A 68,505-nucleotide genomic window follows, 5' to 3' on the forward strand; every position below is an offset into this window, starting at 1 on the left:
TTATAAAAGCTGTTTTTTCCTGGTCCGATGGATGCATAAAGATCTGGTTATAACCAGAGTACGCATCCATGAAACTCAGCGTACCATATCCACATGAGTTATCAACTAAAGTATCTATGCAGGGTAGGGGATAAGCATCTTTGGGGCATGCTTTATTTAAATCAGTAAAATCGACGCACATGCGCCATTTACCATTATTCTTTTTTACCATAACGATGTTGGCCAACCATGTTGTGAATCTCAGTTCTCGGATGAATTGGGCGTCTATGAGTTTGTTGACTTCAGACATTGAGGCTGCTCGCTTTTCAGTTCCGAGGTTCCGCTTTTTCTGGGAAACTGGTCGGGCTGTTGGGTTGACTGCTAACCTGTGTGTTATTACTGATGGACTAATTCCTGGCATATCCCCTGAGGTCCAAGCAAATAAGTCGGTATTCCGGCGTAAGAATGCAATCAGCTTCTCCTTTGCGCCTTTTTCCAGTGATGCTCCGATAAAGGTGAACTTCGTATGATCGTCAGTCAGGGTGACCTTTATTAGATCCTCATTTGGTACAGGGCGCTCTTGAAAGTCGGCTCTCGGGTCTAGCTCGGCTAGGGTTGGCTGCTCTGATGTTATGGAATTGACACGAACTTCGGTATTGGCTTTCACTGGCTTAAGGCTTATATTGTAGCATTGCCGAGCTTCGTGTAGATCACTGTGGATGGTGGCGACGATGTTGTCCTGCACAGGAAACTTAACACAAAGGTGAAATGTTGAAACTATTGCAGTAAATTTATTCAAGAAGGGTCTCCCTAATATAACGTTATAAGGACTAAAACAGTCAACCACCAGATACTGGACGTCTTGTGTTTTAGACAAGGGCTGCTCTCCGAGAGTGGTTTGTAACCACACAGATCCCATCACGGGAACTCGTTCTCCTGAGAAGCCGACCAATTCTCCCGAATATGGCTGTAAAATGTTAGTGCTCAGTTTCATTTTCTGAAATGTGGTAAAGAAAAGGATATCAGCACTGCTTCCTGGATCAAGTAGGACTTTTCTGACTATGAGATCACCCAGTTGGATAGAAATAACCACGGGATCATCATAGTTGGTGTAAGTGGAATTGAGGTCGGCGTGTCCGAAGGTCAGCTCCGGGACTTCTTGCATCGGTGGAGGATTATGAGGATTATTCTCAACTGCTAACATGGCTCTGTAGGTCCTTTTTCTAGCCGAGCTTGTGTGGCCACCACCAGCATAGCCACCTGAAATGCAATTGATCACCCCTCTAGGGTGAGCAGGAGTTTTATCCTTTTCCTTTGAAGATGGGCCTGTTGTATGTTGTTCAGGGTCCGACATTGCTCTCTTTTGCATATGTCCTGTAATGAATTTGTCAAGGTGGCCTTGCCGTGCCAAACGCTCTAGCAAATCTTTAGCAATGACACATTCGTCGGTTGTGTGGCCATGCTTTTGATGAAAAGTGCAGTATCTAGTTTTGTCGACGTTTTTTGCTTCTGGATAAGCGCCTGCCTTTCGAGGGGGTTTGATTAGCTTAGAATTTAGTATTTCCTTGATTATATCATCCCGTTTGGTGTTAAACTGGGTATAAGATTCATATCGCGGGACCGGTTTGAAGCTCTTCTTGTTATCGCGTGGTTTTTCATCATCCTTGACTGCTGATTTTTCTGCCTTTCTTGCTTGGCGAAGTTCTTCGATATCGATCTGTCCTTTGGCCTTCTCGCGGAATTCGGCCAAGGTTTTTGGTTTTGCAACGGCAATGGTCTCTTGAAATTTACCTGGTCGCAGGCCACTCTTAATTGCATGAAGATGGACCTCGGGGTGGAGATTAGGGATTTTCATAGCCACCTTCGTGAAACGAGTTATATAATCCTTCAGGCTCTCTTGTGGTCCCTGCTTAATAGTTGTCAAATAGTCAGAATCATGGAGGTATATTGCAGATGCTGCAAAATGGTCTTCAAATTGACGAGCTAACTCCTGAAAGCGGGATATTGAATCTGCAGGCAAAGAGCAAAACCAGTCAAGTGCAGGACCGTCTAGAAAAGATGGAAAACATCGACAAAGAATTGGATCAGATGCACCGTTAACAATCATAATAGATCGGAACTTTTTAACATGCTGCTTTGGATCACCCAGTCCGTCATATGGGGTTAAAGTTGTTGGGAGGGTGAATTGTCTGGGGAGTTGAAAGTTCATTATATCCGCCGTGAATGGTCCTGCGGAGTTGTCAGGTTGTTCTTCCTCATTTTCAGGCTGAGCTTCTTCATTCCGTTGATCTTCTTCATTATTGCTTTGTGGTGTCTCAGAAACATGAGTTCGTTCGTTGTTTTCATCATCATTAGTATGGTGCCCTAAACGAGCTTGTTCTAACTGCGCGATTTGATTTTGCATTCTCTGGTTATCTTCCGCCATTCGCTGATTTGCCTGTTGAAGCTCGGTCACCATCCTCAGAAGCTCGGATGAAGTGGGCGGGGGGACGTCCGCCATGAGGGTGTGTGGAAAATCTGGGGCCTAGCACAAGTGATGTTTCAAATTGTTCGGTCCCACGGTGGGCGCCAATGTTCTTACCAGCTTAGGCCGAGGTATAGGTCGCACTCCAGATAGGTCGTCCTCCTGATAAGGTCGGTGGATTCCTAAGACGCGATCCAAAACCTCGGTATAAAGAAAGAGTGGAAGAATCGGGCACCTGCAAAAGGCACTCCGACGCTCAAGTCAGTAAGAGAATATGTATGGAGTCTTTTTCTTAGAAAGATTGCTTACCTTCTTTTGTTCCTGCTTTTCCTTTTATACTCGTTTGTTGTTGAGCGTTTAGATTTAAGTCGTAACGTCTGGAGAGGGAATTTATTGCCTATCCGACGTTATTGTGTGAGAATGAATGCCGATTATAGCAAATATTCGGTTATAATGGTGAACACGTTACCGAGCTTATAACTCGTAACCGACTTTACTGGTCATATCAGTTAAACAAGAAATCACTTCCTTAAGTATTGAAAATTTGGGTAAGACTTAATATATCAAGATTAAATTATATATATTAGTGTATAATGTACGCACATCGACCTAGTCCTATCCATTAATATGATTAAATTAAGCTATATTAACTGAATTTTAATATCTTTACAAAATAATACTATGTTTCTAATTTTTCAATTGCTTTGGCAGAATTCATCAACAGTTAGATTAGATGTAATATTATGTTTAATTAACATGAACAATTAACCGTGGTTCATTCTACATATACTAAAACTATTAAAATAAACTATTGCCCTTGGCTTGACCATCGGCAATAATTCTTGCAAATATACCTTTGCAAGCATGTGATGAAAGTCATACAAAATTGTCCATGACAGCTTTTTATTGTAAAGATCGTAAACATTGAAGAAGACGTTGGTAATTCGTATGATTGAGTTGAAGGGTAATCAATCAATACTCAATAGAATGCTACTCAACAGTTAAGGTCATTATTCTCGATAGTCTAAATTTTAGATTTTATTTTAGAGAATAAAGTATAATTTTTTACTATTTATTTTATAAATAGAACTAAGGAAAAATATGAGAGAGAAAATATTTAAAAATAAAAGATCATATTTTATTTTCTCAAATAAAAATTTAAAATTTAGAGAATTCAAATTTAATACGATTTTTATTTAACAAAAAATCTCAACTTAAATCTAATCAATGTGTGATAATTGATAAATAATTTGCTAGACATTTGAATAGAATACAAACATATACATACGTGATATATAAATTATTTTTATATATCGTTCGTGTTCTAATCGAGTTTACAATTTGACAATTTGTAGAGGTGGAGACTGAAGATTCTAATTTCGTCAAGTGCAGAACTAAGTCGGGAGGACAACCTGTAAGGCATTTCGATATTAAAGTCAGTAAAGTATTAGATGATGAAAGCCTTTTTTTCGTGTGTTTTATCTGTTAGTTGCTTTTCCCTTTTAGCTTTTCTGTTAGAGAATAAATTAGAATCAATATTAGATCAATTAATATCATTTATATTTATATAACATATCTGTATGTTAATTATAGGATTGTATACTTTTATTACTTTGATTCTTCTAGCACACATATATATATATATATATATATATCCCTTTTACATTGTACTTTTTCACAACCTGAATAATATACTCTTTCAGATTACTCTCTTATTTCTAACATGGTATCAAGAGCATAGGTTTTTTTTCCATGTAAATTCGTTTATAGCCCCTTTGTTTCTTCTCCTCCAACTGCGTTCTTTAGCCTCGTTTTTCGATCCTCTCTTGACGCTTTGGTTCGTCACAGCCGTTCCCACCGTATTCGTCTCATCGTCGTGATTCCAACGCATCCAGATTCGCCGTCACCCGCCGCCGCACGCACTGCCGCAAGACGCTGCCGCAACCAGTATTCTTCTCCTTCCAGATTCATCATGCGCCATCAGATTGGGCTCCGTGATCAACAGCCCAACGCACTCCACGTGTCACTCCCTTTGCTCCGCGCTGACCCGGCAACCCGCGCCTCGACCTAGCCCGATCCGACAGTTGACCCGCGTTCCAGCTCACTCGCCAGCGTGTCCTTCCCCTCCACTCAGACATCGCCATGTGGCATCCATCTGCTGACGTGGATGTTGACATGGTGCTGACGTGGCAGACAGTGGGACCCTCCCTAAGATTTTTTTGGTGAGCTCTTTCTGATTCTGCACTCCGATTTCTCATTTTCTGCTCCGAAATTGCAAATTTCTCTCCTCTCTTTGATCTCTGTGTCTACTATTATGGAAAAGTCAAATGTTTTTGCTGCCACAGATAAAAAGGGTAAATCCTGTCAAAACTGTAACCATTCCGGGCACTTCTTCTCCAACTGTCCTTCTGTTGAATGTCGCACATGCCACCAAAAAGATTACATTAGCTATCATTGTTTACAGCTGTTCTGCCATTATTGCAAGCTCTCGGAACATTTGATTACTACTTGTCCTACTCGCCCACTACATCCTAATCAACTCAAGTATCATTCTCGTCCCAACTTTTCCAAGATTGTGCATGCTTTTGCTGTTGCTGCTACTAATGAATCTACCACCTCTCTCCTCTCAACTCGTCTCCTGTCTCTCTATCTAATATTGCATCTCTTCTTTAGCATATTATCTTCCTTTCTGGTAATACCTTTGCTGCTTTTTCGATTCCTCCAGGTAATTCTAAATGGTATTTTGACTCAGGTTGCTTTAATCACATGTCTCCATTGCTTAATCTTTTCTCGTCTCTGTCTACCACTACAAATGCACCTTTTGTCAATACTGCTAATGGTTCTCTCTTGCACGCAACACATAAGGGTTCTATCTCCCAGTCAATTTTAATCTTCTTGATACTTATTATATTCCGAAATTGAATTTTAATCTTATTTCTGTTGGTCAACTTGTTGATCTGGGTTTTGATGTCATTTTTTTCCATTTCTGGTTGTCGTGTACAGAATCGTCGGATGGGACAAATCATCGGGACTGGACGTAAGGTTGGAAGATTGTTTAAACTCGAGAATCTTCATATTCCTCTTGTGCCAAATCTCTGTGCTGCTTCTTTTCTATCTACCCTTCACTTATGGTATCAACGTCTTGCCCACAGCTCCTTAGAAAAATTACGTCCTCGTATGTCTCAGGGTGTTTTGGGTTAGGTTCCTAATGAATCTTTTGATTGCATTTCTTGTCAAACTACCAAACAACATACTTTATCTTTTCACAATAATTTCTCTCTTGCTTGCTCTCCTTTTAATCTCATTCACTCTGATGTTTGGGTCTCCGCTTTCACCGCTTCTATGAGAGGAGCTCGATACTTTGTCATTTTCATTGATGATTATTCACGTTTTACTTGAGTTTATTTGATGACTAATCACCATGAATTACCTCATATTTATATTAACTTTGCTACTATGATTAGAACTCAGTTTTCCAAGGTCATTAAGGTTTTTCGACGTGATAATTCTATGGAATACCGTGATTCTAAACTTTTAATCTTTCTTGCAGAATAGGGTACTTTGTCTGAGTTTTCTCGTCGTGGTTCGTCTCAACAAAATGGATGAGGTGAATGCAAACACCGTCACATTCTTGACTTTGTTCGTGCAATGCTTCTTCCTTCTTCGTGTCTTGAGTGTACTTGGGGTGAAGCTATTCTTACTACTGTTTATGTTATCAATAGACTTCCTTCTTATGTTCTAAGTAACGTTACTCCCTTTGAGTGTATTTATCATACCTCTCCAGATTACAGTTCTCTTCGAGTTTTTGGTTGTGTCTATTTTGCTCTTCTTCAGCCTCATGAACATAGTAAACTTGAACCTCAGGCTCGTATGTGTTGTTTCCTTATTTATGGCACTGAACACAAGGGTTATCGTTGTTGGGATCCTCTCTCTAAATGTATTTGTATATCTCGTCATGTTGTCTTCTAAGAGAATCACATGTTTTTTCGGTTCTCCTCCTTTGAGTCCATTCCTCCTACTCAGTCACCTTTTTTCACTAACCCCAATATTGATCTTTTTCCTAGTGATGATTCTACTGGTTCTATCTCGAGTCACCCTCTACAGCCTCCTGTTCTTCTGCCTTTTCCATCTCTTAATGATTTTAGACCGGACGACGACCTTGCTCCTACCGTCATGCCTCCTCCTTCCACTTGTTCTTCTACGGTAAGAAATTCACCTCCTCATCTTTTTTATTATCATTGTTTTTCTACTATTCTTCATCAACATAAACCTAAGTCATTCAGAGAAGCCTCCACAAATTCAAATTGGCAACAAGTAATGCAAGAAGAAATACAGGCACTTGAAAAAGCATATACTTGGGATTTGGTTGATCCTCCTTTTAATCAGGAAGTTGTGGGAAGTAGATAGGTATACAAGATCAAGACTCGCTCTGATGGTTCTATTGACTGTTATAAGGCACAATTGGATGCTCAAGGTTGTATGCAAGAGTATGGTATTGACTATGAAGAGACTTTTGCTCCTGTTGCTCGTCTCACATCTGTTTGAGCTCTTCTTGCCATTGCTACAGTAAAAAAATGGTTTCTTAGTCAGATGAACGTTAAGAATGCATTTCTTAATGGAGATTTGAAAAAAAAAAGGTCTATATGAAACCCCTTCTGGGTTATCCTTGTCCTTCTAGTAAAGTTTGTCTCCTTCGCAAGACACTTTATGGTCTTAAGCAAGCTCCTCGCGAATGGTTTGACAAGTTTAGTACCACTATATGCAATCTCGGTTTTACTTGCAGCCCTTATGAGAATGCTCTCTTTATTCGTAAAGTGAACATGGAGTTGTTCTTCTGCTTTTGTATGTTGATGACATTATCATTACTGGAGATGATGTTGATGGTATCTCTGATCTCAAAGCCTCCCTTCAACATATTTTTGAAATGAAAGATCTTGGTTCTCTCAGTTATTTTCTTGGTCTCGATGTCATATCCACAGATAATGGTATCTATCTCTCTCAAACTAAGTATGCTTCGGATTTTCTTGCTCGAGCTGGTATAACAGATAGTTGCACTGAGTCTACTCCTCTTGAGCCTAATGTTCATTTTACTCCTATGGATGACACTGTTTTGGATAATCATACTCTTTATCGACAGTTAGTTGGAGTACTAGTCTACTTAACTGTCACCCGACCATACATTGCCTATCCGGTTCATGTTCTTAGCCAGTTCTTGTGATCCTAGTACTACTCACTATGCGGCAGTTCTTTGCATTATTCGCTACATCAAAGGCACCCTATTTCATGGCCTTTATTTTTCTGCGCATTCATCTTTATCCCTTTAGACATACTCAGATGCTGATTGGGCTGGTGATCCCACTGATCATCGTTCTACTACTTGTTATTGTTTATTTCTTGGCGACTCTCACATTTCCTGGTGAGCTAAGAAGCAAACTTCACTGCTCGATTAAACATGGAAGCTGAATATCGTGCTCTCGCTGACACCACTGCTGAGGTTGTCTCGATTCATTGGCTTCTCGAAGACTTGGGTGCACCGTAGTCGTCCCCAATTGATGTTTTTTGTGACAACCGCAGTGCTATTCAGATTGCCCATAATGATGTGTTTCATGAGAGCACCAAACATATTGAGATTGATGATCACTTTGTTCGACAACACATCCTTATTGATGTTGTTCGTCTAATCGCTGTTGGAACACTGGATCAGACTGCTGATATATTCATGAAAGCTCATCATCTAACTCATTTCGGACTCTAGTATCCAAATTCAAGATGGTATTCTTAACTTCCACTTGAGTTTGAGGGAGAATGTTAGAGAATAAATTATAATCAATATTAGATCAATTAGTATCATTTATATTTATATAGCATATCTGTATATTAATTATAGGATTGTATACTTTTATTACTCTGATTCTTCTAGTACCTATATATATCTTCTGTACATTGTACTTTTCCACAACCTGAATAATACACTCTTTCAGATTACCCTTTTGTTTCTAATATTTTTCTTCTGGAGCTGTCGTTTTTTCGACATTTAGTGCTTATTGCAACATATTATTGCTGAGATTCAGGCGGTTACAAGCTTTAATGGCATAGCGATTGTGGTATCTTGCCGTTATCCCGTGAAGTCGGCCATGACTTTAATCGCTTCATCGGTTATGTTATTTTTTGTCCGGAACATGTATATATAATTTTTTTTGAGAATATATTACTAAAAGTATAAGATATTAATAAAATTAATTGATTATATATATATATATATATATATATATATATATATATATATATAATATTTTCAATTTTGTATGGATAATTTATATTTATATATTATTAGTGTAAAAAAAATTACACTAAGTGGTAAACATAACATATTAACAATTATAATTGTTACCCATTAAAACAAAATTCATTTGTTATTTTGACCGGCGAGTAGTCAACTACTAATAATTCACAGAATCTATATATATTAGCAGAAAAGAGAAAAAAAAAAAAAGAAGATTCTTATTAATTTAAAAATATTTTTGAAAAAGTTCGTTACCTCGGTTGTAGGATTGGATAAAGGGGTAAACCGCTCCGCCCCCGCCAAATTAATTCATTTCAAAGTGAAAGGTTCGTTTCACTTCTAATTTCTAATCTCACCCACCAACGTTTCATTCTTCCGTCACCAGATTTTCTCGGAAAAAAAAAAGGGTTTTATTTCAAATTTTCCGGGACAAAACTAAAAAACAAAAAAGGAAAAAGACTTGAGTTGAGTATATTTAAATTCTCTCACTATAACAGTACTCTACGATTACGATTACTTTTGTTTCCCTTCCTTTCCGTTCCTTCCAGTTTGGGATAAAACTTCTCACTCAGTCTTAACTGTTACCTTTTTGTTTCTATTTGTGTGCTTCATGTTAATAACCAGAATCTCGTGAGTGCTCTCGTTCGTTTATACTTTTATATACACATGGCGTGGCGGGGCTTCATATCTTTTGGAAGAATATGGCCACCGTTTCAGGTAGTTATTCATTTTCTTCTTTTCTATACTTACCACAATAATTTAAACTCAGAATTTGGATTTGGATATTCATTTGATTCTTACCGCCGTACCAGTGGGATTTAATGTTGATTTGGTTTAGGATGTTAAAACTTCGAAGCAGGTAAAATTATCTTCTGGTAACTTCATTTACGTTTTAGCAGGGTTAATTGATGATGGAGACCTGATTATGCTTGAATTTTAATTGAAGCATGGAATAACCTAACTTTCAGTGGTTGTTTCAAATAGGTAGCAGCAAATTTATAGGGATAGAGACGTGTGGTCCATTTCTAATTAGGATGCGTGTGGTGTGGGTTGAAACTTGAGAGACTCCTCTTGATCCGTAAGAAACTGAGATCCAAAAATAAAAATTATCGACCATTTTCGTATGAGATTAAAATGAAGAACTAAGTATTAATCAACATAATTTACCCAGTTTATTACTGTTTCTTCAACTGAAGAATTTTACGCTGATTGATTGATGCATGCAATAATCATGTGGTGCGGGAGGAAAATTTTCCGACTAGTTTTATGTGACCATTTTGTACTCAAATGTTGCCTCTGTTAAATTAGATGTTTCTCTCTTGGTTGTTTCTTCCGGCAGGGACGGATGCCCCGGGTTGATCCTTCTGCTCACACAATCAAATCACATGGGGCTACACTTGCAAGAAATCACCTTCATGATTGGCTCATATTGCTGTTGCTCATAGTCATAGAGGTTATTCTTTTCGTCATTCACCCGTTTTACCGCTTTGTGGGAAGAGACATGTTGGAAGACCTTAAATATCCCATGAAAGAGAACACTGTTCCCGTGTGGGCTGTTCCTGTAAGTTCCCTTCCTTAGACAGAATTAAAAGCTCATTGAATTGCTTCCATGTTAGGGGATCCCTTGCTTTGTTGATTTCTGTTTTCATTTCATTACGCCTGCATGAACTTGAATTATGTTTTAATAATAATGGCCTGAGCTAATTGCATATTTTTATTTAATGCAAGTAATTATGTGGTTGATATGTTTTTCCCTTCTTTGATGTGTCCAGCTATATGCGGTTCTGTTGCCAATGGCTGTTTTTCTTCTCTTCTATATGCGGAGGAGAGATGTTTATGATTTGCATCACAGTGTCCTAGGTAAACTTCGTATTTTGCATACTTTCACATACACAAATTAAAGCTGTTGATGAATTGGTAATAATGTTGTATTTCATTGCTAGCAGGGCTCCTGTTTGCCGTTCTGATTACCGCTGTCTTGACCGATGCAATAAAAGATGCAGTTGGTCGACCCCGGCCAGACTTCTATTGGCGTTGCTTCCCTGATGGAGTAGAGGTTAGCAACTATCATTTAATGGACAATGTCTTTACATATATATACTAATATAGCCACTTGATCATAGTTTCTCATACTCAGTGTTTTAGTCTCTCCCAAGTGAATTTTGGCCCCATTTTGTTGTGGTAATGGTGGCATAGAAGGTATAAAGATAATAGGATGGGTCCATCTCTTGTATAGAGTTTCTGGATTATTCCTTGTCTATCTTTTTTATATACTTGTATGGTTTCATTTTATTAAGAGTTTTCAGATGGTTTTACAAGAACTGTAACTGCTGAAATTTCGTACAGAGGGAATGGTCTTTACTTATTTGTTATTTTCTATTCCATTAACCTTGTAGGTTTATGACAAATGGGGAGGTGTAGTGTGCCATGGTAAGGAAAGTGATATAAAAGAAGGACACAAGAGTTTCCCAAGCGGTCATACATCATGTGAGCAACAAAAAGTTTACTGTTCTCTTCTACTACAAGCTTTTGGTCCGAGCAGATTGGAATTAACAATGCATTTTTAGTAGTGAAGTCGAATCATAACATTAAATCAGTTGCTCTCACATATAACTGGGTTGATAATCTTTAAGAAACACGAAATTGGTGAAATGCAGTAATGTTTGTATTCTTATAAGATAGCATATTGTAAATCTAACGAAATTGGTAATCATCATTCACTTAAAATTTTCAGACAGTAGCAACAAATTCTTTCCAAAATCAGTGCTGAAGTTTATTATAGCCAATATGTCTCGTGTGCTGTTAAGTACATAAAATAATATCTTAATTTACTCATCAAATCAGTAGCTAATTCCTTCAGAAAAAGGTCTGTGTGTGGAACCTGATACTTATATTCACTTCTGCAGGGTCCTTTGCAGGATTGGGTTTTCTATCGCTGTACCTATCTGGGAAGATCAAAGCTTTTGATCGCCAAGGGCATGTAGCAAAGCTATGCATCGTGTTTCTTCCAATACTTGCTGCTTGTCTAGTTGGAGTCTCTCGCGTAGATGACTACTGGCATCATTGGCAAGATGTCTTTGCTGGAGGTCTTCTAGGTTGTTCTTAATGACTTAAATAGCTAGAAAAGTTTAAAAATGGCTTAGTCCCAGCGCTGAAAGATCAAATTAAAGGGAAACTCATTTGATTGTGTTTCTTGCAGGGCTGGTTGTAGCAACCTTTTGCTATATGCAGTTCTTCCCTCCCCCTTATAGTGATGATGGTAACACCTCATCTCTCTGTTTGACTTCTTCAGTATTTCAAACCTTGTTTACGTTGATTTCTCCGAAGTTTTTGATTCACAAATATATTTCCAAAATTAAGTCTTTTGTAGTTTTCTTATTGCCATGGCTCTACCAAGATATGGCTTTTTATAGTTTTTTTACTATACCCTCTCACTCCCTATACCTATTAGATTCTTCTTGAGAAGTTAACTTATTTTAGATAGCAAACAAGATCAAACATTGAGCCTTGCTTAATTAGTCACCTGCAATTTCTCCCTTCAAAGTCACTATTCTTCAAGGCCTTTTCCTTTGTCCCTCGTTTAGAAGAAAATTTTAATCTCCTCATTCAAGTTACCTAGAGATATCAGATATAGCACTTGCAGGTGATTTGACCACTGTAGCAATAATCTAGTTTGTAACGAAGTCGCATTTGTGCTTAATGTGCCACTTTTGTCGTCCAATCATTATTTCAATTTTCAACTGAGAATAAGAACGGATGCCTCTGGCCTATAAGTGTAGTTAGGTGGAAGTTGGTTGTACTAGTATTAAATTCTGCATGATTTTGGATTTGATATCATTTTCAATGACAAATAAAAAATATTAAGGTGGATTTGGCCACTAACTTCAGGTTGGCCATGTGGTTGTGTTTGACCACCTTTACCAATAAGCTAAAATTTTGGCCATTCATGATGTCTGGATCAATGTATCATATACTCCTAGTTTGAAGCAGATTCCTCGAGCTGACTTTAAATTTGTTTCTCTTCAGGATGGGGTCCCTATGCATATTTCAAGGCAATGGAGGAAGCACGACCCAATTCAAACACGAACCGGGATTCACCTCTTGTGCAGGCCATGGAGGTTCCAGGGGGTGTGAATCAAGCACCAAGGAGAAATGGTGATACATTGCCCCCTTTCACTTATCATAGCCCAAGCTTGGAAGCAATGGAGCTTGGACAGAAGTGATCCGATGAATTCTTCTGCGTTAATCTTCTCCTTTGATCCTTGTGACTTTGCTTTTGTGTAAATTGAAATGAGGTTCTCGGTCTACACGGCAAACACTTGATTTTAGCAAAGTAGCAAATATTGTGCAGTTTCTGTTCATGCATTACTAGCACTGTTGCTGGGTAAACAGAAAATGGTGCATGCTTTTCCACTTATTAAGTAGATAGAACGTAGCTTAGTGGAAGAATTTCTTTAGATTAGTGTTAACATATGAATAATACTTGATGGCATTTGAATAATAATCGTGGTTCTAAATGTTCTATCTTCCTGTTCGCCATTACTCACAAGTCATAATTTGACGCCTCAAACCAAAAATACATCAGTATTATTCTGTTAAAATTTATTTACCTACTACGGTTCTTGTAACAACTTAAATTTGGATGTGCTATATGATTTGAGTTTTATATGTGAGCATTGAACAATTCAAAAGGAGGAGGAATGGTATAGTGCTTATAAGGTTTTCCATGAAAGTAATGGATGATAAATAAAAGCATTAATAAACTTGTAAGATGCACATGCACTTTTCCAAGTTATCACGAATATCCAGCCAGCTGCATTGTCTGCTTGCTCGCATAACAATAAAGCCCATAAAAGAACATGTTTCTTGTAGCCCTAAAGGGCGAGCAAGAGAATTATTTTTTTTTTCAATTATGTGATAAAGTGTGATCTTTTATCTTAAATTCTTAAAGTAAGACAAAAAAAAAATACGTAAAAAAAGATATTAAATGATAAAAAATTACATGTTATCAAACAATTTAAGAAAAAAATTGAAAAAGTTTACTCCCATAATCTTTTACTGATTTTAGAATAAATAAACTTATTATTTGGCCCTCTAAGTTATGTACTATATTATATTATTATATAATCTTAATACAGCAAGTACGATTCACTATGATATTCAGCTAAACATTAAATAAATCATGAATCATAGGGAAAAGAAAGGAGACTTTTCCTTGACAGTATGTATTTTATTTTATATATTATTTGAGGTGTATGCCTCAGGAAATAATCATATGCAAATCAGTTGTCACCTCTTCTTAGCAATCAAAGGGTTGCTGGAGTAGTAAGCAATAACCACCCCGACCCATTTAATAAAAAATTCAATAAGAAATGTCTATAGTCTAAAATAAAGTCCGTTAGGTTCTGAAAAATTAAACAGTATATTTCACATATAAACTGAAATTAGTCAAAATTTGATTAATGAAAAAGGAGATTTGAATTAAACCCCTTGCAATTGCAAACGAGTTGATAGAGTTTGAATGGATGACTGACTAAATCCAAATAAGAAAAAGCAAAAGCCAAAAGGAAAAGAGGCAAAGCGGGGTTGAGATACGATTACGAAGTTAAAGTGCATATAGAAATTAGAAAACATATCCACTCTTCCGTTGAGTAGTTATGATTTGTGAACGCAATAATAATAATTTTAGTAAGTAATTGTATTGTATTTTACCTTTCCAAACGAAAGGGAAAAAAAAAATCAAATTATTCAAATTTATTTATTATTAGTTTATTACACCATTGGCTTCTTTCTATGCCAAGGCTCTCTCGCCACTCTGTCTGTGTGACCGTGTCGGTTGCTGTTCCTTTTTTTTTCTTCCCCCTTCTTTCATTTTTTTTTTCGGTGTTCTATAGGGAGTTTGAGTAGAGAGCAAATAATTAGTTGTAAATAACGAAAAACAAATAAAAGGTGACATAGGAAGAACCGAAGAAGATTACTCGTAACAATTCTAATAAGCAATTATGAAGTTCAAATTCCCTATTTCCCTTTCATAAGTAGAAAATAGAATAACTGACCCGAAATCATGAAGGAAGCAAATTCCTAATAATTGAGAAGAAAACAAGAGATAGCGAAACCGCTTTGCGTTGTTCAACAACTCCACGCGCCTTCACCATTGTTTCTGCTGCTTCCGCCTTTTTTGAATTTCCTTTCTCCTACATCACCACAAACGCGCATTCTCTCCCACACATTTTCATATCATTCTTTCCTTCTGCTTAGCCTTGAATCTCGAACACGTGCATCTGAATCTGCAGGTCAGTTACTTTCTCTCAATCTCTTCGCATTGTGATTCCTCTTTGTTCGTTGCACGTTTCACTTTTGTGTCTCGGTTTTTTACGCTTTTGCTTCTTAATTTTCTGTTAAGCGCGACTTGTGTAATATTTGATAGCTTAAGTTGACTCCTCCTCGAAAATGCTCTTGTTTCCCGTGAAAACCGCTTCCACAGAATATTAACGGTTGGATTTGTGTGCTGATTGCTGAAACACTCTTCTCAATCGATGATTTTACTTATCAGAGATTCAGAGTTGGATGTGATCTTTTTTTTTTTCTTTTTCCGGCTGTGGAACTCCTTGAGACAATTCTCGTTTTTCTTTATCTGTGTTCGACCGACGAATGAGTTTGAACTAGCAAAAGGATGAAAACTCTCCTTTTTTTCTTTATGATTACTTTTTGAAGAGAATACGCACTGTATATAGTTATTAACTTGATGATACCGGTGCCTGCTCAATAGCTAGGGCACAGAAAACTTACACCGTGATCATTATGAATTCTGTGGCTGGAATTAACCGTGCGATCTAGATAATTTTGGATTTTATATAGGTGTATATGTAATTATATATTTCTGGTGCTAAGAAATCGTGTGTTGACTCATTCTTGGTTAATCAATTAGATGTCTAAAGGTTTTGCATTCCCCTGAGGAGGTTTAAGAGAACTCAGAGCTTGCGACTGTCACATCGTTTTGGGATAGGTCAATAATGAATTGTCTTGATTTTATCAAAGTCAATATCTTACCCGTGAATATGATTAATTTGAATGCTGCTTTCGTTGATTGCAATTCAACCCCAAATTGAACCGTGAACCTACATTCCTACCTACCTGTTAAAGTGTTTTATATAACACATTCCTACCTACCCTCATTCCATCTTCTTTTTGCTCCTCCTTTTTTGGAACCTGTAGTCTAAAAGTCCTTACATTCTTTTCCATTTCTCTTACCAATCTAAGCATGAAAAGTATATCAACGAAATCATATGCATAACAATATACTGTGGTTCAATGGTAATGACAAATTGACAATGGTAGTGATTACATGTTTGCTCGAGATCAATATGAGGCACAACATTAAATAAATAAAAACTGAAAAAATGGAACTATACATTCAGGTTTATTACCCTAAAAAACTTGTCACTCTAAGAATTTGAGGTGTCTTTGTGTACAAAATTGGGCTTGGGAAAAAGTGGAGAAAAATCCTTCAGACGCCAAACTACATAGTTCTGGATTGTAAATTTTCTTTCTTCTTGGGTGAAGACTCTTCCCCAATCCTATCTACTGAATTAATAGGATCTATCCCGCTAGTGTTCTGTTTTGTCAGTTTCACATGATTTGTGACTCTCTGTTTGTTTTGTTCTCCTTTCTGATTTTGCTTTTGCTAAATTTCCTTAAATTTTATGGTACCTTAATTCCTTCTTCCTATTTTCTCATTTGAAGCAGAGAAATGCCAGAAATTCAATTGGGTACACACACTATCAGATCACATGGAACTAGAGTGGCAAGAATACATATGCATGACTGGTTTATTCTTTTGCTTCTTGTGATCATTGATGCTGTCTTGAATATAATAGAGCCATTCCACCGTTTTGTTGGACGGGATATGATGACAGACCTTAGCTACCCATTGAAAGATAATACTATTCCCTTTTGGGCAGTTCCGGTATGTTGTATTTCCAAGAATTGTCTTAAAAGAAATTTACACCTATACAGATATTAAAGCTATATTATCCATTGGTTTGATCAACATTCAAGATATAATCTCTTGACTGTGTACTTTCTGAGCAGATCATTGCAATATTGTTGCCGCTGGTCATCTTTCTTATTTACTATTTCATTAGAAAGGATGTTTATGACTTTCACCATGCTATATTGGGTACGTCTCTGAACCTTTTAAAAGTTTTTTGTTATTTGTTATCCTTCCTGTTTGCAGATCACTGATACACGAACATATTGTGAAATTCACACCAGGCCTTCTGTATTCAGTCCTCATTACTGCTGTGATAACTGATGCTATCAAAGATGGTGTTGGACGACCACGGCCAGATTTCTTCTGGCGTTGTTTTCCTAATGGGAAAGGGGTGGGTTTTCAACATCAACTACTGAGCCTGTTTTATTCCCTTTAATGTTGCACTTTGTATTTCATTGCTGAATAAAAATGACATTGGTGCATGACATATCAGGTGTTTGATCAAGTAACAACTGATGTTAGGTGTACTGGAGATAAAAGTGTTATCAAGGAAGGGCACAAAAGTTTCCCAAGTGGACATACCTCCTGTATGTAGCCTTTGACGATCTTAAATTAGAATTACATTCTCTTCTAATATATTCTTTTTTCTATTTAAAAAATCTTTATAGAGTATAACTACAAAGTCAGAAATTGTTCATGGATGAGTTTGGTTAAAAAGAATAAGGATACAAGAATCTTTGAACCCTATTTAAGAATAATATACTTACGTAAAAGGTTGAGGTTTTGGTGGTATTAGAATAGTTAGTTTATCAACCTTGTGAATTTTGAAAAAGGGCTTCCCGTAGATTTGGCATTTTTGTGTGGTGGTCCATCTCAAGAATGTGTTATTCTGTTCTTGTTTTGTAATTTACTACTTCCTACATGAATGACAACAATATAATCAAATAAAGTCTCCTTTTTTGCTTTTATTTTTTTTAATTATTTTATTTTTTATCCAGGGTCCTTTGCTGGTCTTGTTTATCTGTCTTGGTATCTATCTGGAAAAGTTAGGGCATTTGATCGTAGTGGCCACATTGCAAAGCTCTGTCTTGTTTTCTTTCCAATCCTCATGGCATCTATGGTTGCTGTCTCTCGTGTTGATGATTATTGGCATCATTGGCAAGATGTGTTTGCTGGAGGCCTAATAGGTTTGTTATTTAAAGTTAAATTTATTATTAACATTTAAGTAAATCTTTTGGTAAAGTTTCTTATGCAGACTTTTGCTATGCAGGGAGTGTAATTGCTTCCTTTTGTTACTTGCAATTCTTCCCACCACCATATGACACTGACGGTATGACCATGAATTGTTATCTTTTCTAGTATGTGTTGCAAAATCTGTCATATCTAACATCTTATACTGCAAGTTTAGTATGTGTTGCAAAAAAAAGAATGTTTAACATGTTCTGTGTCCTATATATTCTGTGATCATATGATTTGATGCTGTTCCTAATATGATTTAAGCTTCTATAAATATTAACAAAACTATTATTAGATTAGTAAACAATATATTTTGCAGCTTTTGAAATAACTTTCATATCAACGAATTATTGATATTATTATTATTATTATTATTATTATTATTATTATTATTTGGTGGGGGGTGTGGAGGCGGGGGGGTGTCATACAAACCCACCCACACAACCATAACCAAGCTATTGCTAGGGATCGAGCATGATGTGCCTATATAGGAGGCAATTGCTTTTGCAGTTTTGCATAGTTGCACAAGTCTCATTCATTTGATATTATTTTGTTGGGTTGATTATTTTTTAAAAAAAGCTACATTTAAATTTATGTTTATTTAGGTTTAGTTCCAAGGTTGGGCCGTTGGGAACCTGGCCCAAATCTAAAATAATTTATAGTTGGGCTAGGTCCAATCTTTACATAAAATGAAGGGGAAAAGAAGATCTTGTATGACAAAAACAGATCTTGTAACTGAAGAACTGTCGCCACGTAAATTTGTTGGAGCTGAGTGAAAATTTGTCATTTGATGTTTTCTTTCGATTGAGATTAAGCAATGGATTAGCGTCTTTGTTTATGCGGCCAATCTTTTGTCTAATTGTCTAAGGACTAAGATCCTCGGCCCTGTTATTCAGGTGTCTTGAAGCATAGATGGCTTTTCGGTTGGCTTGTTTACACAAGTGTTGTTCATCAATGATTACTTGATTTCATGTTTCAAGAATAATATGATACTGTCACATATGCAGGGTGGGGGCCTCATGCATATTTCCGGATGTTGGCTGAATCTCATAATGCCGCTCGAACCTCTTCCGCCAATAATGACAGCCAGCGAGTGCAGTCCTCTGAGCTTCAGGCAGTGACTTTGTATATCCCACCTCACCAGGAGGGAGATACACGAAGCAATAGCTGGGATTCAAGCCCCATGTTAGGCGCACCACAAAATGTCAGGACACACTGACTGCTGTAAAGAGATTGGAAAGATCACCGGATGTAAAAATTTTACGGGTTTGAGTTTTAGTTGCAGATAATAGACATTAGCATCACCCTGTTAGATATATATGCGGATGTCGATCTCTTTGGTTTTAACTTTTGAGCTTCTTATTGGATTAGAAATATCTTGTAAGTTCGTTATCCTTTTTTTTATAATGGCTTAGTTTTTACTTTTTACAGTCACTTGTTTCCAGTACATATACTAACATTACTCTATACATCATATATCGTTGGATGAATGATTATTAGTGAAACGTAATTGTTAAGTTAGGTTTAAAATGTGTGTCCAAAACTAATTTGTCATGTTTAATTTTTCCCTTAAAATAGCATAATGTGAGAGAGAAAAATAATAATTCTCAGCTATATGGAACATTTGGTTACGACGAAATGAGGCCATATTTTAGAACAAGACTACAAAAGTCGTTGATTGTGTGGCTCAATCCTTCTTATGTGCTGCAGAGTAGTGTCGTAAATAATCTTTGTTATTGATGGCTATGTCGGAGATGATTTTGGATTTGTTTTTCTTTTTCTTGTTTGGATTCTTTGCTCCACTGTAGTGTTGAGCTTTTTTGTTCAAAATAAATAAATAAATAAACAAGGAGCAAAGCACCGATAAATCTATAAATACATATTAGTCGTTGTTCATATTTACGAAGTCTCCAAGAGTTTTATAAAGAGCCATCTTAAATGTTTTGAGTCATCATAACTATAAAAATCAATCGTCATGTATTTATGTATAAATATGTGTGTTGCTTAACTTTTATAGATAATTAATTTAATAATTAATTTTTTTATATACGCATAATATGATTGTCATATTAAGTATAAATGGATTTTCAAGTTAAAAAATATCATTATAGTAGTCATGATTTTTTAATTTAAATTGAGTTTGACTATTGACAATTTTACGTACCTAACTTCCCAATGACTCGAAAGAAAATGTTTGTTAAGGGCCGGACAATATTTTAAAGAAAGATATGACAAAAAATGGAGGGAAAGTCAGCAACAAACGACAACCTAGCACGTTATTTATTCTGGCAAAGATCAAACGGCGAGTGCTTAAAGACCATGCTTCTCTGTTTGTCTGCTTAGTGTAACTGCTGCAAGCAAAGCTACAGAGCAGCAATACTGAAAAGATGACAATCCCATCTGATAGTGAAGCTGCTTCTCTTGATTCTGGGCATGTCCGCCTTCACGAACTCGGCTACAAGCAAGAGCTCAAGCGTGATCTCTCGTTAAGTTCTCTCCTTTTTCACCTTTCATTTTCATTTGCTAACTAGTTTGCTATTTAGATCCCAAGAATAGGATATTTTGAAATACTACTATTAGAAACTCACTTCACTTGTAAATAAACTACTTGTTTGAGAAGTTTTAGTTTAAATTTTGTTTAATTGATATTGAGAAAAGTTGTTTAAATTTACTTAGTGCTGAATGAATTTGATTTTACTTTATTTCCACAAAACAATTTTATTATTTTTTTACTTTTGAGTGGTAAGTTCTTTTTCTTTTAACCAATATTTTTAAGTTTGATTTTTTGTATATGGATTAACATCTCTATAGAATCTCAATACCTGAACATGATTGATTGTCTTGACTAACAAAATATGGTAAGTTTTTGTTTTAGTACTTGGATTCACGGTTTTTTATTTTGATTCCTAAATTTGTCCAATATGCAGGGTCATCTCAAATTTTGCACTTACATTTTCTATTATATCCGTGCTGACTGGTATAAGTACTCTTTACAATACTGGTTTAAACTATGGTGGTCCAGTTTCAATGGTGTATGGCTGGTTGGTAGTTTGTATCTTCACCATGCTTGTTGCTCTATCAATGGCTGAGATTTGTTCAGCATATCCAACTTCTGGTGGTCTCTACTTTTGGAGTGCCAAGCTTGCTGGTCCTCAATGGGCACCCTTTGCCTCTTGGATCACTGGCTGGTATTGTAGCCAACTCATCTTTTTTTGATTCGGAAATTTCTTTTCATACTCATTCTTCGTCGCGCATTGAGCCAATTCATAATTCATTCCTCTCCACTAGTAGAAACGATGAGTTGCTGAGTATATATAACACAATGTTGGTTTCCCATGCAGGTTCAATATCATTGGCCAGGTATTTTTGAAAAATCACATAATCTAGTATTTTTGATAACCCATTTGACTAAGTTTTGAAATTTTTTTCATTTGCAGTGGGCAGGGACAACAAGTATAGACTTCTCACTAGCACAACTGATTCAGGTTATCATTCTCCTTAGTACTGGTGGGAAAAATGGTGGTGGATATGTGGCATCTAAATATGTAGTTATTGCTATCCATGGTGGGATTTTGCTCCTACATGGTATAATAAACAGCCTCCCTATCTCAATGTTATCACTCTTGGCAAACTTTGGTACTGTTTGGAATGTTGTAGGTAGGAAGAATTTTTCTATTTGAATTCTCTTTTTCAGTTTAGGGGAAATGATTTTGAATATCTAATTGGAACTTGAAAAAACTTTCAGGTGTTGTTGTGCTTATTATTCTGATCCCATCTGTTGCAACGAAAAAAGCGAGTGCCAAGTTTGTTTTCACCGAGTTCAATACAGATAATGGGGTTGGAATCAATAGCAGACCTTACATATTTGTTTTGGGACTTCTTATGAGTCAGTATACCTTAGCTGGGTATGATGCATCAGCTCATATGGTGAATATTTTTCGCTCTTTTTCGCCCCCTCTCACAGAATGCATTTCCTGTCATATAAATTTTGCATTTCTATTGCATGATCCCTTGAAAGTGCTTTTTTCGTCAAGAATTTAAGTATTAGTTTATAAGTATTGGTGCTATTCATTTACTGTTATAATCCATGCTGACAGATAAACAAGGGGAAAATTGAGAAAGTTAGAATTGGATTTTGTTAATGGTGAGATTTAGATTTACATTAGAGATACACACTACATATAGGATGGTAACTATCAAGAAACTAACACATTGTAGTAGCCAACATCCAGAAGTGATTAACCTCTAAGTCACTAATGTCTCTAAAATTTAACTTGACTGGTTGAGTGATTAAAGGATTGGACTAAGATTTTTCTTTTATTGAAAACTTCAATTTTCAGACGGAGGAAACCAAGAGATCTGATATAAATGGACCAAAAGGAATTATCAGCTCAGTTGGAATATCTATTGTTTTTGGATTTGGTTACATATTAGGCATTACCTTTGCAGTTACTGATATCCCTTACCTATTGAGTCAAGACAATGATGCTGGTGGATATGCAATTGCTCAAATATTTTATATGACATTCAAGAAAAGATATGGCCATGGATTTGGGGGTATTATGTGCTTGGTGATTATTGCTATTGCCATATTTTTCTGTGGTATGGGTTCAGTTACCAGCAACTCAAGGTAAATGTACCTGAAATTTGGTGCTATGCATTTGGCATTTGCATATTAGAGGCTTTATAATCTCTCTAGTTGCTTATATTTACAGGATGGCTTATGCTTTCTCAAGAGATGGGGCCATGCCCTTGTCATCATTGTGGCATCAAGTTAATAAGGAGGAGGTTCCTATAAATGCTGTTTGGCTTTCTGTTTTGATTTCATTTTGCATGGCTCTAACGGTATGTGCTTTTTTATTTTGTTAAGAAATATTAAATATTTTAAATTTCAAAATGCTCTTCAAACCACATCTTCTCTTATTTGTCCTTGGCAACAATGTAGAGGAACTAGTATTTATCTAACGGGTAATGTTAGGTAGACAAAAAAAACAGACAGAACTTGTCTTATTTAGCATTAATTAATTGTCGCAACAATTAATAAATGCTAAATAAGACAAGTTATAGTTGTTTTTGGCTGATTTTATTTGGTTACCAAACATTTCCATTATCTAACTCTGCTAGAGATTCATAATCAGTATCTAACTCAACTCTAATTCTATTGCAGTCTCTTGGAAGCATGGTAGCATTTCAGGCCACAGTGTCAATAGCAGTGATTACTAGCTATATAGCATATGCACTTCCAATATTCTTTAGAGTGACATTGGCAGCAAAGCATTTTGTGCCTGGGCCTTTCAACTTGGGCCGTTATGGGCTCATTGTGGGCTGGGTTGCAGTTATCTGGGTTGTGATAATCTCAGTACTCTTCTCACTCCCTGTTTCCTACCCAATAACCATTGAGACACTTAACTATACCCCTATTGCTCTTGGATGTTTGGTAATTCTTATAGTTTCTTATTGGATCATCAGTGCTCGCCATTGGTTTAAAGGCCCTTTAACCAATATAGATAAATGAAGTTGTGTTCATTATATTTAGTGACTTATATATAATAATAATAATAATGTCTCTTGGCATATCAGAATTTGATATCAGCATCTAATATTAATATAAAAAACACTCAAGACCATACTAAGAAAATCTGCTTTGGTTTAAGTGTTGATATTTGTTTATGGTCAGCATTTTGGGTTGACAATTTGACCTTGTAATTAAGAATTGTGATTTTTCTTTTGAATACCTAAATACCAAGACTTTAGATCAAAATACAAAAGGAAAAGGGGATGTAAATAAGAAAAGTGAGATGTGATCCACCGACGCTTTTTCTTCGGGCATGCACGTCTTCACTCTTCATGAACTCGGTTACAAGAAAGAGCTTGATCTTTCATTGCCCTGCTTCTCCCTGAAATTCAAACAAATAAAAAAGATTTACAAAAATAATTCGCTAAATTAACTATTTTTATAAAATATATATTAAAATATTTATATATAAATATAAAATAAATTTACTATTCCCAATAAAATAAGATTACAAATTTATACTCTGCACAACTTGACGTAGCTACCTTCCTAATGACTTGGAAGAAAATATTTGGATAAACCATCAAATGCGTTCAACTTTAATGCAAGTGTAAAATTTAAACAGTTGTGCAATTATATCTATTTTTGGATGACCATCTAAGCAATTAATATAATGTGGTATTATATAATTAGATGTATATATAAAATTATTTTATACTGATTAATTTTGATACAATGATAATTATACGTACATCTAATTACGTAACGTTATCAAAATTAAACCCAAAAAGTAGTAGGATTGATGTAAGTGCAGTTAGAAAAATATGAAAGCTGAGTTAGCAAAGCATCCAAAAGTAAAAAGGCAGTTAGAGATTAGAAAAGTGTAGAAATTTATTGTTAGCAATTTATTGCAACTAACTCTCCAACTTATCAAGTTTAGAAGCTGTGTATAAATATAAAAATCTTTGGTTGTTGTTGAATGTGAAAAATCAACTGTTACCAATAGAATTCTTCATTCCCTCTCGTCATCTACTTTTTTTTTCTCTTTATTTTCTTAGCATAAAAAATAATTATTATTTTTATTAAATACTCATCTAAAAGAAATTATACACAGTATCGTGCATTAAAGTTAAACTCAAAATACCATCTGATTTGATAATAAAATTATTCTATAAATCTATTAATGATAAAAATACTCTCATTTTTTTTAAGTAGTAAATAACTTTATGTATTTACGAATCACTTGTATAATTCATCCAAAATTTTGTGAGAATATATGGCTAACCATTTAAAAATTTTATACAAAAATTAAAACCAAAAATTGATCTCAAAATTTGTTATTTTTAAAATTATTTTTTGATATTTACAAAAATCACAAAAATTTATAGTAAAATCATCACATTTTAACAATAAAAGAAACATTTGTGAAGGTTGCACAAAATATTTTAAAGTATGGTACAAGAAAAATTGTAGGGAAAGTCAGCCATAAACGAAAAGCTATAGCGTTATTTATTCTGGCAAAAAATAGTACGGAATGAAGTTGAAGAATATCAATTACCGATTTGCATTAGTTAATGATTTTTTATTTTTAAATTTAGAATGAATTTGACTTTGGATAGTTGACTTTTGTACCGGCTGCCTTCCTAGGCTGCGTTTGTTTTTAAGATCAGGATGGGACAATACACCGAGAACAGGATAAGATAAGACACGGACAGAGATACAAAATTTTGTGTTATTATATTTTGTTTGGTGATAAAATAGAACAAATTATGAAAATTCAATTTATTCTATTTTTTTTATTCAAAAAATTTAAGATGAAAAATATAACAATAAAAAATATAATTATAAAAAATTAACAAGAATAATAAAAGAAAAAATAAAAAATAAGTTATGTTCCTTGTTAGTGTCTCCGTGTCGATGGACACAAAATACACTAATTCAGTGTCTCTTTACACATTGTCTTTGTCCATGTCTCCTCTGCCAAACACAATTTTGTGTCTTAGTGTCCCTGTCTCAGTGTCCGTAGCGACTTGAAATATTTGTTTACGGCTGCACAAAATATTTTAAAGATAATAAATACTTATATCCAGTTATCTTTATGTAAAGTAAAATTAAAAATTAAAAATGATTGAAAATCTATTCATTTAAATTTATCAAATCATTTAACGATTCTCAACTACTAACTTTAAGTCCTTAAGACGCACTGCTTCTCTGTTTATCTGCTTAGTGCAACTGCAAGCAAAGCTAAAGAGTGAAAAGATGACAATTCCATTTGATAATGAAGGTGCTTCTCTTGATTCTGGGCTTGTCCGTCTTCATGAACTAGGCTACAAGCAAGAGCTCAAGCGTGAACTCTCGTTAAGTTCTCTCCTTTATCACCTTTCATTTCAGACCCAAAAATAGCATATTTTGATTCCTTATTTCATCCAATGTGCAGGGTCATCTCAAATTTTGCACTTACATTTTCTATTATATCCGTACTTACTTGTATAAGCACCCTTTACAACACTGGTTTAAACTATGGTGGCCCAGTTTCTATGGTGTATGGCTGGTTGGTAGTTTGTATCTTCACCATGCTTGTTGCTCTATCAATGGCTGAGATTTGTTCAGCATATCCAACTTCTGGTGGTCTCTACTTTTGGAGCGCCAAGCTTGCTGGCCCTCAATGGGCACCCTTTGCCTCTTGGATCACTGGCTGGTATTGTATCCAACTCATCTTTTTTTTATTTGAAAATGTTTTTCAATTCATAATTCATCCCTCTCCAGATGTAACATAATATTGGTTTCCCATGCAGGTTCAATATTATTGGCCAGGTATTCTTGAAAAATCACATAGTTTAGTATTTCACCATCCTTCAACTTTTACTGCAAAGTCAAAGTTGAGTAAGTTGAAGGTTTTTGAATTTCTATTCATTTGCAGTGGGCAGGGACAACAAGTATAAACTTCTCACTGGCACAGCTGCTTCAGGTTATCATTCTGCTTAGTACTGGTGGCAAAAATGGTGGTGGATATGTCGCATCTAAATATGTAGTTATTGCTATCCATGGTGGAATTTTGGTCATACATGGTGTAATTAACAGCCTCCCTATCTCAATCTTATCACTCTTGGCACACTTGGGTGCTATTTGGAATGTTGTAGGTAGGAAGAAATTTCCTATTTGAATTTTCTTTTTCAGTAGTTTAGGGGGAGAAGACTTTGAATACTTAATTGGAATTTGACAAACTCTCAGGTGTTTTTGTTCTTATTATTCTAATCCCATCTGTTGCAACGGAGAGGGCAAGTGTCAAGTTTGTTTTCACTGAGTTCAATTCAGATAATGGGGCTGGAATCAACAGCAAATCTTACATATTTGTTCTGGGACTTCTTATGAGTCAGTTTACCCTAGCTGGGTATGATGCATCAGTTCATATGGTGAATTTTTCCACTTTTTTTGTTTTTTGGCCTTGTCTCATAGAATATGTTGCCTTAGACTGGTTGAATGATTGGACTAAGATTTTTCTTTTTATTAAAAACTTCAATTTTCAGACGGAGGAAACTAAGAGATCTGATATAAATGGACCAAAAGGAATTATCAGCTCAGTTGGAATATCTATTGTTGTTGGATTCTGTTACATACTAGGCATTACCTTTGCAGTTACTGATATCCCTTACCTATTGAGTGAAGACAATGATGCTGGTGGATATGCCATTGCTCAAATATTTTATATGTCATTCAAGAAAAGATATGGCAGTGGATTTGGGGGTATTATGTGCTTGGTTATTGTTGCTATTGCTATATTTTTCTGTGGTATGGGTTCAATTACCAGCAACTCAAGGTAAATGTACCTGAAATTCAGTACTATCCATTTGGCATTTGCACATTAAAGGTTTTGTAATCTCTCTAGTTGCTTATTATATGTACAGGATGGCTTATGCTTTCTCAAGAGATGGGGCCATGCCCTTGTCATCATTGTGGCATCAAGTTAATAAGGAGGAGGTTCCTATAAATGCTGTTTGGCTTTCTGTTTTGATTTCATTTTGCATGGCACTAACAGTATGTATTTTATGTTTTACTAAGAAAAATTATTTAGTTATCTGGATCTTGTGCTAACAGAAAGAAGAAACTATATAACAGAATTATAAGTAACTGCTAACTAACTTCATCTTAGCTAAGGCTATTTGTAACTGTGAAATCTGTTCTTGGCATTGGCAAGTCTCTAAACTCAACTCTAATTGTAATGCAGTCTCTTGGAAGCATGGTAGCATTTCAGGCCACTGTGTCCATAGCAGTAATTAGTCTCTATGTAGCATATGCACTTCCAATATTCTTCAGGGTGACATTGGCAGCAAAGCATTTTCAGCCTGGGCCTTTCAACTTGAGCCGTTATGGGATTATTGTGGGTTGGGTTGCAGTTATCTGGGTTGTGTTAATCTCAGTACTCTTCTCACTGCCTGTTTCCTACCCAATAACCATTGAGACACTTAACTACACCCCTATTGCTCTTGGATGTTTGATTATTCTTATAGTTTCTTATTGGATCATCAGTGCTCGCCATTGGTTTAAAGGCCCTTTAACCAATACAGAAAACTAAAGTTGTGTTCATTATACATGCAAGGCCTTGGTCTAGTGGTCATCATCTATGTCTTGCAACACACGCATACCAAGGTCAAGTAGTGGATAGAACTCTTAAGTATTGTTTGTACGAGTGAATTTGTAATATTTAGAATTAGGAGTTGTCCAATTGACCAAAAAAAGATAAACTACATTTTGGGGTTTAAGTTTTAATGGTGTCAATGAAAAACCTTTAAGTAGAGTGTTTTAGAGTGAATGTGAGTTGTATGAAAAAAAAAATATTGTATTCATTATATTTATTATTTGGTGACTTATATATAATAATGTCTCTTGCCATTTTATTTTTATGTCAGAAGATGATATCAGCCTCTGATATTTGTATACAAAACTTTGAAGACCATACTAATAAAATCTGCTTTGGTCAAAGTGTTGAATTTTTCTTTGTTGATTTTTATTTTTGTCAACATTTTGTGCTGATAATTTGACATTGTAATTGGGAATTGTCACGGTTTGGAGTTTTCTTTCTATTCACGCCCAAATCTTGATTACCAAAATACTGAGTTTAAATCAGAAACAAAAAGAGAAGGGGATGTATATAAGAAACTGAGATGTGGTCCACCAAAACAAGCTTTGGTCTGTGTCTGTCCGGAGTTGAAGAAATTGCATTATTAATGGATAAGATATGATGATGTCTCTTCTCATTGTTTTTATGGCAGATAAGCTAACTATGATGGAAAAAATGGATACGTGCACGTGTTCTTTGTCTCTCAGGCTTAGCTGTTTGTGATTTGTGACATACAACCACTGCTTCATTATATATACGGTTACAATAGAATGATACATTATGTTACCTTAAGTTCTCCACATGATTTCTTTTATACTGTATATTGTATGGATTCGTGAAAAAAAAAAAATGACATCATTAAAATTGAAGTGAGAATATCCGACTAAATTCCCATTTTGGTCCCTGAGATTCACGCGATTACTCAATTTGGTTCTCGAAAATCAAAATTACCTATACTAATCCTCAGGATTTAAGTTCGGGCACTAATATGGTCCCTCGACTCTTTCTGACGATGATTAGGCAAACGGAGTGCTAAGATGACACTCTCACTGCTACGCTGGATGATAAGTAAACGACGTCGTTTACTCTTGGCGCCCAAACAAGTCAAAAATGAAAAATAGTGGAGGTAGAGAAGAAAAAGAATATTTTATTTTGGGTTTCCATCGTTTCTTCTCCCTTTATATACAAAGACGATATTTCTGACTTGTTTAGGTGCCAAGGTAATCGAAGTCGTTTACTCATCATCCAGCATGGCAAGGAGGGTGTCATCTCAGCATTCTATTTGTTTAGTCATCGTCAGAAAGAGTCGAGGGACCACATTGGTGCCCAAACTTGAATCTGGAGGACCAATATAAGTAATTTTAAATTTCGAGGACTAAAATGAGTAATTGCGTGAATCTCAGGGACCAAAATGGGGATTTAGTCGAGAATATCCATTTGAAAAGTTGTGAGAGTATTTTTGTGTCAATTATGGAGGGCCAGCATAGATATTTATATTGTCCCTGCGTGAGTGCAGGTATTCCGAGGTATAACTCGTTCTACTGTCGCTTGAACTTGCTTTCCTGGGAATGAAGGTAAGGAACGTCGTATTCTTGTGAGGGCGGCGGCGTTGGGCACCTCACGACAAAAATTGGATGGGAGAAAATTAGCATCCAATGATTAACAATGACTTACATACATACATACATAATGAAAATTTGGTCAAAGACTCGCAAAATATCAACTCATGGAGTTTTTATCAATCACAAAACCATACTATAACTTTGACTATTCATTTGCTTCCGTGTTGCTTGCTTAATTTGTTCAACCAAGCTCTTAGCTGGTGGAGTCTTGTATTCAACATGACACTCCAAACTCATGTGGTGGTCGACGCTTCTTCTTCTCTTGATTCAGGCCATGCACGTCTTCATGAACTCGGTTACAAGCAAGAGCTCAAGCGTGATCTTTCGTTAAGTCCTCTCCATTCTTTTCTTTCATTTACCTTGCTTCTCCTTCGAATTCTAACTAACAAACAAAAGAAAAAAGTATGTTTTGTATTCAGATTTCAGACAAAAGAAGGTTGTGATTTACTAAAATAAGATCAGAAATTTATAGTTCAGTCTTTATATATATTTATTGCACACTCAAGCATACACTATTTTGCAGGGCTATCTCAAATTTTGCATTCTCGTTTTCTATTATATCGATCCTGACCGGAGTAACCACACTTTACAACACTGGCTTGAACTATGGTGGACCTTTTTCAATGGTCTACGGGTGGCTTATTGCTGGTTTTTTCACCATGTTTGTTGCTTTATCAATGGCTGAGATTTGTTCAGCTTATCCAACTTCTGGTGGTCTCTACTATTGGAGTGCTAAGCTTGCTGGCCCAAATTGGGCACCTTTTGCTTCTTGGATCACTGGCTGGTATTGTAACCAGTTCTTTCATTTTGCATTGTTTTTCTTTGATGAACCTTTCCAACAGTTGTTATTTCTCTGACATGTGTTCTGTCTGGTTTGTTTTTCAATGCAGGTTTAATATTATTGGTCAGGTATTCTTGAGAATTCGAGTATTCTGGACAAGAATTTCAACATCCTAGTGTGTGATGAAGATTTCTAATTAATTTGAAGCTCTAACTTTTTTGCTTCTTTGAATCTCCAGTGGGCAGTGACAACAAGTGTAGATTTCTCATTAGCACAACTGATTCAGGTCATTGTTCTGCTTAGCACTGGTGGAAAAAATGGAGGTGGATATGAAGCATCTAAATATGTAGTTATTGCTATTCATGGTGGAATTTTGCTCCTCCACGGTATATTGAACACCCTTCCTATCTCAGTGCTATCATTCTTTGGACAATTTGCTTCTATTTGGAATGCAATAGGTATGAAAACTTATCCTTTTTTATTTATGTCTGTCTTTTCTAAGTTCATTTCACATGGGAAAATTAAAGCATTTTGAGAGTCTAATTAGAGGCAAAGTTTTCAGGTGTTTTTGTGCTTATGATTCTGATTCCGATTGTTGCGACCCAAAGGGCTAGTGTTAAGTTTGTTTTCACTCATTTCAATACTGATAATGGTGCCGGAATCAGTAGCAGTCCCTACATATTTCTGGTGGGACTTCTTATGGCTCAGTATTCTCTATCTGGATATGATGCATCAGCTCATATGGTAAATCTTTTCTCTTCATTTCTACTTTTCCTTTGTAACATAATTTCAGTCAAGTTATTGAAGAATTTAGCTTAATTTTCAGACAGAAGAGACCAAAGAAGCTGATAAAAATGGACCAAAAGGAATTATCAGTGCTGTGGGAATATCTATTGTTCTTGGATTCTGCTACATATTAGGAATTACCTTTGCAGTTACTAACATCCCTTACCTGTTAAGTACAGACAATGATGCTGGTGGATATGCCATTGCTCAAATATTTTATATGGCATTCAAGGACAGATATGGTCATAGTATTGGAGGGATTATCTGCTTGATCATTGTTGCTGTAGCTATATTTTTTTGTGGTATGAGTTCAGTGACTAGCAACTCAAGGTAACCAACCATGCCTTAGAATATTACTAAAATTTCTTGTGTGCTCTAAGAGCAAATACATTCTCTTGTTCTGTATCATTTATGTTTATATTGCTACTTTGAAGTTACTTATAATTAATTCATCAGAGACAGAGCACTATGAGAGATATTTAATTAATATCTTTAGCTGTTAATGAAGGATGGCTTATGCTTTCTCAAGAGATGAGGCCATGCCATTGTCTTCCTTGTGGCGAAAGGTTAACAAGCAAGAGGTCCCTATCAATGCAGTTTGGCTTTCTGTTTTTATATCATTCTGTATGGCACTGACGGTATGTATTCTGAGAGCTATTAGATGATAATTTAATCAAATCTGTCAAATTAGTTAACGATTTTTAGTTATCAAGTTTACATGAAGTTAACTACACTCGAGTTTCTACCTTCAATTTAATTATATCTTAGTGTAAATGTTATTGATGCCACATTTCTAAACTAAATTTTGACCGTTATGCAGTCTCTTGGGAGCATGGTGGCATTTCAGGCCATGGTGTCCATAGCAACAATTGGTCTCTACATAGCATATGCACTTCCAATATTCTTCAGGGTGACACTTGCAGCAAAGTACTTTGATCCTGGGCCTTTCAATTTGGGCCCTTTTGGGCTCATTGTGGGCTGGGTTGCAGTTCTTTGGGTTGTCACAATCTCAGTACTTTTCTCACTGCCTGTTTCTTATCCAATAACCATTGAGACACTTAACTATACCCCTGTTGCTATTGGATGTTTGATTATTATTATTGTTTCTTATTGGATCATTAGTGGTCGCCGTTGGTTCACAGGACCAATATCCAATATAAAAAACTAAATTTTATTCATTTTTAATAATAATAATTTTTTTAAGAGAATAATTTCCAATAGACATTGTAAACAAAGAAGTTGTGTATTGTCCCTCTGAAAGTAATCAAAGTAGTGATGGACTGATGTAGCTCCATATTTATTGCTTGTTCACTTTACTTAGCAAAATTTTATATTCGCCTCTCTTAATTTGAGATTTATGTTGATAAATGACTCATAATTACATCTAAAAATTTTATCACAGTTTTTTTCCCCTTAAATGAAGGAGATTTTTTTTGTCAATTAATTTCAGTCTAATATTCATTTTAGGCTCTAAGAAAGGTCGTGTGTGATGGGAACTCGTGGATTTGATTTAGAGACAATTTTGTTAAACTAACTAAGCATCATTGTCCATAATTTTGGAAATTAAATAGTAAATTGGAGTTTTATTGGAGAAAGGAGCTAAGGGGAAAAGAAAGTCAATTGAGACGCAAGAATTCTTTCTGGCTCGGCTAGGCTGGTTCTCATCTCATGTTACTTAGCAATACTGCCAGAATGTATTACGCATATCAATAGTTCAATACTGCCAACTAATTAGAGAGGGTGGAAAACAATTTAAAAAATAGAGAAGAGGAGAAATAGGTCACTTTTAGCTTAGAGATTGAGAATTTGAAAATACATTTAAATTCTCGACTTTTTCAAAACTTGAACCTAATTTATTCTATTTTAAAAATTCTCTCACGTGTATATTCGTATATGGGTTAAGTTAGTACAACAGAAATCACGTTTAATTTTTTCGTTAGATCAAACAGATTCAAGTAAATGCAGAAATCAATGTATCCAAATTTTGAGAAGGTAAAAAATTTAAGAGAAAGTATAGGGAGCCAATGACCTAAGCGTACAATGTGTACAGTGGAGGTTTAGGAAGTATTAGAGATATGACTATTAGTGTTACATTATCCTGTCAGGTTACGCTTTTGGGATGAGTGATTTTATGATATGGTATTAGAGTTCTAGATCCGAAAGGTTAAGAATTCGATCCTTGGTGAACCCCATCCCTAGTATTCGGATGGTTATTCTGGATAGTATGAATGATGTTCATTTTATTCATGGACCAAAGATTTAGCCCATTGTACACATTGTACGCTTAGGTCATTGACTCTCTAGCAGTATTCAAAATTTAAATGTATTTTTAAATTTTTAAAAACTTAAATGGCCATAAGTAAAAAAAAAAATATATATTGTACCATTTGCTGCTATGGCCTATGGGTCAACTTCTGGCTGCCCTTGTGGTTGTTGGGAATATGTTATCATCATATTATATTGTGTGTTGTCTTTGATCTTTTTTTCCTCCGGCCATTTTCTTATTGTTATTTGTCACATGTTCACAGCAAGTCAGCAATGGTGTTTTTTGTCAATGTGAAAGTTATTAACATCCACCGGCCGTCCACAACCCACATCATCATAACCATCATCTGATTTCAATATATCAATTAAAAAGTCAATTGTATGAAGTAATTTATAAAATTATATTTTAAAAAAATCAGATGCCTTATTAAACAAATGAAATAGTCACCAAAAAAAAAAAACAAATGAAACGAATTAATTTAGTTGGTGCAGCACATCTACTCGCTAATCAGTTACAACTTACAACATAACCAACACTAGCTTATATTACCGGAAGGCTGGATAACTAACTCTAGTAGTTAATACGTGTGAGGGACTCAAACTAAAAAAATGTATTAGTCGCATTATTATTCCCCTTCTTTCTCTACCATCCAACTTGCTGCACATTCGAATCGAATCACAGATGCAGAGCGGACAAGTAACTTGTTTTTGGTCAACGCGTGTGATTGAAGTATCATTGTGTGAGTGGGCCCTATCGGACACGGGTTTTGATTTGATACTTAACCAACTTGAGTTGGTCGAGTGGTCAACTCACCCGTCTGCTTAAACAAGTGTCGAGAGTTCGAATCCCGCCTTGTGCATGCAGCAACTTATTGGCCAGCGGCAGATCCTTAAATGAAAGTCAGATCTGCGACGAATTAGTCCTTGACCTGTCGGGTCGAGGAATACTGTAAACAACAAAAAAAAATTATGTAATAATTAACAACGTGGAATGTAGCTTAGTCAACAATAGATCCAAAGCTAAAGGATCCTCACAAAACAAGGGAGAATTTATAATTTTATACGCACCTTTTCTTTTCTTATTAATTTGCATGTCCCTTTAACTCAGACTCCTGTATTCTATCTGCAACAACAGCATGACACTCCCGTCACACGTGGCTCCCGATAATGGCGGAGGCGGTAGTGTTCCGCTTGATTCTGGACATGCCCGTCTTCAAGAGCTCGGTTACAAGCAAGAGCTCAAGCGTGACCTCTCGTAAGTGTTTTGGCTCATCTCATCTCATTTGCTCTTCAATTTTATTTTGCTTCTGATTAATAATGATTGAGTTTGCAGGGCGATTTCGAATTTTGCATTCTCGTTTGCAATTATATCGATTCTAACTGGAGTAACCACACTTTACAACAATGGCTTGAACTATGGTGGACCTGTTTCATTGGTCTACGGGTGGCTTATTGCTGGTGCTTTCACCATGTTTGTTGCTCTATCAATGGCTGAGATTTGTTCATCGTATCCAACTTCTGGTGGTCTCTACTATTGGAGTGCTAAGCTTGCTGGTCCATCATGGGCACCCTTTGCTTCTTGGATCACTGGTTGGTAAGTCAACCTTTTCCCCTTCTTTGCCTTTATATTTTTATTTGCAAATAGTATCCATCATGTGTTGATGTAATTAAATTCAAAGGAAGCTGCTTGTTTCTTTGTTTTGCAATTTGATGACACTATAATGATATTCTATTAGAGAAGAAGATACTCACATCCTAGAATCAAGATTTTCTATGTTCAATTTTCAAGTTCTACTTCTTCTGTATCACTGCTGAATCAAAAGGCCAATCAATTTGGAGTACATTTAAGCCATTTAACTATTCAGTAGTACAATCATAATCATATATTCATACCAGGAATGCTAGGGAACCAGCAACTTTTGTGATTTGTAACCATCAAGTAACCATCAATGATGGTTTTAATGGTGTGAGATTGGTGTGAGATTTCATCCAATGGCTCACTTTTCTTTACTGGTTACATGCTGGCCAGAATTTAACAAAGTTGCTGGCCCCCTAGACTTTTTCTATTCGATATTATCATGTTCAGTTATAGTCAATGAAATTTCTGCCGCTTTAATTTCCCTGTTTTCTTTATTACCCAATTTTTAACTGTAGTTTTGAAAGTCTACTGCATTTAACCACCATTCTATTGATTCTATAACATCTCTTATTTACAGTATGTAAATATCTAATTTTGTAACTTCCCCTCATGCCATACACTTGAAAACGAGGTTTAACGCTTAATCTACATCATATCATATAAGTATAATCACTAGTTAATTGCACTCTTACATTTGCTGCAGGTTCAATATTGCTGGTCAGTGGGCAGTGACAACAAGCGTAGATTTCTCACTAGCACAACTGATTCAGGTTATTGTACTCCTTAGTACTGGTGGCAAAAATGGTGGAGGATATGAAGCATCTAAATATGTAGTTATTGCTATCCATGGGGGAATTTTGCTCCTCCATGGCATCATAAACAGCCTTCCTATCTCATTATTATCATTCTTGGGACAATTGGCCGCTTTCTGGAATATTTTAGGTATAGAACAAGGACATACCTATTTGATCTTTATTTAATTTTTGAATGAATTGATTAGTTCTAAGTTCATTTCTCAGTTTTGAGTCTCTAATTTGGAACGGCTAAAAATTTGAAGGTGTTTTTGTGCTTATGATTCTGATTCCAACTGTTGCAACGGAAAGAGCTAGTGCCAAGTTTGTTTTCACTCATTTCAATGCTGATAATGGTGCTGGAATCAGTAGCAAACCCTATATATTTTTGCTGGGACTTCTGATGGCTCAATATACACTAACTGGATATGATGCATCAGCTCATATGGTAAATCTTTTCTACTATTTACAATGAATATACTTCCTCTTAAAACATTTCAGTTCTAATTTGCTCTTGATTTTCCACTGTGATTAAGAGTTTAGGACTAAGATCATTTCTTGTTTACACTTGTGTTTTCAATTTTCAGACAGAGGAAACCAAAAATGCTGATGAAAATGGACCAAAAGGAATTATCACAGCTGTTGCAATATCCATTATTGTTGGATTCGGTTACATACTAGGAATTACCTTTGCAGTTACTAACATCCCTTACCTGTTGAGTGAAGACAATGATGCTGGTGGATATGCCATTGCTCAAATATTTTATATGGCATTCAAGAAAAGATATGGCCATGGATTTGGGGGTATTATGTGCTTGGTGATTATTGCTATTGCCATATTTTTCTGTGGTATGAGTTCAGTTACCAGCAACTCAAGGTAACTAACTAACTAACCAATGCGTTTGGGATTAGTGTTTCATTCATTAGCTACTTGCAAATTTACAATGCATGAAATTTTTGTAGGATGACTTATGCTTTCTCAAGAGATGGAGCCATGCCATTTTCATCATTGTGGCATAAAGTTAATAAGCAGGATGTCCCTATAAATGCAGTTTGGCTTTCTGTTGTTATAGCATTTTGCATGGCCCTAACGGTATGTATTGAATTCTGTTACCTGGTATTATTTTTAATTGATTTTATGTCTTTTTATAACAAAATGTAATTTCTGTGTATTGCAGTCTTTGGGGAGTTTGGTAGCATTTGAGGCCATGGTGTCCATAGCAACAATTGGTCTCTACATAGCATATGCACTCCCAATATTCTTCAGGGTGACACTGGCAGCAAAGTACTTTGTGCCTGGGCCTTTCAATTTGGGCCGTTTTGGGCTCGTTGTGGGCTGGGTTGCAGTTCTATGGGTTTTGACAATCTCAGTACTCTTCTCACTGCCTGTTTCCTACCCAATAACCATAAAGACACTTAACTACACACCTGTGGCCGTTGGATGTTTGCTAATTTTAGTAGTTTCTTATTGGATAATCAGTGGTAGGCATTGGTTTAAAGGCCCTGTAACCAACCTCAAATACTAAAGTTTAGTGATTTAATGATGAATGAATAGTGCAGTATAGAGCCGAGGTTATTTGTGAAAATTATTGCAATATTTTGTTAAGGTTAAAGAGAGGTGATTCCTATCCATAGGTTAGAACAATTGTAACATTATTCTAGAAAATATCTTAGAGGAATTTTAATTGATTTATATTTTCTTTGTAATTTAAATAAACGAAGATGTTTTTGCTGTATAATTTGTTAAGAAACACTCCATGCTACCTTGAAATGAGGTGGTTTCTGGTTTCTACTTTCTAGCATTCCGAAGAACAAGGGAAGGCATCAGTGGTCTTATCTTAATTCAAAGATGAGAAGGAAGTTTCTCCAAGAAATGGTGTCCCAATCTGTGTCCCTTGAACGCATGTTTGATTATAATCCTTAACAAGCAAGAGAATTAGTGAAGATTGATTAGCAGCTGGATTAAACATATAACAGGACCCAATGCAGTTGCTACAACATATCAGAATAAGTTGCAAGTAGTGAAGAAAATCAAGGGCCAAACAATCCATTGCAAAGTTCATGATTCAAGGAAAATATTTTCTTCCATGTGTCCCCCAAGGAATTTTTTTATTTAAATATTTTAGAATTATAAAATCTTGAATTTAAAATTTAGATGGATATAATTAAAATTAACGACTTAGTTTAATCTAATACAAATAAACATATTCACATTATTTTTTGTTTCAGGAGTGCTAGGGGTCAGTAAATTTTGTGTTTTGTAACCATCAATTGACTATCAATAGTCTTTTTAATGGTATGAGATTACATCCAATAGTGGGAGATCACTCACTTTTCTCTTGATGGTTAAGTGTTGACCACAAAACACAAAAATTGCTGGCCTCTAAACTTTTTTTTTTTTTTTTTTTTTACTTGTAACACTTCTATGTATCCGAACTCTATGTTTAATTGTTTTTTAACCTATGTAATGGCCGTGTAAAAATTATAGGTACACTCAACAATATACATATTGGTAAATAAAATATTTATTTTGTTTATATAAAAAAAAGGAATGCTAAGGAACCAACAAATTTTGTGATTTATAGCCATCAATTAGCTTATCAGATCTTAATAAAAATACTTGACTCCTAGATTTTTTTAAAAAAAACTCCCCCCTCCCCCAAAATTGTGTAAGGATTTTAGAATATTATTTATGGATTACTTTTTCCAAAAGTAGCCTATCTTTGTTGTTTATTTATTTATGAGTAAAGTGATCATTAAGCCTTGAAGATTTTAATTTTGGACTAATTAGCCTTTAAAAAAAATATCAATTGGTCTTTTAAGATAGTCAACCATGGACACATGATGTTTTTCTATCAATTTATTAACTAAAATTTAACGGTAATATTTATATGTACTGTTAATTACTCTGACATGTCTATCTATGAAAGATAATCATGTAGATAACAACTTTTGGAGCGAAATTTTATTTGTTTTGATAGAATTTATAATAAAAAGAGAGCCATTGGTAAAAAGGTATATGAAAACTCAAAAGATAATAAATGTTTCACTGTCCAAAATTACATCATTTTTATGCTCATGTGACAGTAACAAAACATACACCATTATAAATAACAAAATACATTGATAATTTTATTTCGTTTCGTATTATTCATTGACAGAAGGACATTGATGAGTTTGGAAAACTCTAAATTAATATGTGTGATGACTAAACATTATTAAAATTAATTAATTGCAAAATTATTTGATCTGAATTTTTATTCAATACATTGATGATTATAATTTTGCTGCAGGTTTAATCATGGGCCGGAAATAAATGTATTGTGCTAAGCCCAATTTACACTCAGCCTTGGTTTTAATAACAAAAATAAATGTGGCTGTTTTAATGTTACTTGGGCCCAAATAATTTTCTGATCTAAGCCCAAGTGGGTTACATGCTTTCCACTTGCTTTATGCATGTTCCAAATTTTATCAGGAAAGCAAATGTTATTAATGGGCCAAGATCAAATATTGTTGCTACCAAGCCCAATGTTGATGAATGTTTCCATGCCTTATTCGAATCCATGAAGCAAATGAAATGCCTAAATGCTTCCAACGGATTCCACTTCATTATTTTGAAGGATTTCAAATGTAATTAATACATTGGAAACATAAGAAAGAGAGAGAAGATTGATTTGATGGTTATTATGACACTACACGCTACTCAACAAAGGGAAGTGGGAAACTTGAATTAACTTTTACATTCTCTCTCTTTGTTCATTGATTATTGTTCAAACCCATTGAATATTTTCTCTTTCTTCTCTCTCACAACTCTTTCTCTCTTCGGTCTTTACTCAGAAAATATTGGCAGCCATGGAAGCAAAAGTAAGCTACCGAGATGAAGAGAAAGCAAGCCTAAAGACCATCACAATGATGGCAAGAAAACATACTAAAATAAAAATGAGCTGTGGCTAAGATATTCACCAAATGTGGTTAGATTTGGTGAGGTTATCTTGAGTCTTTCATGCTCAAAATGGAAGAAGAAGATTCGGCCAGCTAGAGGAGATTCTTGAAGCATGGCTTGTCTTCGATTCTGCTCAACCACCACAGGAAGTAGCTAGAGTGGCGAAGTGATGGTTGAAGGCAGAGATTGAAGCAGATGAAGTCATCATCATCATGAAGCATCAAGGGCCAGAATTCCATCTTGGAGAGCAAGCCAAGGATGGAGAGCTCGGATTGATGAAGGGTGATGATCAAGAAAGGACTAGAGGTAATTGCATGTTGGTTAATGCATGGTTATCTCTTCTCTCTCTATGTGGCCGAACCGGTTTGTTGAAGGAGGAAGAAGTTGGTTCAGTTTTGGCTTCAATAAGTGGAGGCTCCCCTCTTCTATATTAAGGGTGGACAGCCATTGTTTGAAGCAAGGAGAAAAATTGAGAGTGCAAGGCACAGAGTTCTCAGAGCTACCTGAGCTAACAGTTTTCTCTTCTCCTTCAATGTATTCAGTTTTGTATTTTTCTGTTTAATTTTGTCATGTCTTGAGTCTCATGGTAAAAGGCAAACAGTGAGGTTTGTAATGAAAAAGCCATAGAGCGGAAAAAGGCAGAGAGTGCAAAATTAAAAGAAAAAGCCATAGGTGTCTTAGAGTTCCTTTGTTCATCTATGTTGTGTTTCATGATTCTGTGGGAATCCCCTTGTAAGTTGGGTTAGCACTTTACAAGTTGTAATCTGTTTGATTATAGTGAAATTCCATCATTGTTGTGATGGAGACTGGATGTAGGCTGCACTGCACTTAGCAGCCGAACCAGGATATATCTTGGTGTGATTTTCTTCCTCTCCTACTTCATTTCTGTTTTCTACTGCACAGGAGCAAAAACAAAAAATGTCTCGTGCCAAGTGACGAGACAAAATGAAAATGTCTCGTGGCTAGGGACGAGCTAAAAACAGAAAAGTCTCCTCTGAATCCAGCAAGTGTTAGCAAAAAAAAAGGGGCTAAGATTCAACCCCCCCTTCTCTTAGCCACTGAAACCATCAATTGGTATCAGAGCTTGGTCTCAAAGAGATCAAGCTTTGCAGCTTGGAGTAAAGATCCTCATGGCAGAAAACAGTGGCGCAAATGTGGTGTCTTATAATCTAACTGAAGGACAATCAAGCAACAGACCCCCTCTTTTCAATGGGAAAAACTATACCTATTGGAAGGAGAGGATGAAGATATTCGTACAAGCAGTGGATTACAGACTTTGGAAGATTATCCTCGAAGGGCCTAAATTTCCAACTACCACAAGTGCAGAAGGAGTTGTTTCTATCAAACCAGAAGCAAGATGGACCGAGGAAGATAGGAAGAAGGTAGAGTTAAATGCCAAGGCAATAAATCTGCTCAATTGTGCTATCAGCTTTGAGGAGTACCGACGGGTATCAAGATGCACAACGGCAAAGGAAATCTGGGACAAATTGCAAATCACCCATGAAGGAACCACCATTGTCAAGAAGACTCGGGCAGATATGCTAAACAGAGAATATGAAACGTTTGCAATGAAGGAAGGAGAGTCCATTGATGAACTCTTTGAACGTTTCAATGCTATCATTGTTGGCTTAGATGCTCTGGGAATTACACATTCTGATTCTGTGCTAGTGAGAAGAGTGTTGAGATGTCTCACAAAAGAGTGGGAGACTAAAGCTTTAATTATTTCTGAGAGTAGTAGCCTAGACTCCATAACACTTGATGATTTGAGAGGAAATCTTCTTGCTTTTGAAAATACCTATTTGAAAAAAGATACAAAAAAGAAAGGAATTGCATTTTCTTCTGTGACTAACCCCCTGGATGATGAATCCAGTGATAACTCTTCTGAAAATGAGTTTGTTTTATTTGCAAAAAAATTCAGGAAAATGGCTAAGCTCAGAGGCAAAGGCAGCAGCACAAGGAAAGTGAAGAAAGACCTCAGCAAGGTAACTTGCTACAATTGCAAGGAAATGGGGCATTTCAAATCTGATTGTCCCAAGCTGAAGAAGGAGGAAAAGCCAAAAAGAGGAAAGAAGAAAGGACTGATGGCCACATGGGAAGACTTGGAGAATGATTCTGATGATGATGATGAAGAAACCGAGACCAAGTCACAAACATGTCTCATGGCAGACCACATAGATCAGGTAGTCTTTCATAACCCTAACACTGAAGATCTCCATCTTATGATAGACCACCTTTCTGAAAAAATAAGATGTTTTCTGCTGGAAAATCAAGAACTTGAACAGCAAATTACCATTCTTAAGGCCGAAAACAGTTTTCTAAAAGAAAAAGTGAGAGAGGCCGAAACTGCTTGTGATCTTGTTGAAGAAAATAAGCAGTTAAGAGCCCAAGTTAGGAGCTGTGAAAGTAACCATTGTGTTCTTGCATATGTGGACTGTTTTAAACAAAATGAAGAGTTGCTTAAAAAGGTTAAAAGACTTGAGGAAGACTTAGCCAAATTTACACAAAGTTCTGAAAGTTTAAATCACATCTTGGCTAGTCAAAAACCTCTTTATGATAAGGCTGGGTTGGGGTTTCATAAATCTGAAAATTCACATTTTGAAAATATTGCTTCATCTTCTAATGACATAAGATTTCAAGATCCCACCTACTTTAACAAAAAGGCAACTCCAAGATTTTGTAGACTATGCAATCGGAATGGACACTTTCCCATTCAATGCTTTTTCGGTGAAAGAATGGTTGGTAACAAGGTTTATAAAATTGTTTTTGATTACAATGGCTTAGGACATAGAAGATGGTTTAACGTAAAAGGATCCAAAAAGATTTGGATACCTAAGGTTACTTAAGCATTGTTTTGTAGGTGTGCCTAGCATCCCAAAGGAAAGAAAATGTGTGGTATATGGACAGCGGATGCTCTAGGCATATGACCGGAAAGGCAACCTTCTTCATAAAGCTTGATGACTATGATGGAGGACTTGTCACTTTCGGTGATGATGCAAAAGGAAAAATTGTGGCTGTTGGGAAAGTTGGTAAAAACTTTTCTTCTTGTATAAATGATGTTCTCCTTGTACATGGCTTGAAACATAATTTGCTTAGTGTTAGTCAACTTTGTGATTTGGGTTTTGAAGTTATCTTTAAGAAATCTGTTTGTTTAGTTGTGTGTGAAAAAACTGGGAATGTTCTTCTTGAAGCTAAAAGATGTAACAATGTGTATGGATTAACTCTTGAGGATTTAAAGGAACAAAATGTAACATGCTTCACATCTTTTGAATCTGAAAAATGGCTTTGGCATAGAAAGTTGGGACATGCTAGCATGTATCAAATTTCTAAGTTAGTCAAAAGAAATTTGGTTAGAGGAATCCCAAACATCAAGTTTGATAAGGATCTTACTTGTGACGCTTGTCAATTAGGCAAACAAGTAAAATCCTCTTTTAAATCAAAAGATGGAATCTCAACCAAAAGGCCATTGGAAATGTTACATATTGATCTTTTTGGTCCTACTAGAACTCAAAGCTTAGGAGGTAAACATTATGGTCTTGTGGTGGTAGATGATTATTCTAGATTTGGTTGGGTACTTTTCCTTGCTCATAAGAATGATGCTTTTCATGCTTTTTCCACCCTTTGTAAGAAAATTCAAAATGAAAAGGATTTGAAAATTGCCCATTTAAGAAGTGATCATGGAAGAGAATTTGAAAATCAAGATTTTGAAAAATTCTGTGATGACTTAGGGATTTCTCATAACTTTTCATGTCCTAGAACCCCCCAACAAAATGGGGTAGTTGAAAGAAGGAATAGAAGCCTTCAAGAAATGACTAGGGCTATGTTATGTGAGAGTGAAATTCCTAAATTCCTATGGGCTGAGGCTGTGAACACAGCATGTTATATTTTGAATAGAACAATCATTAGAAAAGGGTTAAAGAAAACACCTTATGAGTTATGGAAAGGAACCCCTCCAAATCTTAAGTACTTTCATATTTTTGGATGCAAATGCTTTGTGCTTAATAATAAAGAAAACCTTGGAAAATTTGATCCAAAATCATATGAAGGAATGTTTGTTGGATATTCCACCACAAGCAAGGCCTATAGAGTTTATCTCAAGGAGCATAGGACAATAGAGGAATCCATACATGTTACTTTTTGTGATTCTAACTTAGTTCCCAGTATTGTGAAGGATATTGATTCAGATTGTGAAGAGGCTGCAACAAGTAAAGAAAATCCCAAATCTGTACAAAATGAAGAATCTGTCAGCCCGGTTTTATCTCGTCAGATTGTAGGAGAAACTTCCAATTTATCTCCTGAGCAGACACGAGAAACTGAAACAGTGAGACCACCAGAAGTTCATCAAAGTTCAACACCTGGCCGAAAACCTAGAGAATGGAAGTCTATGAGGGGTTATCCTCATGACTTCATCATTGGTGATCCCTCTCATGGTGTAACAACAAGATCCTCCACCAAAAGGCAAACCGAACCTAGCAACTTAGCTCTCTTGTCACAAATGGAGCCCAACAATGTCAAACAAGCTCTTGAAGATCCATCATGGGTCAAAGCCATGCAAGAGGAGCTAGCTCAATTTGACAAGAATGAGGTTTGGACATTAGTACCTTATTCGGATGGTATGAAGGTAACGGGTACTAAGTGGGTCTTTAAAAATAAACTTGGTGAGGATGGACAAGTTGTTCGTAACAAGGCTAGATTAGTGGCCCAAGGTTACGATCAAGAAGAGGGTATAGATTTTGATGAGTCTTTTGCTCCGGTAGCTAGAATGGAAGCAATTCGGTTGCTTCTTGCCTATGCCGCCCATAAAGGTTTCAAAATGTTTCAAATGGATGTTAAGTGTGCTTTCCTTAATGGCTTTATTGATAGAGAAGTGTATGTGGCACAACCCCCCGGTTTTGAACATAAAGAGTTTCCAAATCATGTTCTTAAATTATCTAAGGCTCTTTATGGGCTTAGACAAGCTCCAAGAGCTTGGTATGAAAGGCTTAGTGCCTTCTTGTTGGAAAATCAATTTCAAAGGGGTACCACCGACACTACTTTATTTATTAAAGCATCTAATGATGACATACTTCTTGTTCAAGTTTATGTTGATGACATTGTATTTGGATCGGCCAACATTTCCTTGTGTGAAGAGTTTGGAAAACTCATGACTAGTGAGTTTGAAATGAGTTTAATGGGAGAGCTTACCTTCTTTCTTGGCCTCCAAATTAAACAAACTCCTAGTGGTACTTTTATTTACCAAGGAAAGTATGCAAAAGAACTTATCAAAAAGTTTGGCCTAGAAAATTCCAAAGCAATGAGTACACCAATGCATCCCAACACAAAACTTGAAAAGGATGATGATGGTCAAGATGTGGATGAAACAAGGTATAGAGGAATGATAGGTTCACTCATGTACCTTACCTCCTCTAGACCAGATATTGTTCAAAGTGTGGGTGTATGTTCAAGATTTCAATCTCACCCAAAAGAATCCCATCTTACGGCTGTTAAACGCATCATTAGATACATTAAGGGAACTTGTGATTATGGCTTGTGGTATCCTAAATCTGATGAATTTTGTGCAGTAGGGTTTTGTGATGCAGATTATGCGGGAGATAGAGTGGATAGAAGAAGCACGTCAGGCATGTGTTGCTTCCTTGGAAGCTCTCTCAACATGTGGTCAAGCAAGAAACAAGCCACAGTGGCTTTATCCACCGCTGAAGCAGAATATATTTCCGCATCTGCATGTTGCACTCAATTAATTTGGTTAAAAACACAATTGGAAGATTACAAATTAAAAATCAATAGTATACCCCTATTTTGTGATAATATGAGTGCAATAAATATTTCAAAAAATCCTGTTTTGCACTCAAGAACTAAGCACATTGAGATAAAATATCATTTTATTAGGGAACATGTGCAAAAGGGTACTATTGATATTCAATTTGTAAAATCAGAAGACCAAATTGCTGATATTTTTACAAAACCCCTCTGTGAAGACAGATTCTGCACCTTGAGAAAAAGATTGGGAATGTTTGATTTAAGTTTTATTGAAAATTTGTGAATATTTGATTCTGTTCAGTTTTGTCTCGTAGGTTTGGACGAGATAAAAAACGCAAGCTTGATGGAGGAGCTCTGTTCAGGGGGAGGCAACACAAATTTAAATTCTTCTGGGCCCCACCTAATAAATTCTGACCCCACCATGGCAGTTTAGTTAGTTATTCCTTCCTTGAAAAAATAAAATCACAAAATTTTTTAGATTGTCTTTTCAAATCTAGTTGGAAGATACATGTTATCAAATCATATCTTCTCCTTCCAACTAAATCCCTTGATTCAAGGAAAAACTCCCTCTTTATCACTTTTTGAAACTCCCATTTGGATAATAACCGTGCCATTATGGTCATTAACCTCCCATCATCTCTCTCCAATCCTCATTTATTGCACCTCTAACCTCCTTCCATCCTCCTCTCATTCGGCCATCACCCCTTCATATTCAACCCCTCATTCATCCACCATGAAAAAGAAAACCACTGTTAGGCGAAGTAGCCGAACCCCCATTCCAAAAAACCCACCTTTCTCATCACCTCCAACCCATACACATATCCATCTCCATTCTACCTCATCCTCTTCTCAGTCACCACCCTCCAAGAAAACCGAAACCATGCGCCGAAAGGTTATTGCTCAGAAAACCTCAGGGAGAGGCAAGACAGGGAAGAACAAGCAACCAAATGTTGAAGAAGATGAAGAAGCATCTCAGACTACTCCACCTCCATCACCACCAAAAAGATCTACCTCTCATGCGAAAAGCTCTCACAAGAAACAGAAAACCTTTACTCTGCATGACACAAGCGAACCTCCCAATCTGGAATCTCTAGAGTTCAAAAACAAATTCCACAAAACTCATTCACATTTTGATCCTTCCCGCTTCCACTCATGTGCCTTCTATGAATTTCACAAAGACGTTCTTCTGCAGCGCAATCTCTGCCCCTCTTACTTGGTGAACCTTCCAAATCTTGCCACCAAAGGAATGAACTTTTCGTCTTTGTTTGATGCTCTGAAATGGACTCCTCTGACTCACATTCAGAAATTGGTATACCCGGGGCTGGTCCGGGAATTTTATGCAAACATGCGCCTGATTGGTGGGTCAATCCACTCTTATGTCAAGCGTGTTTACATAACCCTCACTCCTCAAACCATTGGTGCTGCCCTTGGGTATGAAGATGAGGGACCAAAGGTTTATATGGTTGATAAATGGGATGATCAAGTGGGAGTTACTCAACAAACTGTAATGCAACACATCTGTGCCAACCTGTCCGGGCTTGATGGATTAATCCCAACTCACAAATCCCTCGGCCCAGAGAACTCTCTGTTACACCGTATCATCACTCATATCATCACTCCTCAAAGTGGTTCTCATCATAGAGTAACAGTTTCTGACTCTATCATCCTCTTTGCTCTTATTACTTCCACTCCAATTTCATTTGCTTATATTATGACACGTCATATGTGGGAAGCAGTAAGAAGCACAAAAAAGGCTAATCTTCCTTATGGCATGTTTCTTACATGTATATTTGAATATTTTAAGGTTGATTTGTCTAATGAATCTGTTGAGAACAAAGTGTCACAGATTAAAGGAGGAGGAGTTTCGAACAAGAAAAGCAAGAAATCTGTTGCCTCCGAACCCTCTCTAAGCGATTTGGAAAGCCACCCTGAACCCTCAAAGGTGTCGGCATCCATCAGGGAGACTCTCAGTGAATTCCGCAATATGTCCAAATTAATGCTTAAGTCAAGCAAGGCTGCCCGGAAACTGGCGTATGCAAATGAGAAAGCCTGGAGGAAGTGCTATGAAAGGGTCGGTTTCATGATTCAAACCTTTGATGATGAAATGGGAACAGGAGATTCTGAAGATGATTCTGGTTCTGAGTTCAATGTTTCTGATGATTAGTGACTATTCCTCTACTTTTATTTGATATTGGCAACAATAGGCTCAATCCTTCTTTTGTTTTTTGTAAAGGCATGACTTGATACTCCCTGCCGTATGATACTCTGAACAATTACTGCTTTGTTACAAATATTATGTATTGCTCATGTCTCTTGTTGCAGGTTTTTATGCCCCTTGATGCCAAAAGGGGGAGGAAATTTAGATTCCAAAATTGAAATTGGAATAAAACAGGGGCTGAAAAACAGGGGATAACAGGGGCTGAAAAACAGGGGATAAGGGTTGAAATTTTCAAATTGAAAATTCATGATTACCCTTATTCAAAGAAAGCATGTTTCTATTATATTTCCTGCTGTATGTACTGCATTTGGCATTTGGTTTACTATGATGTTTGATATATTGATGCCTGGCTGATGGTTCATCTTTGATAAACCTGTTGGTTTGAAAATTTACATTTGGCAGTTCCTTTAAGCTGTGTTATTTAACAACTGCCATGTTTTGATGTGCTAATATGTGTTTCAAAAATATTTTCCTTATTTTGAATGACATTGCTCTGATATCTGGACTGGAAAATATTTGGAAATTTTCTGAACAACACTGGTTTGTGTTCTGTTGATATGTGTATGTTTGAGCAGTAAATCAGTTTATGATATCAAAAGAGATTTGATTATCAATTAAAACTGCTCATAAATCAAGCATTTAGCATCTTAAAATGTGCTAAATAACATTGTCATTAGAAGCTTGATTAAAGTGTTACAGGTTAGTGCTTCCCTTGGTAAAAACAGCATATATTAAGGGGGAGCAATGTGACAATTTGAAAGGGGGAGAAATACAAATTTAAAGGGAGTACTCTTACTCAATTTTAAATTTCTTTCCATTTCAATTTTAATATTGTTTGTCATCAAGGGGGAGATTGATGAGTTTGGAAAACTCTAAATTAATATGTGTGATGACTAAACATTATTAAAATTAATTAATTGCAAAATTATTTGATCTGAATTTTTATTCAATACATTGATGATTATAATTTTGCTGCAGGTTTAATCATGGGCCGGAAATAAATGTATTGTGCTAAGCCCAATTTACACTCAGCCTTGGTTTTAATAACAAAAATAAATGTGGCTGTTTTAATGTTACTTGGGCCCAAATAATTTTCTGATCTAAGCCCAAGTGGGTTACATGCTTTCCACTTGCTTTATGCATGTTCCAAATTTTATCAGGAAAGCAAATGTTATTAATGGGCCAAGATCAAATATTGTTGCTACCAAGCCCAATGTTGATGAATGTTTCCATGCCTTATTCGAATCCATGAAGCAAATGAAATGCCTAAATGCTTCCAACGGATTCCACTTCATTATTTTGAAGGATTTCAAATGTAATTAATACATTGGAAACATAAGAAAGAGAGAGAAGATTGATTTGATGGTTATTATGACACTACACGCTACTCAACAAAGGGAAGTGGGAAACTTGAATTAACTTTTACATTCTCTCTCTTTGTTCATTGATTATTGTTCAAACCCATTGAATATTTTCTCTTTCTTCTCTCTCACAACTCTTTCTCTCTTCGGTCTTTACTCAGAAAATATTGGCAGCCATGGAAGCAAAAGTAAGCTACCGAGATGAAGAGAAAGCAAGCCTAAAGACCATCACAATGATGGCAAGAAAACATACTAAAATAAAAATGAGCTGTGGCTAAGATATTCACCAAATGTGGTTAGATTTGGTGAGGTTATCTTGAGTCTTTCATGCTCAAAATGGAAGAAGAAGATTCGGCCAGCTAGAGGAGATTCTTGAAGCATGGCTTGTCTTCGATTCTGCTCAACCACCACAGGAAGTAGCTAGAGTGGCGAAGTGATGGTTGAAGGCAGAGATTGAAGCAGATGAAGTCATCATCATCATGAAGCATCAAGGGCCAGAATTCCATCTTGGAGAGCAAGCCAAGGATGGAGAGCTCGGATTGATGAAGGGTGATGATCAAGAAAGGACTAGAGGTAATTGCATGTTGGTTAATGCATGGTTATCTCTTCTCTCTCTATGTGGCCGAACCGGTTTGTTGAAGGAGGAAGAAGTTGGTTCAGTTTTGGCTTCAATAAGTGGAGGCTCCCCTCTTCTATATTAAGGGTGGACAGCCATTGTTTGAAGCAAGGAGAAAAATTGAGAGTGCAAGGCACAGAGTTCTCAGAGCTACCTGAGCTAACAGTTTTCTCTTCTCCTTCAATGTATTCAGTTTTGTATTTTTCTGTTTAATTTTGTCATGTCTTGAGTCTCATGGTAAAAGGCAAACAGTGAGGTTTGTAATGAAAAAGCCATAGAGCGGAAAAAGGCAGAGAGTGCAAAATTAAAAGAAAAAGCCATAGGTGTCTTAGAGTTCCTTTGTTCATCTATGTTGTGTTTCATGATTCTGTGGGAATCCCCTTGTAAGTTGGGTTAGCACTTTACAAGTTGTAATCTGTTTGATTATAGTGAAATTCCATCATTGTTGTGATGGAGACTGGATGTAGGCTGCACTGCACTTAGCAGCCGAACCAGGATATATCTTGGTGTGATTTTCTTCCTCTCCTACTTCATTTCTGTTTTCTACTGCACAGGAGCAAAAACAAAAAATGTCTCGTGCCAAGTGACGAGACAAAATGAAAATGTCTCGTGGCTAGGGACGAGCTAAAAACAGAAAAGTCTCCTCTGAATCCAGCAAGTGTTAGCAAAAAAAAAGGGGCTAAGATTCAACCCCCCCTCTCTTAGCCACTGAAACCATCAGACATACATATCCACCGTTTGTTATCTTAAAGAACCTAATTGATACTTTTTTTTTCAAAGACTAATTAGTCCAAAATTAACACATTTTCAAAAATCTAATTATCACTTCACTTTTTATTTATTATTGGTTTTGTTAACAACAATGAGATTTTAATATAGGATCTCATGCATATCACTTAAATATTTTTTTACTAGAAAACTCAAAGTCACTTATCCAAATCAAACTCTAATTATATAAAAATTTAAAAATATTACACATAATTTTTTTTTAAATAAAATCTAACCAAGTTAAATAATAAAAATTAGATAAACAGGTAAATAAGAGTGATGAGAATAATTTTTATTAATATTAGACTAATTTTTTTTTTTACCAAAGATATGAGACTCGAACCCGCAACCTCTTAATTGAGTATGGAGAGACTATGTCATTTAAGCTATTACTCATTGACAATATTAGACTAACTTAACTGACAAAAAAAAAACTGTACATATAATATTAGAGTAATGTTACACATTTAAGTCTTTTTATAAACTAAATCTAATCAAGTTAAATAATAAGATTTGGAGTAATATTATCCATAATTAATTTTTATTAATATTAAACCATATTAGTTAAACTTAATTAATAAAAACACTTGAATGTGTAGCATTATTCATAATTATTATTCTAAAAATTTATCATTTACTAATACATTTATTCAAGCCTATCCCTAATAAACTTTAGTTATATTCATTTTAAACCTTACATTCACTTTAAAGATATCATAACCAATCTTATTTATTGTAACTTAACTTTATTTTTCAGTAATTTTATAAGAAATTTAATTTTGGTACATTTAGAATCTAATATTTTTATCACATGATCGTTCAATCAAATCCAATTTATTTGCTAATGATCATTTATTTAAATAGATGATATAAAAATAATTTTATTAATTCTTGTGTTGATGTTTTTTTATAAAATAAAATATTTCTAAACGTTAATTATAAATTATAAATTTAATTAATTTTAATACATTGAAATATTGAACTATTCTGAGATATTTGTAGATGATTTTTTAAATAATAAATTTAAAAATTAGTTAAATTTTTTATGTAACAATCCATTATTAATTATAAACTATAGTTTAAACTTTGGTATTGGTTCAATTTTTTGATTGAGCAATGTGAATCTTTGAAAAAGGAACTATTTTAAATAAAGGTGGAAACCAGCTAGGGGTGAGCACGGGTAGTGGGTACTTGATTACCTATCCAAACTCGAATCGAACTAATTAAATTGGTTCTGAAACCAACGGGTAATTGAGTCCAACGCGAACCAAACCAATGGCCTTTGTTAGTGATTGGTTCGGCTATCGATTCTGGGGGTGCAGAATCCGAACCAACCTGTAAATCCGATCATATATTAATTAAATAAAAAAATAAAAAAAATATATATGATTTTTAGTGACTTTTAGTGAGATTATTCACTATTAATATGTTTGGCTTTTAATGAGTTTAGTTTTTAATGTATTTGGTGTTTAACATGTTTAGATTATTTATATTAATGTTACATGTTTATTGTACTTGTTGAATTTTTAAGATAAAAATTTGATTTTTTTATAAATTTCAAAGTCATCAGGTACCCAATTATCCGAACCGAACCAATCCGTTCTTAATCGGTTTGGTTTGGTTCGGATACATACACAAAAAAAATACAAATCCAAACCAAACCGAACCAATTATATTTTGATCAGTTCAATTCTAATTTCACCTTGAACCCGAACCAAACCGACCCGTGCTCACCCCTAAACTCAGCTGCAGCCGACTTCACATGAAGTTGATAATTGAGAGCTATTAGATGTTTAACTGATTTGACTAAATCTTTATCTATATCTAACGATATCAACTTCACGTGAAGTAGACTGTACTTGAGTTTTCACCATAAATAAAATATGTTGATCTTCATTTTTAAAATATGAAATAGATCTAGTCACCGAAAAAAAAAAAAAGAAAAAGAAATAGATCTATAGAAGCATAGAACTAAAACATACGATTCGAGACGCCGCCAAGCACCAGAAGGGCGCGTGGGTCGTGAGTCGTGAAGTATGACGGTGAGGTTTTTCAAACTCAAATCAAGGATTACCGCCAATTATGAACCCTAGGTTTCTCTCAAATCCCTAATTCAGTTTTCTTTTCTCTATGCAGGACGACGAATTCGCCGATGAACTAGAGCCCTTGTTTGATTACAGTCGCGTTCAGCCCCCCGTCATTTCCCTCGACGATGGTTTGAATCCGAAAATATCTTCTCTTTTGCTTCTTAGTCGAAGTTGAATTTGAATTCCTAATTGTTGTTGATGAATCTCAGAAGATGATGATGCTGATAAGGATGTTGTTCCCCCCAAGAAGGGAAAAACCTCTCATGATCCTGTAATTACAGCATTGCTCCGACTTTCTACCTATTTGCAATTGATTGTTTCTGCAATTTGGGAACTTATTGAAACTGTTGTTGGGATTTAGGTTGTGCCTGAGAAGAAGCAGACTGACGTGAAGCCGGTGCCGGTTGTGGATATTGACGATGAGGATGATTGGTTGCCTCCTCCACCAAAGGTCTCTACTGATGCACACAAGTCTATTGATGAAGATTCAACACTCAAGAAGTTGAGGTTATGTGCATTTTTTACTCTTCAAACTAATTTTCATTTTACAGTTGCTAGATCCTTGCGATTATTACTATCTAACCAATTAAGCATGTTGCATGATCCACACTAATATCTAGATTGTGTAATGAAATGATGAACTGTAACAGTTTAGATTTTTTTTGGTAATACCTCCCTCTTGTTTGTGTGTTAATAATGTGGATAAGAGTAGTCACCAAAAAAAAAATAATGTGGATAAGAGTAATGACTAATTGAAAGTTGAAACAGAAGAAAACATGCTCAGTTATCTTTGATTTTAAAAGAAAACCTACCACGTTTTTGGTAGAGTTTCTTATAAGGTTTTATTCATCTATGTAGATTGAAGAAGCAGGAACTTCAAGATTTGTTCAAAACTGTTGAGGAGTCTGAAAAAAGTGAAATCTGTGATTCACCGAAGTCTTCCATGGATGATACAAGTGAGAAAACATCAAAACCTGCAGAAAGACCTAAGATTTTGATCTCAATTCAAGACAAGAGCGAAAAGAAGCCAGTTCGTGTGTACAGGGTATATAATTTCTCCAGTAGTTATACTTCGTGTAGTCATTGTACTATTTGTATTTCTTATTGCTTTGTAATTTCAAAACTATAGTCTGCTTTTTCAAAAAGTTAGTGCTTTGCATTTGTGGTCAAATATAGGTTGTAACTTGTAACTAAAACTTGTGTTGAAATGTAGGACATGGCGACTCTGCTATATATGTTGAAATGAAATAAATTGAATTTCAGTTTGCACCATTTAAACCACAGTTTGTGATGCTTAAAAGATCAGTTTAGAAAGATCTGATTTTGCATTTCTTTTTAGGTCATATTTTATGATAATTTGGCAGAGTGGAGATAATTTTTTTATATTTCAGCTTGATGTCTGAATCTTGTTCTTCAATTCTCTGTAGGATGACAAGTTTGAAAGGATTTTCAAAATGTATGCTGAGAAACTGGGATGTGATCAAAACAAGATAGTGTTATCATTTGATGGTGATAAAATCAGTCCTTCCGAAACCCCGGATACCCTTGGGATGGAAGATGGTGACATGATTGAAGTTCATGTGAAATCAAGCTGATATAGGGTGAGACATCTTATAGCTTCTACAAATTATTCATTCCTGTAATCTTGTTATAATACTATTTTTTGATGCTGTGTACGACTTGAATTGACTCTAAATGTGTCACAATGATGAAAGTATCCAAAGTAAAAAGTAGGAGGGATCTATTGTAAAAATAGTTAGCAGAGCCCAAATTGTAGCTTGAAAATATTTATAATCTGATTTCTTACTAATAATCTAATGTACCTTCATTCAGGTCTATCAATCAGGGATGCTCATCCTGGCATTTTGGAGCCTCTGTTTTTTGTCGTCAAGTGTTTGTATTGTCATCATTGTGTCTCTGTATTGTAGGAGAAAGCCGAACATATTGACAATATTTGACCTAATTGTACAGCATATGTTTTTTGGGAACGTTTTAGCTAAAGTTTTTGGTAGAAGATTCTCGGCTACTTGGTATAGTTCTGTGAAAAAAAAAATGCAAAAACGCTATTTGGAGTTTTTGGAATCCCCATGTTTGATTTTTGTTTGTCACAAACTAATGGAACGATGCTGATTTAAATTTTGGGAAGGGGAATCCATATTCTAGTTCGATATTATATGGTAAATAGTCTTCACTGTTCAGGGATATTGAACTTGGACGAACGAACCACTTTGTTCTTCTCTGCTTGTTCTATTCTTTTGTAGTTTCCTTTATGTATTTATATTTTATATTAAGTCGTCATTGACTATATTTATTACTTTAATTTATCAAGTTGATGCCATTTGATGTGGTCCATTATGTTTATAATAATATATACATTAATCTGACAAAAAAATAATAACAATAATAATAAATCTATATATTACATGCATAACGCCGTACATAGCGAGGATTCACTTTCAATTAGAATTTAGAAAACATTTAAAGAGTTGCAATTTGCAAATCAATGGGCTGAACTGCTGAAGTACCCACCGTGCTAGTATAAACAACTTCATATTTCGTGGAAAAAATAATCATATTGACTGTCACAATTTGATGCATATAAGTGGAAACCTAGTAATACCCATTTATTTTCGTATATTGAAGGTTTTCTGAAATTGTAGTAATAGTTGTAGGCACCGACACTTTTCTTTTATCTGCACTACCCTGTTGTCCCTATTTTCAACGCTTTTGCCTGTAGATTCAAATGCACAATGAACTTAATACTGACATTCCAAAACTGAAATGATTTCAAATTGTGTTTCGTTGAGCCCAAAATTAACAAATAAATTGTGAGTTTGTCCTGTGATAGTATAACAAAGCCTTGACTCGATAGAAGATAGTAGATAGATGGAAAAGGTTAAGATGGGTGTGGCTCGTGAATCACGGGGGTGGGTTGAAGGGGTGTGGGTCCTACAAGGTTCCCCGCGCCCATCCCGGTTAGCAAGTTAGAAGGCGAATTTTGATTGGCGGAGTGATGAACTTTCGGATCAACATTACCATTACCTTGACCTTTCTTTTCACATGTGAGGGAGGGTGAGGCACGCACTACACTATGCATCGGATAACGTCCCTGGACCCCACCACTCCTTGTCCACGTCTTCCCTTCCACGCTGGAAAGTTCACTCTCTTTATGACACGTCACCTCCACCATTGGGGCAAACACCTACAACGACCGTACCACCAACACCCAAACCCAGCAACGCATGTCTCCTCTCTCCTTCATACAACGCATTACACGACCTCACACTCGTCACACTCTTCTCTTTTCTTAGTTCTTCTCCCAAACTCCCTAATTTCTCCTTACATAGTTGGATCAATTCAATTCCTTCCTTTAGAGAGGAAAAAAAAATTAGTTGCTGGTTTTATTGGGAAACAATCACGGGTACGTCTCTTCCTTTCTTCTTTTGCAGTTTTCCATGTAATTTGTGAAGTCAGCTCCTCCGCCTGCTTGCTTCTCTGAGTTTCACGAGAATTTCATGCTAGTTCTCTCTCTTACAAGGACGGACTGCTTTCTAACTTTGGGCTTTTATAATTGTTTATTTGTTTTTGGGAACTTTAATAATTGGGATCTTCTTTTCTTTATTTGGCTTTTTTTTTGGTATTTTCATTTTTGGGAGGTTACAGTGCTTTGCTGTTACTAAGTTACCATTAATTTGGAATTTTCCAAGCTGGGCATGTGCATGAATGTGATGATTATTATTGATGAGTGATGATGACAACTATCATACTATAACTACAGTGTGTTCCGCATGCAACAGTTTAATTGACTATGCAACTTTTCCCTTTCGGATATCCAACAAAATTGGAGCTACAGAACTAGGATCTGAAGTTTGACTTTTACTGCCTTATTACTGGTTACCATCGTTTTTTATTATTGTTGTAAGGATTCAACTCCATGCAACTATATTTTGATGTAAACTTATGGTCTTCTTTTTAGCTATATTCTGATTTGTTTTTATTTTATATTTTACATTTTGTTTTTTTGTTTTTTGCTTTAGACAGGACGGAATGGATACCTTAACTTGACTTTGCCTTTGATGGAAAAGGTCTCTGTATCTATCTGAGACCAGCTAGGCTAATATCTGGATTCTACTACATTCAAATTGCTGGCAGCGTAGCATGGAGTTTCACAATTTCAGTGCTCATTTTCATGTTTGAAAACCAAAGGGAATGGAGAAGGTCTGCGAATTCTGCACGGATTTGAGGCCACTTGTTTATTGTAAGGCTGATGCAGCTTATCTGTGTCTATCCTGTGATTCAAAGGTGCATTTTGCGAATGCACTGTCCAGCCGGCATCTTCGGACCCTTGTTTGTAACTCTTGTAGGTACCATCTTGCTTATGTGCAGTGTTTGGATCACAAAATATTAATTTGTCAAGAGTGTGATCAGAAGCTGCACGATGTGTCTTTACCACATCGAAAACGAGCTATCAGAAGTTTCATGGGTTGCCCTTCTGCTAAAGACTTTGCGATGCTATGGTGTTTTGGCTTGAATGAGATGGAAAACATCACCTGTGAGGATTTGTTTGGATCTGCTTCATGTGTTTCCGCTGATTCAAATATGGCACAAACCTCTGTACGGGCTAGAAGTCGAATATCATCTAAGGCCAAACTTCATGGGGGATCGAGCAGTCGACAAGGTCAGGTATGCCTGATGATTATATATATTGATTAGCCATGTAAATTTTTTAGATTAACAGACAAAATGGTACTTAAAAAGTGATTGATTGCAAAAATCTGAAGCGAATACATAACTTAAAGCAGCCCATATATGAGGATACAGAGGTTGGATCACTGGATGTTAGTTTACCTTTGATATTCATTTTGAAAATGAATATCAATATGGAGTGGTTATTAGTTGAGAGTTGAAAAGGACCTATACTTTAATTGCTTTCATTTTGTTTTTGGATTTATGCAATGAAAGGATGCTTGAATTTAAGCCTTTGTTTTTGTAGAATTTGAAACCTGGTATAAGTCGTCTTGCAGATATTATACAGTGATCAAGAGCGAAAAAAGATTCTGCAGCAGATTATTGATTTAAAACAGCTTCAGCTAAATGAGAATACTGATCAAACTATAAAGATAAATGGACCTGAAGAAGAAACAGACTTAACTTCTTCAGCATATCAAACTATCAAGAAATCAGATGAAAAGTTCAATAAGCAAGAACAAAATTCAAAGGATGTTGTGGAAAAAGACAGTCACACAGTGGAGCTGAATCCTGAACCTTTGCCTTCTACGTTTTCTCAGCTTGATAACTTACCTTCAATTGTAGATCTTCCCTTACATGGAGAGTTATTCTGGACAGGGAAAAGTCCACCCCGAAGTAATCAGGTCAGCCTATAACTACAAACTTATTCTGCTGCTCTAGACTTTTCTGCAGTGATAAGCATGCTTTTGATATGGGTCTTAGTGCCAAATCATATGGAAATATGGCGTTCAGTTCATAAAGATGTGCAATACATAATTTTTCTTTTCCTCTTTTTAGTCTAATAATCCTGTTAAAAAGAAAATAATCTCAAAATGCTCAACATTTTATGCTGATGTTAACTAAGATAATATGCCTTATATAGGCAACTCAAAGCACCCCAAATTTACTAGTAAGACAAGCCAAATTAATTGAATGTCTGACATCTAGCAGTGTAAGCAAACACTTGTATACTCTTTGTTGCAGTGACTATTAACATTCTATTTATTCAAATGAGGTTGGTTGTCATTTTATCGATTCAATACTCAAGCCTCTGGATTTTTGGTCATCTTGGAAAATTCTTTTTGTGAATCTTTGCAGTTGTGGTCCCAAAACATACAAGACCTTGGGATATGTGAAGAACTTGTTTGTCGAGATGATTTCAACATACCTGACGTTGATCTAACATTCCAAAACTTTGAGGAACTATTTGGAGATCAAGATCCAGTTAGAGCACTGCTTGATGATAATGATGTTTCCTGCTCCTCTTTAGAGAAGGATATGTCAATTGATAAGTCAGATATTGACAATCTAAGTGCAATAGAGGTCTGAATTTATACCTTCTGCTCTCTGAAATTTCTAACATCTTAACATTATATTCAACGCGTGTTATATTAAAGCATCATCATATACTTTATATGAGCTTGAGCAGAACATGGATCATATGGATAGCTTTTTGTAGACATGAATTATGTTTGCATAAATTCGTTGCTGTCATTCATTGTTGTTAGTGATTCCAAACAAGTAAATGAAGTTACAAAGTTGGCATATGTATGTAAAAGTTATTGCAGCCTTTTACAAATATAGTGTTTTATAAAATAGAAAAATGAGTGGCTATTGTAGCCTTCTATAGTTCTATATGTGGTGCAATGGTTTGAGTCCTTTATTGTGTAGCACAAGCATAAATTACATTTAGAAGAACATATGAACTTGTTAATTTAAAGTTGATTCCATTTGGTCTTCAACAAAATCTTATAATCAACTATTTACAGGTGTTGATGATTGAGCTAGTGTTTAAGATCTAAGATGTGAATGTAACAACATCAATGATATATCCTGCCTCAGAAATAAATTATTTTTTTATGTTATTGCTGTTGTCTGTGATGAAAGGATTCTTCGGCAGCCATATCGATTACCATCTTGCAATCAGCTCATGAGAACAAGGATATCGATAGTACCAACATCCAGCATTATCCAAGAAGCACAGATCCTCCACACACAATTCGACCATTCGAGTCAACTGTGTCATCGTCTGTTTCAAGATTCTGGGCTGCAAGCAATCCTACTTATCACAATGACGGTGCCCTTTCTCCCTGCAGTGAAGAGAAAGGCTATTTAGGAAATTCAGCTGAATTGGAGATATCACATATGGAGGCCACACAAAATCTCACTCTCACGTATGAAGAGAAGCCATCTCGACGGTAAGTGCTAATTATCTCCCTTCAGCCTTCCTTGTTTTGAACAATCACATACTATGGTGCTTTCTGATTTCAGAAGAAAATTGCATCAATCTCCATCTCAGTATTGTTGTTAATATCTGAGCTTACTATTATTGTTTACCATGCTGGTTTTAATAGTCGCAATAATGCAGGATGAGCCTGGAAATACCAATTAGGGTCAATTACACTAATCTCCCGAGATATAAATTATATAATATTCGATATCATAGTCATATGAATTCACTAATTAGGTGATCTACTGCATACTAATTCGTGCATACCATTTCATAATCCATCTGCGTACCGGAACATCATAAGTATACTTTCTACATAAAATGTTTTACATATGGTGTACCTTATACTACCAACCTGTTCCCGTATCGGAACATATTGCGTTCCATATAACTATAATCAATACCTTTGTATTGTATAAATTGAAGTGTGCCGTATGTAATGTCCTTTAATTAACTTTAGATGAGTTCAGTGTGATCTACCCTAGTAACTGATATATGTATGCCACTATTTTTCACATTTTTCTTGTTTATATTCTTTTGGTTCCAGGAACGAGAAGCAAGTTCGACTCCCATCTGGGAAACCTGGAGCTAATGTAAGAAAGAAGGTGAAAGGCACTGCCAAGGCAGAAAGCTATTGACCTTAGCTAGCAATAGCGTGTGAATGCTTTATATATATATATAATGTATTATCCATCTTCATGTTCATTTCACCAACTGATTCTTTCATTTTCATCATACACATACTTTTATATATTTCTAACAAGTATAGGGAGCACCATAATGTTAATATACTAATTCTTATTTGGAAGTTTTAACATGTGTGCTTCTAATTAATTAGTAATAAGGGATAAGATCTACACATATTAGTCTCCCATTCAAATCTGCTAGCAGCCATTTTCAGTTGTAGCTCTGTGAATTGAGACAAAACAGAGAAAGGGACATCTGCTCCTTAGGCTTGACAAAACCACAAGAACAGCTAATTGAGATTGTTTTAGTTATAATAGTCTGCATGGACCGAAGCTGTAATGAAAAGGAAATGTAATCTGACCATTGCTTGTTTTATGGAAAGTCATTATGAGAAGAATTGTGTGGCTAACTTAACAACCGTGACACAAGGGAAGCCCTTCACTCATTGGAGGAGAAATCAATATCCGGATTAGTTATCTTTTAATATTTAGAAATTACAAATTCATTTATCGCAATAAAAGGAGTAAAGGACAACAAATTAGTCTTTCGATTAGGGGTGAACGCGGATTGGCTAAAATTCCAATCTGATCCGCACTAAAATAATCGGATCGGATCCCAAATTCGCAGTTTTTAAATTTGGATCTGTTCCGATCTGATCCAATCGGATATCGGATATATCCACAAAACACAAAAATATTTTAAAAATTTTATTTTTATTAAAAAATATCAATAAAATTTAATTTTTCTATTCTTTTAAATATATTTACTCTTAAAATAATATTAAACATAATTTTCTTAAATAATAAATTAAAATAACACAACAGATATGATAATTATTAGTTGAAATAAAACATAAAAAGAATATTTACTTATTTATTTCTTTATTTTTGCGGATACGCGGATATGCGGATACCTATACAAAATCCGCAATCCGATTCGATTAGTATGCGGATCAAATCCGATCTGATAGCCTTGCGGATCGGATCCATATCCGCAATTTTCGGATCGAATTCGAATAAACACGGCGCGAATATGCGGATTCGGATCCAATCCATAAATACCCCTACTTTCAATGTAAAAAACTAAAAATCATACTATATGCGACGACTAACGTGGGCCTGTTTTTTTTTTAAGAGGAGTTTGCTATTTATAAATTTTGATTAACTACTTTACTTTTTTATGGCTGGGATTAGGAATTTAATCTTGCTTTTTTTTTAAAAAAATGATTTATTGGTACCATGTATTTGTGTTCTTTTATTCACCATTTCACCAAACATTTTGATATAAGATTTTGAATTGATAGAGTAGCGATTAGAAGAAGAGGTTGTTGTAAATGTGATTAAGAAGCAAGCACCTTTGCCTTCACCTCAGAAATAAGAAAAGAGCATGATGGGCTCTATCTTCCTAAATGACATGTGTCTTAAGATGTCCTCATGACTTGAAAATTGGAAACATATGTGCCAAAGACCACCAGCCAATAACCTCCGATCCTTCAAAATAACTTCAAAATCAAGCATTAAATAATCAAATGCCTCTTCTAACCGCAACTACACCTTGAATACGCTCTCTAAACTATCTCTCCCCCTTATTATGTTTTCTGTTAGAACCGATAAAGTCTTTATATTCTTTATATACAATGCATGTTCTAGGTGGGACCCTATTGTGTGCTTTCGATGTGATTGAATGTTGATTAGAGTTGGACATCATTTCATATTGCCAACCATCATATACATACCACAAATCCTAATTAATCTAACTTTTCCTGATTTGATTGTTTTAAGAAAAAAAATAAACAATCACATATTTGATGGAATAGAAATGAGTTGAAAAGATGAATACAATAGTAATTGATATGAGAATTATTGAAGTGTATGTAGTTCAAGGATAAATGCAGACTCAAATAGATACCCATCTGATCGAAATAAATTGAACATATGATTTCAACAAATATTTTGAAATGTTTTTGTTAGATCTCTATCTTTTTGAAATATATTTTTTTTTATAATTATGCAATCTTTTCATGATTCAACTCCAATTTTCTGAAAAAAAAAAAAAAAAGCTTCCCAGTGCAACATTCACTAAATTATATTTATTCCATTCTAATTTCTTTGAAAATTTAAGTACATATCTTTAAATTAATGTATCTAAATTTAAGTTATTGTGAATCCAAAAAATCATTCACTATATGCATCTTAACAACCCTTTCTTTTTTCCGATAAACATTGATTTCATTTTCATGTCCAAAAGAATAAAACTATAAAAGTTGTACTCATTTTATCTCCACTATTTTTTTTCTTAATTTTCTCTATTTTTAAAATTTCTTTCCTCCGTTGCTATCTCTTTCACTCTGAGTTCACATACTCATGTAAGTACAAACTAGCCTCTAGGTAAAATCTTCTGTTACTTATATATTAAGTGTAGCTAAATATATGAGACCAATTTTATTTATTTGAACATATTAAATATACATAATTTAAACATAATAAAAAACAAAAATGATGTAATAATTTATATTTTTCTTCTTTTTTTTTGTTTAAATTTTCAAATGTACTGGTATACCGGTAGGGGTGGCAATGGGTAGGGTAGGGTAGGGTAGGGTTTCTAACCCTACCCGCGGGTTGAGATTTTTATATAAACTCAACTCTATTCTTCTCGCGGGTTACAAAAAAAAATACAACGTTATTACATAACTTGATGATAATTTAAAATAGAACTGATTTTTATATAAAAAAAGTTTATTAAATTATCAATTAATGATCTTCTTTTAATGACTAAGAATCTTTTGTATTTAGTGAGAAATTTTTAGTTCAACGTCCACTTAAAATATATTTTTATATAAATATATAACATATACATATATAAAGTGCGGATTGGTCGGGTAGGGTTGAGGCTCAACCGCACCCTACCCGACCCGCACGAAAACCCTATATGCACCCTACCCTACCCGTTGCGGATCGGGTTGGCAACCCTACCCGATCGGGTGGGGTCAGGTTGGGTATCCGCAGGTAGGGTACAAATTATCACTCTATATACGGGTGTTTCAGTGATTTTTAACCATTAATCTTAATGATAAAAAGTATATATAATATATATAATTAAAATCAACGGTTAAAAATCACTAAAATACTGGTGTACTGGTATACTTGAAAACTTTCCAAGTATATTAGAATGTATTATGTACAACAGTACACGTAGCTTCTTTCCATATCTCCGGCCATTATCATTTGATGGAGCTACAGAATAAAAGTTTGCAATTGCAATGTAGTGACCCTGAGACCTGACTCCTCAGGATTGAGGATCTCTACAGCAAGTCAGCAACCTGTGCCTTTCAGCTCCATGGGCCCCACCAGACTAGATTACCCAAACAGCCCCCGCTGATACCGGGTTCTACTGAAAAGTGTAGGGGCTAACGTGGTAAAATCACTTCCCACCCCTCGATAATTGCACAAGGGTCCGAAAGAGCATTCTGTTAGGAAGTGTGTCGGAGACGGTTTTTTTCCCTCGCACCAAACACACTACCCCTCTCTCACTCATCGCCACTATATAAACCCTTCTTCCACCTTTCTCTCTCTCTCAAGAAGCTCAGAACCAGACGACGACGTCAGGTCAGGGATTCTTCTTCTTTGCTCCTTAGCGTCCATGTTACGTTCCACAAACTCTGATTCGTATCTCAATTGGACCTTACTCTATTCCGTTATTTTCCATTTCAATTTATTGTTATCATACTTCTATATTTGTTATATAATGATTGTTTCATCAATATCATGTTCATTTCTTGAATCATCGCGTTTTGTTTTTAGTTTTTGTTTATATATATTCGATCACATTTATAACAGTTTCTGTGAATTCTTGATGATTCTGTAAAGCTATTGCGACGTAGAAATTTGATGTACGAATGAGCTAAAGAAATGTGACTGATTCCGTTAATTAGTTTGTAGTCAAGTTTCTGATATTTTCGTATATTTGATCGAGATATTTACAGCATAATCTTGCATCGAGGAGAGAAAAAAAAAATGCATAACAAGGAAGCTTGCTCTCCCTCCTCCAATGGCGGATTTGGCGCCAACACCGCCACAGGCTGTACTCAAATTCAGTCCAATGGCGGTGCATTGGCTTCGTTCTACTCTGCTCTCTTGAACGACAATCCGTCGCTCTCGGCGAATAGCAGCAGCTCGCTTTACCCGTACTCTGAGTCGGGAACTCAGATCAACTCGTACGACTCTTGCGTCATACAGAAGCACCAGGACATGGTGAATCGTCACAGCATGTGCCTCAATCGCCTCGTGGAGACTTCCAAGGAGGTAGAATCTCTGCGACAAGAGAACGCACATCTCCGTGCGGTGAACAAGGAGCTCCAGAAGCAGCTCAACTTCGTCATCCAGGCTTCGCTGGAGAACCAATTCGGTGGCGGCTCCTCCTGCCAGGGTCAAACGACGCCGTTCGACGTGGTGCATGGATTCCGCGGGTTTCAGATTGGGGAAGGAAAAGAGAATTGCGGTGATTGGAATAGTAACAACACCAACAATAATAGCAATAACAATAAGGAGCAGGAAGTTTCGGACGAGAGTCCAACGAGCGTGATTGAGAACAACGGCGTTGAGGTTGAGAGGTTCTCTCTCCCAAAGAGCATATCTGTGAGGTCCAATGGTTACCTGAAGATGGCTCAGTCTGCTGCTGCAGCTACTGCCACCAACACCACTACCTGTCGCACTAAGCCTACTACTCGCCCACGCGTCTCCTCCACTCCACCTGATGCCGTTGTAAGCACGTAAAACTCACGCGCTATATATTTTTTCCTTTCAATTAATTAGTTTATTAATATTATTTATTAGTATTAGTCAATTATTTTCTTTGCTTTGGTGTGTGTGATTATTGTTGCTTTTATCGTTATTTACCGAACTTGAAATGCCTTGATAATCCTTTTTTCCTTCGGAAACAAGTTATGTAAAAACCTTGCTTGTCAGCGTCATAACCTGGTAGCTGCAACGAACTGAGTAGTTTGGTTGTTTTCTAAATGACGGATATATAATTAGAAAAATGCGTGTGCTTGTTTTGTAAGGGTGCAAGCACACTCTAGCTGTAGGTAAGCTCACCCGACCCCATTCGCTCTAGTTGCTTTGAGGCACAAAAGAGGACTAGTAGCCCGACTTTGAAGCATTTTGTGTGATAGTCTGAATAAGTAACCTGCGTATTGGTACCTTTGGCTTAGGATCGTTAGGTGGGCTTCTTGATTTTTTCCATTTTTGGCAAAGTTTGTGGCTATTTAGTACCTTCTCTACCTTTGTACAATAACTATATTTTGCATGTGTATCTAGGATGAATTTATTATTGCATATTTACCAGTAGCATGACGGAGAAAGATAGAGACATACTTAAGGGGTCAAATCTTTACCTTTTTCTTCATATACAGATGACTTTTAAAATAGGCTAATTCTGTGATGTTTATAAATTGATATCTAATTTTTATAAATACCATGATAATCACTTTTAAAATATTCATGATAGCAATCTACTGTCAACATCCAATCCGCCGGTGCTGCTGCGGGTGGTGTGTAAGTTCAAAGTTTTATTACATGAAGGCAAAAAATAACTTGAGGACACTACCAATATGGGAAAAATGGGTGCAAATATATATATATATATACACACACACACACTAATTATGTAGCTACTTAAATAGAATCATGACTTTACTTTCAGTTGTTTACGAAATTACAATATCGAAAGGATATCAATATGGCTGACGACAACCAGATTCAATTGTTGTCATCCAGAAGAGGAGTTACTATCTTTTATTTGTTGGTGGTTGATCTATAGGGTTTGACTATTGTTTAATATTTGCGTATGTTTTGTATGGTGCAGCAAAAGGTATATGTGCGTGGAGGGAAGACAGAGGAAGAGCCTCTTGAGATGGTGGTTTATAACCAAGGGATGTTCAAGACTGAGCTGTGCAATAAATGGCAGGAAACAGGGACGTGCCCATATGGAGACCACTGCCAATTTGCTCATGGCATAGGGGAGCTTCGCCCAGTGATCCGCCACCCCCGCTACAAAACTGAGGTCTGCAGGATGGTCCTTGCTGGTGTTGTATGTCCATATGGCCATAGATGCCATTTCCGCCACGCACTCACTGAACAAGAGAAAGCTATATCACATCCTAAGTCCAGAACAATCAAGCTCGAAAGATAGATAAGATACCTGCTAAGTCCCACGGAGAGAATGGACATGTTCATATCACTCAACGAATTGAAGACCATACATAATAATTTTCTTCTTTGTGTAATTACAGACATAGACAAGCATTATAGGGAAAAAAAAAAGTGTAATAATAACTTTCCTAATGAATAGCAAAGGAAAGCAAGGGGGAAAAACAAAGAAAAAGAAAAAGAGAGGTTCGCATCAAGGTGAGATCTATAGCAGGATTCTTGAGGCGAATATGATTGGTCGTCATTCTTTTTTCTTTTGAATCTGGACTCTTTTTTTTTTTATGGTTACATTTTGGATACCTCATACCTAATCCGTTTGGTGATCCCACACCAGTAACCAAGGGAAAGTACGCTTAGTAATGATGCTATTTTTTTGATACAATGCAAAGCAAGCAATTTCTGATTGTGGCCGTAATATGTTTCTTGTAGTCTAGATTTTTGCTTGTACGGTATTTTTGCTTCTTGTACTATCTCTTTTACTATAAACATAAATACATTTACCTTAGGAATAGACTTCATGGGAAAAAAATATTATATACATTATTTTTTTCATATCATTTTTGTTTTTTATCTTTAATATTAAAAGTGAGTTTTAATAATTAAAAAAAATGTGTTTTATATCATAAAAAATATAGATATATACAAAAAAACGATGCAAACATTATTCTCCTAAATAAAAAATACAAATAGAGTATTACAAGAGGCTTTTAAGATTGTTTTGTTTTCGGCCTGAGCAAGTTGAAGAATGTTTGGGCTGTGAATGCACCAGGCCACCAGCCAAGGGCTGGGTATTACCATTCATGTTTCGGCCTCAACTAGAAGATAATTTTGGTCAACTCAATTATAGGATTGTAGGTATCCTGGGCCTCATACTTCTCACGACCCCGAAAGATACAGCATAAGAGTGAATCTTTGGACTCCGCCAGGCCCACTTGACCAAAAAAACAAAAAAAAGGACGCCGCCAGGCTACGGATTCCTTTTTATGATTATACTTCATATTTTTGGGGTAGTAGCACTTAAGTCAAATGGCCAACCAAAATTGTAATGCTTTAAGAGATTATTAATACTAAGACACTGATATACTTGTATATGAATTGGCAATGCTTAATTGCTTAGAAGGCAAACAGTGAGTAGGACGACAGAAAAACTAATAATGTTGAACTTTGCTTACACAGCCGTTTGTAGCGCTAAACGTGTCCATGTGGGTTATCTCTAAAGTCTAAACAATAATAGAGGGTAGTGGTCCCAGTTTGGTCATTGTGCTCCCCATTGGCTTTATTATAGAAAGCTGACCTACCCTCACTTGCACGCCATGACCAAGGCTCTCTCCGCACTATTAATTTGTGGAATTAGTGCATCCGAATCCCAAATTGGCTGAGAGAGAACGGAAAGAGGGAAGAGCTTGAGGAAGTTATGGGATATGGGAGGACCGGCAAATTAGCATAGCAAATCTCATCTGAATTTTTGGATGATATTTCTATTTATTTTGCCGATTCCACCCATGCCTATGATTTCCTCTCGTTCCTCTCTTTCTACTCGCCTCTCCCCTCTCACTTATTCCTTTTTGGTAAGCCATATCTACTCTTATAAATGCATCTCCTTTTATGTTTAGTTTTTTAACCTAACCACCAATATCTTTCTAGTTTCTATCCTCATAAAACATGTCATTATAATAATACTAATACTTTGGATCTGGCCATATTCCTATAACAGATCTCACTGCCACTTATTTCAACATAAACTAATTGTTCTAACATCTTTAATTAACACTCGGTTTGTTTCCATGCTCGCTCTACTTGTTTCTGGTTTATTTGATTACCTCAACTCTCTGCTAAGTGTGTATTAATTTTTGGGAATTGTTGATCTGTACTAAACAGAGCTCCACGACAAGGCTAAATTTTCTTATTGATCAATAGATCCACGATTCCAGTTCG

General features: G+C 35.7%; 9 protein-coding genes across 21 annotated transcripts; all 9 read left to right on the plus strand.

Annotated features, from left to right (window-relative positions):
* Positions 1-8,870: 8,870 nt before the first annotated feature.
* On the plus strand, positions 8,871-13,243 carry LOC107619109 (lipid phosphate phosphatase 2). 5 transcript variants are annotated; one of them, XM_016321330.3, is made up of 9 exons: positions 8,871-9,052; positions 9,351-9,804; positions 10,066-10,287; positions 10,499-10,586; positions 10,673-10,782; positions 11,123-11,213; positions 11,633-11,821; positions 11,926-11,985; positions 12,753-13,243. In XM_016321330.3, exons 3-9 carry the CDS (start codon positions 10,072-10,074, stop codon positions 12,947-12,949), a joined length of 951 nt encoding a protein of 316 aa, XP_016176816.1. In that variant the 5' UTR covers positions 8,871-9,052; positions 9,351-9,804; positions 10,066-10,071; the 3' UTR covers positions 12,950-13,243. The 5 variants fall into 5 exon arrangements, with proteins under 5 accessions (XP_016176816.1, XP_016176814.1, XP_016176815.1 ...); XM_016321328.3 differs by having other exon boundaries at positions 8,920-9,052; positions 9,351-9,443; XM_016321329.3 differs by having other exon boundaries at positions 9,028-9,190; positions 9,351-9,443.
* A 1,140-nt stretch (positions 13,244-14,383) lies between these two features.
* On the plus strand, positions 14,384-19,485 carry LOC107618621 (lipid phosphate phosphatase 2). 2 transcript variants are annotated; one of them, XM_016320730.3, is made up of 8 exons: positions 14,384-15,019; positions 16,473-16,692; positions 16,818-16,905; positions 17,001-17,110; positions 17,213-17,306; positions 17,718-17,906; positions 17,990-18,049; positions 18,963-19,485. In XM_016320730.3, the coding sequence occupies exons 2-8, from the start codon at positions 16,477-16,479 to the stop codon at positions 19,172-19,174; spliced, it is 969 nt and encodes a 322-aa protein (XP_016176216.1). In that variant the 5' UTR covers positions 14,384-15,019; positions 16,473-16,476; the 3' UTR covers positions 19,175-19,485. The 2 variants fall into 2 exon arrangements, with proteins under 2 accessions (XP_016176216.1, XP_088355628.1); XM_088499502.1 differs by lacking the exon at positions 14,384-15,019 and adding an exon at positions 16,157-16,283.
* Positions 19,486-20,198: 713 nt separating this feature from the next.
* Positions 20,199-23,593, plus strand: LOC107617533 (amino-acid permease BAT1 homolog). Its single transcript, XM_016319305.3, has 8 exons — positions 20,199-20,440; positions 20,883-21,143; positions 21,297-21,315; positions 21,393-21,612; positions 21,701-21,882; positions 22,296-22,585; positions 22,671-22,800; positions 23,123-23,593. Exons 1-8 carry the CDS (start codon positions 20,343-20,345, stop codon positions 23,468-23,470), a joined length of 1,548 nt encoding a protein of 515 aa, XP_016174791.1. The 5' UTR covers positions 20,199-20,342; the 3' UTR covers positions 23,471-23,593.
* Positions 23,594-25,666: 2,073 nt separating this feature from the next.
* On the plus strand, positions 25,667-28,324 carry LOC107617535 (amino-acid permease BAT1 homolog). 2 transcript variants are annotated; one of them, XM_016319308.3, is made up of 8 exons: positions 25,667-25,827; positions 25,908-26,168; positions 26,266-26,284; positions 26,391-26,610; positions 26,702-26,883; positions 26,998-27,287; positions 27,376-27,505; positions 27,696-28,324. In XM_016319308.3, the coding sequence occupies exons 1-8, from the start codon at positions 25,730-25,732 to the stop codon at positions 28,041-28,043; spliced, it is 1,548 nt and encodes a 515-aa protein (XP_016174794.2). In that variant the 5' UTR covers positions 25,667-25,729; the 3' UTR covers positions 28,044-28,324. The 2 variants fall into 2 exon arrangements, with proteins under 2 accessions (XP_016174794.2, XP_020966753.1); XM_021111094.2 differs by having other exon boundaries at positions 27,376-27,448.
* Positions 28,325-29,647: 1,323 nt separating this feature from the next.
* Positions 29,648-32,588, plus strand: LOC107617531 (amino-acid permease BAT1). The gene is made up of 8 exons (XM_016319303.3): positions 29,648-30,036; positions 30,234-30,494; positions 30,601-30,619; positions 30,730-30,949; positions 31,054-31,235; positions 31,318-31,607; positions 31,786-31,915; positions 32,098-32,588. Exons 1-8 carry the CDS (start codon positions 29,744-29,746, stop codon positions 32,443-32,445), a joined length of 1,743 nt encoding a protein of 580 aa, XP_016174789.2. The 5' UTR covers positions 29,648-29,743; the 3' UTR covers positions 32,446-32,588.
* A 1,949-nt stretch (positions 32,589-34,537) lies between these two features.
* On the plus strand, positions 34,538-37,762 carry LOC107617530 (amino-acid permease BAT1 homolog). The gene is made up of 7 exons (XM_016319302.3): positions 34,538-34,797; positions 34,876-35,136; positions 35,885-36,123; positions 36,239-36,420; positions 36,560-36,849; positions 36,936-37,065; positions 37,151-37,762. Exons 1-7 carry the CDS (start codon positions 34,679-34,681, stop codon positions 37,496-37,498), a joined length of 1,569 nt encoding a protein of 522 aa, XP_016174788.1. The 5' UTR covers positions 34,538-34,678; the 3' UTR covers positions 37,499-37,762.
* Positions 37,763-52,520: 14,758 nt separating this feature from the next.
* LOC107617537 (Ubiquitin-like superfamily protein) lies at positions 52,521-54,901 on the plus strand. 2 transcript variants are annotated; one of them, XM_016319311.3, is made up of 7 exons: positions 52,521-52,674; positions 52,769-52,847; positions 52,932-52,990; positions 53,081-53,226; positions 53,578-53,764; positions 54,147-54,320; positions 54,553-54,901. In XM_016319311.3, exons 1-6 carry the CDS (start codon positions 52,669-52,671, stop codon positions 54,312-54,314), a joined length of 645 nt encoding a protein of 214 aa, XP_016174797.1. In that variant the 5' UTR covers positions 52,521-52,668; the 3' UTR covers positions 54,315-54,320; positions 54,553-54,901. The 2 variants fall into 2 exon arrangements, with proteins under 2 accessions (XP_016174797.1, XP_016174795.1); XM_016319309.3 differs by having other exon boundaries at positions 52,541-52,674; positions 52,929-52,990.
* A 477-nt stretch (positions 54,902-55,378) lies between these two features.
* Positions 55,379-60,494, plus strand: BBX27 (B-box zinc finger family protein). Of its 5 annotated transcripts, none has more exons than XM_021111100.2 (7): positions 55,999-56,140; positions 56,757-56,977; positions 57,084-57,402; positions 57,744-58,091; positions 58,546-58,770; positions 59,335-59,645; positions 60,225-60,494. In XM_021111100.2, exons 3-7 carry the CDS (start codon positions 57,199-57,201, stop codon positions 60,313-60,315), a joined length of 1,179 nt encoding a protein of 392 aa, XP_020966759.1. In that variant the 5' UTR covers positions 55,999-56,140; positions 56,757-56,977; positions 57,084-57,198; the 3' UTR covers positions 60,316-60,494. The 5 variants fall into 5 exon arrangements, with proteins under 5 accessions (XP_016174793.1, XP_016174792.1, XP_020966759.1 ...); XM_021111098.2 differs by adding an exon at positions 56,517-56,637 and having other exon boundaries at positions 56,001-56,140; positions 56,757-57,402; XM_088499568.1 differs by adding an exon at positions 56,517-56,637 and having other exon boundaries at positions 56,001-56,140; positions 56,761-57,402.
* Positions 60,495-63,838: 3,344 nt separating this feature from the next.
* LOC107619780 (Zinc finger C-x8-C-x5-C-x3-H type family protein) lies at positions 63,839-66,988 on the plus strand. 2 transcript variants are annotated; one of them, XM_016322067.3, is made up of 3 exons: positions 63,839-63,969; positions 64,347-65,124; positions 66,227-66,988. In XM_016322067.3, the coding sequence occupies exons 2-3, from the start codon at positions 64,378-64,380 to the stop codon at positions 66,551-66,553; spliced, it is 1,074 nt and encodes a 357-aa protein (XP_016177553.1). In that variant the 5' UTR covers positions 63,839-63,969; positions 64,347-64,377; the 3' UTR covers positions 66,554-66,988. The 2 variants fall into 2 exon arrangements, with proteins under 2 accessions (XP_016177553.1, XP_088355695.1); XM_088499569.1 differs by having other exon boundaries at positions 63,943-64,005.
* The last annotated feature ends 1,517 nt before the right edge of the window (positions 66,989-68,505 follow it).

The sequence above is a fragment of the Arachis ipaensis genome, chromosome B9 (assembly GCF_059453495.1).
Source record: "Arachis ipaensis isolate K30076 ecotype BB chromosome B9, ASM5945349v1, whole genome shotgun sequence".
NCBI lineage: Eukaryota > Viridiplantae > Streptophyta > Magnoliopsida > Fabales > Fabaceae > Arachis > Arachis ipaensis.

Coding starts and splice junctions, on each gene's coding strand:
- LOC107618621 (XM_016320730.3), top strand. CDS start 16,477: ATGCCAGAAATTCAATTGGGTACACACACTATCAGATCACATGGAACT. Junction 17,307..17,717: donor CCCAAGTGGACATACCTCCT/GTATGTAGCCTT, acceptor TTTTTTATCCAG/GGTCCTTTGCTGGTCTTGTT. Junction 17,907..17,989: donor GTTTGCTGGAGGCCTAATAG/GTTTGTTATTTA, acceptor TTTGCTATGCAG/GGAGTGTAATTGCTTCCTTT.
- LOC107619109 (XM_016321328.3), top strand. CDS start 9,393: ATGGCGTGGCGGGGCTTCATATCTTTTGGAAGAATATGGCCACCGTTT. Junction 10,587..10,672: donor TTTGCATCACAGTGTCCTAG/GTAAACTTCGTA, acceptor CATTGCTAGCAG/GGCTCCTGTTTGCCGTTCTG. Junction 11,986..12,752: donor TCCCCCTTATAGTGATGATG/GTAACACCTCAT, acceptor GTTTCTCTTCAG/GATGGGGTCCCTATGCATAT.
- LOC107617535 (XM_016319308.3), top strand. CDS start 25,730: ATGACAATTCCATTTGATAATGAAGGTGCTTCTCTTGATTCTGGGCTT. Junction 25,828..25,907: donor GAGCTCAAGCGTGAACTCTC/GTTAAGTTCTCT, acceptor TCCAATGTGCAG/GGTCATCTCAAATTTTGCAC. Junction 26,884..26,997: donor ATGATGCATCAGTTCATATG/GTGAATTTTTCC, acceptor TTCAATTTTCAG/ACGGAGGAAACTAAGAGATC.
- LOC107617530 (XM_016319302.3), top strand. CDS start 34,679: ATGACACTCCCGTCACACGTGGCTCCCGATAATGGCGGAGGCGGTAGT. Junction 36,124..36,238: donor CGCTTTCTGGAATATTTTAG/GTATAGAACAAG, acceptor AAAAATTTGAAG/GTGTTTTTGTGCTTATGATT. Junction 37,066..37,150: donor CATTTTGCATGGCCCTAACG/GTATGTATTGAA, acceptor TGTGTATTGCAG/TCTTTGGGGAGTTTGGTAGC.
- LOC107617531 (XM_016319303.3), top strand. CDS start 29,744: ATGATTAACAATGACTTACATACATACATACATAATGAAAATTTGGTC. Junction 31,608..31,785: donor TCAGTGACTAGCAACTCAAG/GTAACCAACCAT, acceptor CTGTTAATGAAG/GATGGCTTATGCTTTCTCAA. Junction 31,916..32,097: donor CATTCTGTATGGCACTGACG/GTATGTATTCTG, acceptor ACCGTTATGCAG/TCTCTTGGGAGCATGGTGGC.
- LOC107617533 (XM_016319305.3), top strand. CDS start 20,343: ATGACAATCCCATCTGATAGTGAAGCTGCTTCTCTTGATTCTGGGCAT. Junction 21,613..21,700: donor TACTGTTTGGAATGTTGTAG/GTAGGAAGAATT, acceptor AAAAACTTTCAG/GTGTTGTTGTGCTTATTATT. Junction 22,801..23,122: donor CATTTTGCATGGCTCTAACG/GTATGTGCTTTT, acceptor ATTCTATTGCAG/TCTCTTGGAAGCATGGTAGC.
- BBX27 (XM_016319307.3), top strand. CDS start 56,929: ATGGAGAAGGTCTGCGAATTCTGCACGGATTTGAGGCCACTTGTTTAT. Junction 58,092..58,545: donor GTCCACCCCGAAGTAATCAG/GTCAGCCTATAA, acceptor GAATCTTTGCAG/TTGTGGTCCCAAAACATACA. Junction 59,646..60,224: donor GAAGAGAAGCCATCTCGACG/GTAAGTGCTAAT, acceptor TTTTGGTTCCAG/GAACGAGAAGCAAGTTCGAC.
- LOC107617537 (XM_016319309.3), top strand. Junction 52,848..52,928: donor CGTCATTTCCCTCGACGATG/GTTTGAATCCGA, acceptor GATGAATCTCAG/AAGATGATGATGCTGATAAG. Junction 53,227..53,577: donor TCAACACTCAAGAAGTTGAG/GTTATGTGCATT, acceptor TCATCTATGTAG/ATTGAAGAAGCAGGAACTTC.
- LOC107619780 (XM_016322067.3), top strand. CDS start 64,378: ATGCATAACAAGGAAGCTTGCTCTCCCTCCTCCAATGGCGGATTTGGC. Junction 65,125..66,226: donor CCACTCCACCTGATGCCGTT/GTAAGCACGTAA, acceptor TGTATGGTGCAG/CAAAAGGTATATGTGCGTGG.